The sequence below is a fragment of the Lepisma saccharinum genome, chromosome 28, assembly GCF_977018435.1.
Source record: "Lepisma saccharinum chromosome 28, izLepSacc3.1, whole genome shotgun sequence".
Taxonomy (NCBI): Eukaryota; Metazoa; Arthropoda; class Insecta; order Zygentoma; family Lepismatidae; genus Lepisma; species Lepisma saccharinum.
Window position 1 is genome coordinate 26,292,830 of NC_139256.1, and position 72,089 is coordinate 26,364,918.

The following is a 72,089-nucleotide window of genomic DNA, read 5'->3' on the forward strand; positions in this document are numbered from 1 at the left end:
TTACATAAAGGAAGAGTATAAAAATTATAGAAGGAGTGAATAAAATGTTGTATATAGCCAATTAAGATAAATAAGAATATGCTCGTATATGAAACAATTATGAAAGTTATTAAGTGAGCAAATGAATTCAGAAATGTATCTCCTTTTTGATCGTAGTGATCAAAATTTGATTCAATACCTCTGGCGAGGAGAACATCGTCAGCTTTTGTGTTTGTCCGTCCCTCGGTGGCGCTGTGTCCAAATTAGACGCCTCGAAGCACTTACGGTTGCGCTCCTTATTAGACGCACTGGGCCATAGGCAGCGCTTGCTGCTAGCGATCCTGGGCTATTCCCCTTTTGGTCGTTACATAAGAGGTGGCGCTACTGTCAGTTTAGTCGCCTCTATTCTTTCTATAAGTATAGCTTGTGTCGTTTGTATAATGCCAAAGAAGAGGGGAAAAGGAGCGCATACATGTAATAAATGAGATTACGCTTTAAAGGCAAGGACAATAAATTAGAAGAAAAAAAGAAGAGGAAGTATTTTCCCTAATCAAAGATAGAATGGAAGAAGAAGCATTTTACCAAAATAGAAGGAAGAAAAGAAGAAGAAGCCTTTTAATCAAAATTGTGAGAAGAAAAGAAGAAGAAGATTTACTTTCAATTATACATATATTTATAAGAAGAATACAACAGACGTAAATTTGGAATCAACATATATATATATATATATATATATATATATATATATATATATTTCAATGTATATACAACTTCGCTATATATTTTCTCTGTATTGTGTACAGTTTTCAGAATATAGATCCGCATTTAACTATATCCTCTTGGCTATAAAACGCTTTCATTTGGAATTCTCGAATAAAGAACCTATCCCCTAAGATTAAGATATTTCTATAGCCGTGGTAAATAACATTTAAGTACGTATCCCCAGGGTCGTAGCAGCACACATCAGAAGTACCACTTTCGTTAGTCTGCAAAATGCAGTCCTGGGTGCGCTACGTGGAATAGAGATTGACATTTGGGTGTCTTCCGGAAGTGTCACCGCTTACAGTTGGATAGAGAGAGAGAGTGAGAGAGAGAAACATATCCAAAGATTTGAGAGAACGAGATAAAGAAATAATAAGGAAAGAAGGAATCAAGAAGAATCGAAGACAGACTGAACGATAGAGAGAAGTGGAAAAACGAGAGCAAAGAAGAATGTAAGAGACATGAAGAAACAAGTTATAGAGAAACCTAGAGAGAGAGAGAGAGAGAGAGAGAGAGAGAGAGAGAGAGAGAGAGAGAGAGAGAGAGAGAAAGAGAGAGAAAGAATAGTGTCAGAAAGAAAAGCAGGAAAGGAAATAAATGCATTACTAATAGCCATAACTATTGAATGAAGAAAAACTCACAAGAAAATAATAGAGACAGAGAGAGGTGGAGGGAGAAAAAAAGAAAATGAAAAACACACGGAGAAAGAGAACAACTCATAGAGAGGCAAAAATGGATAGATAGAGATAAGAAGATAGAAATGTAAAAATAGAGTGAGAGAGGGAGAAACACAGTATTGCAGTATCTAGGTGTCCCGTTTTATTTGTCGGTAACTGTACACATAATAGCCTAAAATAAACCCATAATAATTACAATTATTCTTTCTACTCATACAACATTTTGTTGAAAATTCAACCATTATAATTTTCTTGTTCTTTGCAGGTCTACTTCGACAGATGTGCAGATAAAGGTAGGTGATTGACTTTTATGATTGCTGTGATAGGTTCCTGCGCTCTTTAAGCTCCAAACTAATAGAACAATCGTAACATTTCTTTACTTCCTGTATTTATTCTGTAGTGTTTCTGAAGCAAACTAAACGGACATTCTCCTTTAAACAAAAAGAAGTTTGACTCAAAGGATACACCGGAACCTTTCACTTTCGACAATGCCTTTCGTTCTGATTTATGCAAATATCCCAATGATATGGCTAAAGGTAGCTAGTAGAGAGTATAGTATATAAAGTAGCCGGAAAAAAGGCGCGAAGTGAAAGAAGCGGAAGAAGATTGAAATGAATATAGAAATTATAACGTGAAAACGAACGTTGCGAAATGAGACGAACTTAAAACTAAGAAGAAGCGAAGAAATGAGCATCACACAAGAAACGGCGACAATGGAAAATACAAGCGATAAGCTAAGAATAATCTCCGAGCTAAAAAAACAAGAAGTACAATTATGATGATAGGTAAGCGTTAAGGATGTATTTAAGGGGGGGCAGGGAGTCCGGACTCCCTGAAAGATTTACCAAGCACTAAAATTAAATAATGAAAATATTCTTGTTTAGCATTAGTTGTATAGATGGCCATTTACTTTCTCTGAACTTATTGGAAGGCTAGGGTTATATTGGGATCATCTTTCAAGATCAATGCCAAATATTAACTCACACGTCTACGTATGATATCATACATATAATATTAATAAAGAACTTGATTGAAATTGATGCATGTAATTAGAGGGGAATACTTATACACTAATATTAATCAATATTCTGAAGAGCATTTTATCCCTCATACGTTTCTGTGTCCTCGGGAAGGGGAGAAGATTGTTATATACCATAACATGCATTATTATGCATAATAAACTGGCAGCTATGGCCAATGTATTAGTCTGTGCGTAGCAACTATTATGCACCTTGTTTATGTGTAATCTTTATGTATGATTTTGTGTGTTACGACGTAAATCCACCTTGGTAAAAGTTTAAATGCACTTATTTATAAAGTTCCACCCTTGACATGTTTATTTATGTTTGTCAGGAAGATTAAGACATAACACAACTTTTAATACTTAAAATTTTTCAAACGGTGGGATTCAGTGATAGTATCAGCATCGGTTCGACTCTATAAGGTAAAGTAACTCTGATACCCGTTTGCATCATCGTTGCATGTACTCGCTAGTTTGACAATCTACGGGTCAGGGTAACCCTCGAGTTAGAGTCATCTTCCATTACATCATTCTGAAAGACATGATAGGCAGTGCAAGTAACGAAACAGGGGTTGAATCTAGGAAAATAAGCAACAGCCTACACATCATAAGAATGGAAGTATGTGATTGGTTAGTTGGTTGGTTACTCGTGGTGTGAATGATAGAAAATTAGTGAAAAATAGTGGAAGGAACGCTAAATATAACTAACTAACTAACTCCCTAGCCTTCTTAAACCCGAAGGTTCATGGCTGCAGCAACACAGGCCTTCCATCTTTCCCTATCTTGAGCAACTTCTATATACTCTTTTCCATCCCTACCGATTTCCCTTAGGTCCATCTCAACGTTGTCCCTCCATCTTCGTCTTGGCCTTCCTACAGGTCTTTTACCATCAGGTTTCCCAACAAGAATCCTGTAAACTCCTCTTTCCTCTCCCATTCGTGCCACATGGCCTGCCCACCTAAGTCTTCTTGATTTAATTATTCTAATAATATCTGGACATGAGTACAAATTATGTAGTTCTAAATTATGTAACCTTCTCCACTCACCTGTCTCCTCATCCCTTTTAGGTCCAAATATTTTCCTAAGGATCTTATTTTCAAACACACTCAATTTATGTTCCTCTTTCAATGTAAGGGACCAAGTTTCACATCCATATAATACTACAGGCAAAATTACTGTTTTGTATATTTTAACTTTTAGTTTCTTAGATATTAAACGAGAAGACAAAAGTTTATGAAGAGAGAAGTAACATGGATTTCCTGAATTAAGCCTACTTTTTATTTCCTCTTTAATATAATTTTCATTTGTTAATATTACTCCTAAGTATTTGAATTTGGAAACTGGTTCAAACGAGTTGTTATCAATAATTAGATTTTGATTATTACCTAACACTTGGTTTCGGCCTGTAAGCATATATTTAGTTTTCTCTTTGTTAACTTCCAAACCTATCTCTTTAGCAGTTTTGAAAAATATTTTAGCATTATTCTTAATTGTATTCAAATCATCCCCCAGTAAGTCTACATCATCTGCATATGCTAACAACTGAGTCACACCATTTAATTTTAGTCCTTCTTTAGTTTCTTTTACCTTCCTAACAGCATATTCTAAGGCAAAATTAAAGAGCAATGGAGATAATGCATCTCCTTGTTTTAACCCATCATGAATTGTAAATTTGTCACACATATTAATACCCACACGAATTTTACTTTCTGTTTCACTGGTGCATATTTTTATCATACTAACAAGCTTCTTAGGTATTCCAAACTCTACTAATATATTATATAATTTATCTCTTTTGACCGAATCATATGCTTTTTTGAAATCAATGAATAGCTGATGGACATTTTGATTATATTCCCACTTTTTTTCAAGTGTCTGTCTGATGTGAAAAATTTGATCTGTAGTTGATCTGTTACGTTTAAATCCACATTGATAATCACCTATAATTTCATTAGCATATGGGGTTAGTCTTGTTAAAAGAATGTTAGATAATATTTTATATGTTGTTGAGAGTAGAGAAATTCCACGGTAATTATTGCAGTTCATTTTATCACCTTTTTTAAACACAGGAACAATTATGGATTCTTTCCACTGTTGAGGGATTTCTTCTTTATTCCATATTAAACTAATTAATTTATGAATTTGACATATTAATGAATTTCCACCATATTTAATTAACTCAGCTGGTATTAAATCAATGCCAGGTGCTTTGTTATTCTTTAGCCTTTTAATAGCATCTTTAACTTCAGTCAAGTTAGGTTCTGAAACTAAAGGTTCTGCTGTGTGGACTTCATTTACTTCTGATTTATCTCCTACATGAACATTTAAAAGGTCATTAAAGTAGTTCTTCCATCTATTTAGAATATCGCTTGGGTCAGCTAGGAAATCACCGTCTTTATCTTTTATCAAGTTTACTTTAGGTTGCCACCCCTTTCTAAACTCATTTACACCTTTATATAAATCTCTGATATTTTTATTTTTGCTGTTTGTTTCAATTTCGTTAATTTTGCTTTTCAAGTAATCTCTTTTTTTACTTCTAAACGTGCGGTTAACTTCTAGCTTTATTCTATTATAATTGTTTAGATTTTTATCATCAGAGTTATTTAACCACCTAAGTCTAGCCTGATTTCTTATTTCTATTAGATTATGACATTCATTATCAAACCATGGCTTACTTTTTCTTGGTTTATGGTATCCTATACTTTCTTTAGCTGCTGATTCTATTGCATTACGTATGTGCTCCCAATTCTTATTTACGTCTGTTTCATTTATATTTTCATCATCATTTAAATCCTGCAAAACATCAAATCTATTTGACAGTTTAATTTGGTAATCTTTCTTAATTCTGTCATCAGAAAACTTTCCTGTATCAAATTTTAGAACTTTTAGATTTTGTTGCTTATGATTTATCACTGAGAGTCTTTCTCTTAATTTAGCAATTACTAAATAATGGTCACTGGCACAGTCAGCACCTCTATGTGTACGAACGTCAATTATACTAGTATGCCTTCTCTTATCAATGAGAATATGATCTATCTGATTATGAGTTTTACCATCTGGAGAAGACCAGGTATATTTATGGATATCTTTATGTTTAAAAGTGGTACTTTTCACAATTAAATTCTTTGAGGTTGCAAAAGTAATCAATCTTATACCATTATCATTACTTAATTCATGAAGACTTTCTTTACCAATTGTGGGTAAACAATAACAAAACAATAACCTTACCAGGATTAAACAGTAGTTATAAATCGATCCTGACTTCTACGGGAAGGCATATGTACAGATCAAAGTCTACTCCAAACATGTTATAAGACTGTTTAACATGATTGCAAGTTGCAATAATAATAATAATGTACTTTATTTTAACAATAATGTTACTTCTTTCATCTTTATGCCAGTTGCTTGTTTATAACTACTGTTTAATCCTGGTAAGGTTATTGTTTTGTTTAACACATTTTAGTCAGCTGTTTTAGTATTGTATCTGTTCTGTTTACATTGTCTTCTTCTGTACTGGAAATTTCCTCAAATGAGTAAATGTCCTAATGTAATTCAAGCACAGCATATTGCTTAAATTACAAGAAAAAATATATACCCGCATTTTTAATTAGATCCTCAAACTACTACTACATCAAATATAGTACGTATACCAACACTCTGACCAGCTTGCTATCAATTTGTTCTAAATTTCCTCAATAGGTGGCTCTGAACATTGTTAATTGCAAACTGATTCTCTACAGGAACGCTTTTGTGCAAGGATGGGTATTTTGAGCCGAATTAAAACTAAATCTTAAGATGTAATTTTCGAACTAGAACAAAAACGATGGGGCTATAGCATGTAGGCATAATTTTGACTTAGAATGAATCTCTTAAACCCAATGACAAAACAAAATGTAATTTGTTTTCCTACCGTAATTGCAAGATGTTTCTAAATGTAATTAATTATAACATACAGTGAGTCACATAATTATTCGGACACACAGTAAATTTGTAACGTTTAAGAGCGGGAAGGGAGTGAAATCTGTGTACAGCGTTGAAGTTGATTTTCGTTTAAAAAATGTCATGTTTAGCACAAAATTGGACGATAAAATGTTAAAAAACGAACATCAGCAACAATATAACGAAGGATGAATCCCTACCGTTGCAAAAATAGTGCCACAAAATTATTCGGACACATAGTAAATGTTAACGTAAGTTTGCGATACAGTGACAATTTCGATTTACGAATTGATTGATACTCTGTTCATATATATTAACTCTGGTTTCCTGTAGGTTTCTGTAGCAATTACGATCGCGTTTTGTTTAACAAAGTTGTGATATAAGAACATTTTCTGTGTAGAAATGGAGCGAAGAGAAAAGGAAAGTTCATTTGAACAACGTCAGTTAGCGATATGGCACCACGCTAAGGGTAAAACTTACCGTTCAATTGCCTCAATGTTGAAAATGAAAAAAAGTACAGTTGCAGATATTATTAAGCGATTTAAAGATGAAGACAGGATCGAGTCCCACGGTCATACAGGGAGACCAATAATTTTTTCCCCCAGATAAGAGACAGTAATCGTGAGGAAAATTTTAAAAAAACCAAAGATGAGTGCTCCAATGGTGTGTGCTGAGGTAGCTGAGGAGTGTGGAAAGCATAGTCATCCTGAAACTATATGAAGAGTGCTCAGAAGGGCAAACTATCATGGCCGTGTAGCCAGGAGAAAGCCGTTTGTAAGTAAGCCAAACAGGACAAAAAGACTGGTGTTCGCAAAGGAACACTTAGGAAAGGATCAGACAAGGTGGAATCGGGTAATTTTCACTGACGAGAGTAAATTCAATATTTGTGAGTCAGATGGGAGGGTAAAAGTGTGGCGTAAACCAAATGAGGAGCTCCGAGGGAAAAATTTGCAAGCAACAGTGAAGCATGGGGGTGGTCACGTAATGGTTTGGGGCTGCATGTCGGCCCAAGGCGTTGGTAAATTGGCTCTCATCGAACAGACAATGGACAGGTACCGTTACCTTGACATTCTGAAGTCAAATCTAAAGACTAGTGCTGAAATGATGGGCATTCTTTGTAACTTTATGTTTTATCAAGATAATGACCCGAAGCACACTTCCGGCGTAGTACAAGAATAGTTATTGTACAACTGCCCAAAAGTACTCCATCCTCCACCGCAGTCTCCAGACTTGAACGTCATTGAGCACCTCTGGTGTAAGTTGGAAAAAGAAGTGAGGAAAACGCCTATAACCTCGAAGGCAGACCTCAAGGAGAGACTTCAACATGAATGGGCCAACATATCGCCAGTGTACACCAGAAAATTGGTAGAATGTATGCCAAATCGTTTATCCGAGGTGTTAAAAATGAAAGGGATGCCTACCAGATACTGACATTTCTGTTCGTTGCTTTTCAAGCGTGTTTTCCTGTTTCTCCTTCCATGTGTCCGAATAATTTTGTTGAACCCACAAAAAATGTTTGTTTTGTTTAATGAAAATATTTTACTAATATATTATATTAAACATAATTGAAGATAATTAACAGTGTGCTCATATTGAGTTTTATTTGTTAAATAAATATTAAACATATATCATCGTATTATATCACGACTACGTCAGTAAATATTCAGAAACCTTATCTGTCCGAATAATTATGTGACTCACTGTATGTTGCACATAAATTTATATTAAAAACTCGCAGTAAGCGAAATTCCAGCTTGACTGGTCACTGGTAAGAAAAAGGTTGAATAAATAAATAAGAATTTTGGCTGTACCTTTATTTTCTACAATAAATATGATATAACTGTTATGTCATGTTAATGGTTAGTTATATCTAGTATTTTTATCTCGTTCGCTGAGGGGCAAAGGCAACGGGAGCGTTGTGTTGATCACACCATATCTTCTAGGGCCGAGATTGAAAATGTGTGCGGCCCTATTTCCACACCCCTTATGTGCCTTCATTACACGGAAAGCTGCATACCTTTACCTTTGTAATAGAATAGAAAATAAAATGCAAATGAACAAAATAATAGGTAATTATATTGCTCTTTCTTCTGTTGGAATATTTGCACTATTGTTGCGACATGTTATTGTATTTCCTCCTTGACAGTGGTATTCTATATAGAAGTAATATAATCATCATACTTTTTTATATTTATTTGTATTTTATTATATCCGAAATACATTATATTATATGCAGCAGTTTTCGGTAATCCTTTGTGTTCAATGTTCCTCTATACTTGAGTGATTATATTTTATTTTTGTAAAATGAAGTAATTATTGTTCGATTTCTACGTTCTTCTTTTGTCCTAACGGCTGTCATTCTGGATCTTTTACCATTATAATTTTCATAGTTGATGCTTTCGCCATCTATTGTCAGATACAGGACCTTGGTTATGTCATTAGGAACCGAAATGTCCCTCCCTTTCATCTATAGGAATAACAATGTACGTAAATAACTATAAAGCTTCGATCTAATTTGAAGCTTTGCAGGGTGGTGATTTTCAACCAATTGAGCATTCGTGATTGTGTAGGCAAAATGAAAAAAAAAAACATTTTTGGGACTTATAGATTGGAAACTTGTTAGTGCAGAAAATAAATTAATTCATTTTATTCTATTTCAGTTATTTTATGTCGCTGATCTATCTCTTGGATTAAATGCGGTGATGAGATAGATGATGAAATGAATGAGCGGACAAACACAATGACACATCCATATACCCAGGATTCGAAACTTAGGCTTCTGGTTTCATAACACAATACTTTATCTCTATATTCCTCGCCCAACACTCTGGTCGCCTTACTACCAAATCGTTCCAAACTCTCTCAACAGGTGGCTCTGAACATTGTAAGTTAAAAAACTGATTGTCTACACTAACGCTCCCTCGCAGTGTTCAATGTCACTACTAGAGTTACTGCAAACGAATGTAGTTGATCAGGCTATTCAGATGGCTACCTGATATGATATAAATTACAGATTAAAGATCCAATATTAAGGCAGTTGGCGCCGTTAAATAAACAAGTTTACATCAGAAGCTCGAATCTTTAACTTCTACATTCTCAGTCGGGAATGCAGCACGTTCTAAGACAATCCTTAATAATGGCAGCATGAATAATGTAGGCAACAAGAACTTAATGTTTCACATCTGCCGAAAGGGGAAAATATGTTTTCTCTAACAACTGTTGCACAGCGAGTTACGTAGGTAGGGGTCATGGGTTCGAATCCCGTTGTGGACGTTTCTTCCTTACTTCATTAATTTCATCATATCGTCACTTACCCTCATTCGATCCCCGGCCGGTTCAAATCCGGGAACTTTTCTAACGATGGAAGCAGCCCCGGCGCCCACCCAGCGTCGAATAACATGGGTACCTGGGGGAAACCCTGGGGGGTAAAGGCGGTCAGGGGCGTGATGCTGATCACATCACCCCCACTCACGACCGGATCAAGAAAGTGTGGGGCGTTACCCCCACACCCCCTATACACCTTCATGGCGTGGTGCTATGCACAGGGGAGCACTTTACACTTTACCTTTTTTATCTATCTTTAAAATTGCAGCCCTCTCCTAAAGGAAATCCTGCATACCTGTATGCGTACTGGTGGATTTGTCGTCTTGTCATCAAGGGGTCCCGGGTTCAATCTTTAAACTGTAGGTCCATTCACAATTAGCCTATGCCTATCTAAGCATAAAGTGAATTTCGAAAGCTCACCAGTCCGTAACAGAGACCGAAAATATACCTCTCCAAGTGTTTTTAGGATACGTTCACAAAATGATACATAATAGATTTTATTTATTTATTAATGTTAGGAGTACATTTTTGAATAGCTGAAGATTGAATATCCATTGTATTGTAGAGGAGTTCAACGGGCAGTTTCTTTGCAAATGCCATTCATAGTTCAAGACTAGCAGGTTGTGGGGTCTTCAAAGCTTAACCAAGAAGAACATTGGAGGAAGCAAGAAGTGGTGAAGAAATAATACCAGGATTGCCAATAAGATGTGAAGAAATAGGGATATTCTGTGCAGTGTAGATGGCACCACTGCTGGCAGCGTATGGAGAAGCCAAAAGAAGTTGCCTCTTGCTTCGTTCCTGGGCAGTGACGCACACAACGGCGATCAACAAAGCGAGAAGAATCTGCAATGAAGGAAACAATTGACTTAGTACTTACAACAATAGAAATGCAACGCTCATGTCAAATTTTTTCAAGTAAGTACTCATTAAATTCGCAGTGTGCAAAAGCAATCTGACATTACATCGAAGTTTTTGATCCGAATCTAAGAATAGTGGATTGTATCCTTGAAAATTTATTTCTTGTACTTGTTATAACATCCATTTTCATCGATTCATCTTCACTACATCATGAGTATCCTAAACCTGTAAATAAATCACGTTAAAATAACCGAAAATTATTGTAAACTTGTAAAAACCTGTCCAGAACTTTTAACCGTACAGATGTTCTGATTATTATAAAATATATTTTCTGCTACTTTTAATATTCTGGTCTACATAGCTACTCAGAAGATGAAGTTTAAAGTATTTTAAAAAAATAAAGTATATTTTGACTGCAATGTAACTGAAGCAGGAATTTAGTTTCAATTTATGTTTATTTAATCTCGTTATATAACTAACTAACCCCCTAACCTTCTTAAACCCGAAGGCTTATAGCTGCAGCAACACAAGTCTTCCATCTGTCCCTATCCTGAGCAACCTCAATCCTTAGTCCTACGGTACATCCTATCCTTAGTCCAGGAACCTCTCAAAGTAGTCCCCGCCCGGTGATCCTAATGGGGGACTATTTTATCTCTGGAATATTTTACCTTGTGAACATCCATAGCTTCATGTTGCTGTTTCTTGCCGCTACATTTCTTACAGTGCAGAGTTGTCAGCTCTACGGCTAACCCCCAATATGAATGGAGATTCGCACCTATCGTTGGTCAGTGGATCTCTCTGATCTAGCTGCAAGGATCACATATTATTCCACCAACCATAACCCACCTCTGTCAATTGTGAGACGCTCATAGAGGCATGACAGAACAGCTGTATAAATTCCAACAGAGCAATTTCTTTACTATTTCACTCTGTTTGTTGACTAACTGCAGTGAACAAGTCACTGAGCGATGGGGTTGTCACATTCCTACGCTAATAATAATGATAATCTATAATCTCATTGTATACAGTATAACATCCTATTCACTCATTACAATAATTGGCAATAGGTGGCAGGTGTGTAGAGGAAACTAACAGTTGACTAAACAAGATAACTAAGCTGAAATTGCTTCGATTGTAATTCACAGATACTTTATACAAATGTTTTTTAATTAAATTTCCATATTAAAGCTCAAACAATATACATTAAAAGCGTTGTGCAAGCTCGTGAATATTTTTTCTTACAAACAACAAATAGGTGCATGTGTACATTTGTGAACATACATCGTGAATGAAAATTCTGTACCAATATCTTTTCCTTACAGCATGCACAAAACTATTGTGAAGTTTCTAACCGAGGGGGTTTTGTTCGGTTCTACAGTGTACGTACAGTCACCTGCAATAAAATCTGTACTCTGAATTACTCGCTTTTCAGTTTGATGTTATGTATGTTGCCTAACTATACGGCCATGAGCGACCTTCAATAGCAAAACACCTAACGCTATGCAGGGAAGCTAGTATTTCAAGGTCTAGATGTTCTACTTTTTTGCCGGTGAATGTACTAAACGAGTATTTCACGATCTAAAGGCTATATTTCTATTGCTGGTGCCTGTACATTTCACGAATTCGGATTCGACTTCACACTATAGACCCGTTTAGTCTATTTGTGCCTAAGCCATACTAAAAACAAGCTCTTTGCAAATATTCGTATCCCACTTTAAACTGTAGCCCCAGTCCAGATTGTCGCATCTAAGCATAAAGTGTACATAAAACAATCTTTGAAAAGATTTGGATTTAAAATGACGTGTAGCTAGCTATCGAATCTGCCAGTCCATCCCAAGGCCTGTCTTGGTTTATTAAACTCTTTAAGAGTAGAAGAAGAACTTCATCAAAATTATAATGTCTCTCTCCCCAAATAATGTGTAGTAATTGTTCCGTTGATTTCCTGACACTATCTCCAAATAGCTATGGAGGAACTTACTCTGATTATGGACGTTTCATAAATCTACTTACCAAAGCTCTCATGTTGGAGATGTGTTGGTGTTGGTTTTCGGAAGCTGTGGCTGCTGAAAGACTGATGCTCTACAAAAGACGTGGCACCCCTTTTATACTATACTAAAGCTCCACCCGAGCATTATCATGGAACATCAAAATCCAGTGCCCCACCCAAACTCAACACCAAGAATCTTACACTTCTAAAGACCTTGAAATTGACAATGAACTTGTTTTTATATATCCACTGGCTTTCCAGTGTTGTTATAAGCACTGTACCAGCTGAATTCTTAACTTGAACATATTTCCATCATATACACAGATGATGTGCTGTATTTCATACCAAAAGTGACGAATTGTTTATTCCACGCGAATGAGTGCCTTTAAGAATATATCAATGTATTCAAGTTTGATAATAGCGAGTAGCATTGACAATGACTAAATGTTCAAGGGTGGTTACATCATATTGACTGGTTCAAGGTCTTTCTTCTTTACTTCCAATTATGTTGACGTAGTCTTGTTCCTTGTATATGTTCCGTTAGATAAAAACGTTGTCCGGGCTTGGAATTTGGAATCAACTCTACTCAACACTTTACATTTGGCTGTTTATGCCCAGCATACAGAATTTGGAATCAACATTATTTTCGAGCCAAGGTGGATGAATAAAAAGTGAACCATTACTGGCTTGCGTTAATGATTGGATCAACTTTGCAAAACCTCACTTATGGCGCCCTCAGTCCATAACGTGACGCTTAAGATAATAAGTATGAAACACCTAAGGTCGTTGAGTGGTTGAATCACAATCTCACCATCGAAGGTTCCGGGTACGAGTCTTAGCCCCTGGATGGGTGCTTCTTTGGGTGTGTGCCTAAACAGGCAAGTGACGTAATAAGGTAAATTCAAATAGAAACATAGGGTGACCCAAAATCGTGCTTCCTGTTTTATTGTTAAAGAAAACTTCGGATTTTATTTCATTTTTCAAATATTAGCGCCCCATTCTCCTTACGCAGAGAGCTTGTAGGAAATCATAGATTTATATCAATTGTTATTGAAGGCACAACACACAAATCCTCAGTTAATTGATTAATAGAAAGTATGCAATTATGGGTAATGTTTGTAATTAAAATATAATTTTATTGAATGGAATATTGTTAGTTTCTTATTTACATAAATTAGTAAAAAAGTACAGTTAAAAATATTTTTTAGTGTATTTTTAGTATGTGTCTTTTTCCGACCAGTAGCAGGTTGAATTAATGGCTGTTTTACGTCGCTTTTTTATTTTGTAGACAAAACTTGACAATGAGGATGAAATTGATGAAGGGGACACTCATGTATACGACAGGATTCGAATTTGCGACCCTCTGTGGCTAGATCGTGATTCCAGCACTAAGTAATCAGCCACTTAAGCGACCCAGGAGCTGGTTGGTAGGTGTAGCATCATACCCAGTGTCGTGGTCAATGGCGGGTTGTAACCCTTGATCCGATGTCTTTCTAACGTACAAAGATATAAACACTAGTTATATTATAGGTACAGCACTGACATTACAAAAATAAGGATTCTTTCCACGAACGCTGATTTTCCGGTAACATCTATTTCAATTCTTATTCTACAGTTTTATGTGTATTTTTACTTAACAGTCTGCATTATGGAACGTTAATTTTCACTTTATGAACATTAATTAGATTAATGAGTTTTATTGCTATTATATTTTATCTGAATTATTACTTCTGTGCGTCGTATATCTCTTATTTCTCAATTTTTAATAACAGTAATATATTCTTGAAGAGGTGTGCCATCTATGGTTCGATTTATGTCTACGCACTAAGAGCAAAATAGGGAAGAAGGTGCTATTACGGGGCAATCTTTTATCTCATTATAAATAGGAAACCCTTCACAGATACAATACCTTTGCTTATATCCGAATCAAATAAAAATTGAGCATCACGTTTTAACGTAACAATTTACAAATTACAAAGTAGTAGGCTACTATAGGTATTTTCTACTCTTACTGCGGCCGGTCCTCATGCTGGCAAGGGAAGTGGAGAGCGGGGAATACGCAGAAGACCAACCACACAACAACGGTGGCGCCGAGAGTTATGATGCGGCGGGAGGAAGTACTCGCTGGATTGGTCGCTTCCCCACTCCCCACTTCCCTTGCCAGCATGTAGGCCGCCTGCCGTAATACCAGCCAAGAGATATAGGAGCTGTGATCGAAACAAAGAGTAAACATAATGCAACGGCTGACGATGGCAATATACTGTATTGCAACAAGTCATAAATAACGCAAATAATAAATAGTAATGAATATTACAAGCATCTGTGATGCTAATACGAGTCCTCCTTGGCCATCTGCTTTTAGAAACACTACAAATAATTTTACCATAATATGTAATCCTAAATACATTTTTCCAAGAAATAAACCAGACCTTTTTTTGCATTAATTTATTAATTTATTAACTCCTTGTTTTAAATGGCGGAGTTAAGGCGTAAAAAGCCTTTTCTTACACTCAACCATACACATAAACATTATACATTATTATATTAAACACAAAGTACATTAAGTTATTTCACATATGTCCACACACACACACACACACATTATACTCAAATCCCAGTAAGGAGCTATCATTTTCCAGACAAGAACTTGACAATCAGGAATGCAGTGTCAGACATTACCTAAGCTCTTTCTGGTCATCAGCAGCGTAAACATGCAAACAGGTGAAACCCAGGAAGACGCCACAGGTAACTGACACTGCATTTGCTTAGTAAAATCGATCATAATAAATATCTAGGAGGAGAGAAGACATTAGCCAGTTTTAGAGCGAACATTGAGAGGGAAGCGAGGAAACGTTGGGGGAATTGCAAGTCAAACTCTCGACGTACAGTCACGATCATAATTACTCACCGTGGGAAGTCTATCTCCAGGCAGAGACAGGTATACTTTCCGTTTAGCATGTTGATCCAATCTTAGCGTGTACAAAACTCAAGTGCTGTATTTGCCATTCATATATGTGTAGTTATCACCTCTCGCACCTTACCATCAAGCTAACCATAAACAGCGAGTATGCTATTAGTTTGGGACGAATGATGAACGAGCTACACTATCCTAGTTCGCTCCCACATATGTTGTAGCAGCCAAACTTCGAAATAGGTAAAAGTTCGTTTCATAAAATAAAGATTGCAAATCCTGGAAGAACTATCGCAAAAGTTTTCAAGCCAATGACGAGCGTAATTTGTGTAAATAGTTCAGTGGATACAACACATAATTTTGGCTGCTACTGAACTTGGATAACTTTGTCTCAATTCAGCTGAAGGATGGTTTGCCACCAAGAACCAATTGGAATCCAGGATCACCAGGGAAAGTAATAAGAATAATGGTGAAGGAGCTGTTAAATAAGATTGAGTGATTGATTGATTTTATTTTACTTCGCGTTTTGTGCCTCTTGGCTAATTTGCGAAGATGGGGATGGGTGATGAAATGATGAAATTGATGAATGGACATTCACAAACAACCATGCCCGAGCGGGTTTCGAACCCGGGACCCTTGGCGTCGCAGAGTGATGTGTTAAATAAAGAAATAATAAAGATAACTGTTTTCTTCGTGTTAATCAAGCGTACTACATTTGGTAAAAATGTCATAACCGGGAATGGATTTCTTCAAATTTACAGGAAGAAGAACTTACGGAATTGAGTTTCTGTGTAATTTCGGAAGGTCGTAGAAGTGTTTTCTCGCATTTTTCAATGTATTTGGCGCTAAATCATGTATTTTTCTAGAATAATGTCCGTCCGATGCACGAAAGCTGTTGCTTGCATTTCCATCCATGTACTTGAACCGGATGTTGCGAGCATCTGATGACGTAATCCCCGGCAAGTGTTTCCAAAGGCACAGTTTTTTCACTATATTGCCCAACCTAAAGCAACCTAACCTAACCTTACCGTGATGGTGCGTGGGGCTACCGTGAATTGTTTTTGGGGCTATTCGTGGATGGTTATACGATCCAGAATGGTTTTTGGGGCTGTGTGTGAATGGTTTTTTTTGGGCTATGCGGGAATGTTTTTTTCCGGGAATGGTTTTTGGGGCTATTCGTGGATGGTCATACTATCCCGAATGGTTTTTGGGGCTATGCGTGAATGGTTTTTGGGGCTATGCGGGAATGGTTTTCGGGACAATGCGGGAATTTTTCTGTTAAGAAGATTGAAACACTGCTTTGCCGTTTGAAATACATCGCTAGTCAAGATTTGCCCGCCATTTTGTATGTTCAGGAAGCGAGAAAAGAACGAACAATAATTACACAGGCCTGCGAAATTGAAGTTGTTGAAAAATACAAGAGACGTGTTCGCTGAGTTTTATGTTATTGGGTGTGTTGATTTCGAAAATGACCTCCATTTTTTTCCATCACGTCAGGATTTTTTGTAAAATCGATATCAATATTTTTGCTAAAATCCTATGTGAAAAGGAATTTTCGCGAACAATTTTGTATGCACTATCTGGCAACAGTAGTTTCGATCCATTTAAATCTATGTAAAATCGATGCTTGGTGATGCAAATTGATTTATTGGCAATTGATTTTATTTTTTATAGGTTTAAATGGAAGAAAACCACTGTTGCCAGATCGCACGAGCCGCCTCTGGTCGAGAGAAAAACACAAACTTCCCTTGCGTTTACACTTTTTACATCCCATTATGGTGAAGTTTCTAGAAAAAAAGCACCAACGTATTATGTTCATTTGTGTTTATTAAGGTAACGTACATAAAATAGACGATTGACCACGAGGAGCAATGTATGTGTACATGAACGTTCGACACAAATTGTAAACTGAACAAACAACAAAACCAAACACAAACAAAGTTTATATTTAAGTACGTACCCTTTTGCCTTTGAAACTTCTTTTTGACGTTCTTCTTTTATGTGCAATCTCAGGCCTCTCTCGTGTTAACATCCAACAGTAGTCGGCGAGCATGTTCGTGTCCCATCGTCCTTGATATTTGCACTCCATATCTTTAATATCTTGGTGGAACCTTTCACCCTGTTCTTCGCTGACTGCTCCTAAATTTTCGGGGAAATAGTCCACATGTGAGTGAAAGTTTGACACTCATGGAGCAACCCAACGCTTGAAATTTGTCCAGCATATTCATAACAATTGCTTTATAATCAGGAGCCTTGTAATTCCCCTGAAATTTCCTGACCACATCTTTGAAGGCAACCCAAGCTTCTCTCTCCTTTGTTGTCATGCTAGTCTCAAAGTCTTTATCCTTCATGAGCTTGCGGATATCTGGACCAACAAAGATTCCCTCTGTCAACTTGGCTGCGGATAAACCTGGAAACTTTTTGCACAGGTATTTGAAACAATCGCCATCTTTTGGAATAGCCTTGACAAATTGCTTCATTACACCTAATTTGATATGCAACGGGGGTAACAATACTTTTTTGGGTCAACTAAGCTGTTCCGAATCACATTCTTGGTGCCTGGTTCAAGATTTTGTCTTTTAGCCCATTCTTTCTTGACCCAATGTTGAGTCTTTGCACGGCTGTCCCACTCACAAATGAAGCATTGGAACTTTGTATATCCACCTTGTTGACCAAGATGCATGGAGATAACTTTCAAATCACCGCAAATGGTCCAACTGTGGTCGGCATATTTTATTTTGTTGAGGACGAGAGCCAGGTTTTCATAGCTTTCTTGTAAATGTACCGAGTGTGCAACTGGTACAGATGCATACTGGCTTCCGTGATGAAGAAGGACAGCTTTCAGGCTCCTTGTCGATGAATCTATAAACAGCCTCCATTGCTCTTTATCGTAGGTGATATTAAATTTGCTCATCAATCCGGGAACATCAGAACAATAGACCAGGTTCTCCGCTTCCTCAAAGTACTGAACAAAGTCCTTTTCTCGATTCCTGTACCAATTAAAAAAACGTGGTTCCTTTAGCCAATAAATGTTTTTCTTTCAATCTGGAGCCCAACAATTCAACTGCCTCTTTCGAAAGGCCCAGATCTTTAGTCAGAAGAGAAGGGCTGAGATGAATCGCCTCCAGAGGGCTTATATTTGGTATCGGAGCCTTGGCCGTCTGGATGTTCCGAGTCTGAAGACTCTGAAGAGATGATTGGTAATTCAGTTGGAGGCAAAGGCACTGGCACATCAGGTCCATGAGGAACGGGGCGTATGGCCGATAGAATGTTCTCAGGATAAGAGATTAGCTTGTGATTTTTTCGGTTATACCCACGGACATGGCAGGCACAAAAGTAACAGTCATCACAGTGGTTCCTCGGCTCCCTCCATGTCATAGGAATTCCAAAGCAGTCTTCTTTCCGTTGAGCCATAAAAGCGTAGATCATTGAGACACTGCACACACACTTTATGAGGAGCCCACGATTTGTCCTGGTCTCCGAGTTTCATGCCAAAATACGAAAGATAAAGTTTTCTTACATAGTTTGTAATGCTCCTCATGCGATGTTTAAGAGCACTATATTCGCCGCATATGTAACAAAAGTCATCTGGCACATTTTCACAACGTCTCGAACTCGAAGCCATGGTTCACGAAACGCACAGATTAAAACACCAGTTACAATTGTTTTTGTGATGCAGTTTCCACTTGTCACTGTATCAGCGCACGCTCGACACTACACATGAAAGACAAATTGAGACGAACTTACAAATTTCCACGTCTTTTATCTTACTATGAACATGGTAAGTACATGATCTGCTGGGTTAAAGAGCGATAAACTGAGTCCCTCACGAGGACATCTGTTTTATATCGTTTCTGCTGCCTCCAGACAAGTCGCGAGAATTCAGTCTTACGAATAACACGTTCAGGATCAATCCAGATAAAGCTCGACACAACTGGAAGGTGACTGCCGATTACGCTGGCTTAGCGAGTGTTCCTGCACAGTCGGCGAACCAAGATAAGGATTTGCGCGACGCTATTGGTCGAGAGCGATTGCGACGGGGAGGGAGGGACGTCGATGGGGGGAGTCACCGAGGGGTAACGTTTCATGATGGTCAGGCAGGGAGGAAAGATATTCCATGCCTAAACAACATATTAATGGTAAATGTTCATACAAATCCAAGTACAATTAAATTTTTCAAGAAAACGTGACGTGATAGACATTTTTCTTTATTTTTTTTGAACTCAGCACCACAAAATACTAAAGTTCACCTATCACTTCCCTTGTATTTTTTTCATCGCAGGCCTGTGTTATTGTAATTAAAATTACTCGATATGTCGACAATAGATACTAATTTAGTTTAAAAAAAGCGAAATCCCTTGTTAAACAATGTTTCGCAATGCAGAATAGTTAGCACGAATGTAAAAAAGTAGAGAATGAACGAGTTAGTGCGATTTCCCGCATATGATAATTTTACCCTACATTTTATTCTAGATGAAATTTAATTAGAAAATAACTCAATAGATGGCACTTTAATTTTTACTAAATCAATATTAGAATTATAAAATTACGTTTCTATTATATGCAAACGTGGAATTTCATTCTGAACATTTATTTAAATTCAAAATAGTGGCATAAAATTGCTGCATATTCTGAGTGCGATTCAACAGATATTTTCTGTTGACAAACCAGAGTGTGTATATAGTTGAGTGCAGAAATTATTCCAAAGACTTGCTATGAATAGGTGTGCATTAGCTTAGATCTACTTGAGTTGCTGTTTTAAGTCAGCTTAGATCTACTGACTTCCCTTAACAGTAGTACAACTTTCAAACTTATTCAGAGTTTTCTATGGATTAATACGCATAGTTGAACACTGCGTGCTGACCAGATTACTACAGCCAGAAGTTTTGGAAACCTAGAGAAAATTGCGTGTTCAAAGTTTCACCCTTATATCCGCGGTGGCTTAGTGTGTTCGCCCCTAGAGCCTCCTGGTCTCCCCGATGGTTGAATCCTAATTGCGAACAATGCCTAAATCGTCCTAATTGCGAACACATGAAACTGAAACAGATAAAGTAGTGAAGCAGAGAGACAGCTGGTTTGACTAACAACAATAGCCAACCTGATTGACTTATCATGGTCTTCTGCTTTGTAAATCCCTCAGAGGTCATTTGACCCTTTCAGTCTGTCGACGTAATCTGACCTTCATTCGTGTGTCAATGACTCGAAAACCCCTTGGTGCCTTAAGTGATGTGAAACTGCTTCAATAGGAAGCACCGAACAAATAATGTAGTGAAGGGATGGAACAGCAAAATCAACAGTGAGCTAGATAGTCCACATTTCAGAGTGGAAGACCTTTTATAAAGCTTAAAGTCTGAGGCAGAAAAGTCTAATGGCATGATATTTAGGATGGAATTATATATGGTTTGGCGACGTCTTTAATCATGTCGAATTGTCTATGATCCACCAAAACACTGACCAGTTTCAAGTCTGGAACTGAGTCCCTTTAAAAAAAAAGTCGTTAAATAAACTCGGGAAGTGTGAGAGAAAGTTGTAGGTCCCAAGGCAGACAAATGTGTTCGCGATTAGGACATAGTCCTTCGAGTATATTCCTGTTCAAGCAGCAAGTGTTCGCAATTAGGACTGTTCGCAATTAGAACGACACCTCCCCGATGGCATAGTGCTAACGTCGTCGCCTTGTAATCAAGGGGTCTCAGGTTCGATACCAGGTGGAGGAATATGGCACAGTGGTTCGGATCCCACTTTAAACTGTAGGTCCAGGTCCGATTAGCCTTTCTGTGCATAAAGTAGACATTAAACAAACAAACAAAAAAAAAAATCTAGAGCTTAATGGTGCAGTCGTGGGTTCGTTTCCTGGTGGGGGTGCACACATAATAGTTTGAACGACACGAACTGTAAGTGTGTCTTTAAAAAACAAATAGAATTTTACTGACAAAGCCAGTGAAGAACAAAGCCGTCTATATTTGCGCTAGCAGAATCGACCCTAAAGAGGGGCAACTGGGGCACTAGCACGAGGAGGTCCCGCGCCAGATAAAAATAATTGTTTGTGTACGATTTTTTGCGAATTTGTAGAACCCCGTAGCTTCCAAGAAAACATCTAATTAATTTTTTTCTGACTTCATGGATTGTTCTGATAAAATATCCAAAAAATACTTAAAAGTATGGTCCAAAGTACTACTAATAAATCGTGTTGAAGTATTGTGTGTTAATTTACCACAGCATCAAAATTCACTAAATTGTAAACGATGGAGAATGTCTTACGCATGAATGAATAGTGTTTCGCTATTATTTTGTAATTAAATATAATTACCGTTGTACCAGTGGTTCATAGAAAATGAGGAGAGAAAGTAATTTATAAACTTTCATTCCCTGTGATATTTCTTGCATTTAAACTATAACATATTCTGCTCATTACTCTAAGGTAATAATAGTAATCGCAGAAATGAATTGTTTACTAAATGTAATGATGTTTATATTGTGATTTTGTAGGACATCTGTAGTTCAGAATATGAAACTAAAATCGCTGATCTTTTTCAGACATCTAAAATAACAGAAATAAAAAGAACATTTTTTATTCTATGGTAACAGGCCCAGCGTATGTATATTGCATGTCACAGGCCCTTTCTCCAACTGGGGCCATACCTGCATTGTAGCCATCGAAGGTTCCAGATTGAAGTACCGACCTTGCTGTGTTCTTCTTGAGTGTCCCTTCGTACATTTAATCTAAAACAGAAAAACGACGAAATAACAGATGGCAAACATTTTTCGTTCCTTGAAGCAAACTTGTATAATATATAATCACTACATTTAGAATTTTAGCAGATGTCTCTAATTTAAACGTATGATTGAGAAGGTTAAACAAAATTAGAGACAATAATATAGTGCACATTTCTTTATTTAGAATAACATATTTTTGCATTTTTATAAATATTAAGTAGTAAATAGCGTTTGCGTGTTTGTTTCCATTTGTCGTGAATGAAGCTGAGTGTGGGCGAGAGCCGTTGCGATAAGTTAACCCCACACGGCGCCTTGGGAAACCAGAACTGGAGAAGAGAGAATAGCGCTCCTTCCAAGAAGAGGAGAAGAAGAAAGAAGAGCAGGGGATCCCCAGGAAGAAGACCAGACGCCGCTACTGCCGAGGGGACTCCCCAGGAGGATCTGGCGCTTGTCTCTTTCTTCGGCTGCCACGAAGACGACGGCCATCAGGAGAGCGAGGAGGAGCTGGAAAGAAGGAAAAGAATCATTATTACATTATTCAATCGTGTTCGTATTATAGTATCATATTAAAGTCAGAATCCAATAGTGTTGTTGTCTCTTAGCAGATATGTGGCAGGAAAACGGACGTAACTGAAAGGGGCGAGAGAACGACGTACAGTGAGATGCACAAGTATTGTTCGGCAAGCTATTTTCATTACTATTTCTCTACCTAAGTGACGACGCCAGTGGTCCCGGGCTCAAATAACTGCCAGGGCATGGTTGTTCTATGCAAGTTTCAATTCATTAATTTTATCATTTCATTACTCTTCTCCGTTGTCGCGATTTGCCAAAAGTGGATGTCAACAGCTTGTCTGGCGTTTGTTTCAATTCTTCAAGCGATGAAGTACATGAACATGTTGATGGAAAATTTTCTTGGTAATACTTGTTCATCACATTGGACAATAAGCTGAATGTGGAAAGAATTGCTTTAGAGAAGAATGTACAGAGGGATAGCTTTAACGATTTCAATAATAATAATAATAATAATACTGTAAGATGTGAGTTAATTTCACAATAGTTATTTTGCAAACTCATAATCGTCCAATGTATCGAATATAAGTCACATACTTACAATAAAGCAAACACCAGTGTTAGTACTGAAACTTCTTTCTGCAATTAGTAGCTATAATTCCACAAAATTGAACTCAGCCCTTTCTTGGGAAGTAACAGCTTTGAAACCGTTTTTATGTCCACGAGTTCAAAATTCTACATAAAAGGTAAAAGAACACCGGATCAACACGTACAAGCAACAATCTACAGGTTAGTCAATAACCATCTATCGAGATTTCAAATTGCATCATGAACTAGAATTGACGTCATAACACATGGAGAGTATTCTGTTTTGGGTCTGGTGCGGGACACACCCAGCTTTCAACAAACGCTAAAACTAAATGCCAAGAGCGCTAAATTTGGAGCGATTTTACAATACCAGACAATTCCCTGTTGGCGCTCACGTGTAGAATTTGCCAAAAAAGGGGGTCCGTGATCGCAACCGACAATGCACGATTGCTCATTATTTACCGGAAGATTTTGTGTTTCCAATAATTAAAAAATGAAATTACGACCAAATTTTAACTATGTTTGCTTAACCTAACCTTACCGTAAATGGTTTGTGGGGCTATGCGTGAATGTTTTGTATTATTAATATGTACCCAACTAAAAGTTACGAAAAAAAACTTACGAAAGATAGAACTATATTTCCTACCTCACACCACGCAGATTACTGAACAAGTGAACGCTACGTTGAACAAACATGGTTTCCAAGTTTGTATACGGAGAACGATCGCGATAATTGAAAAGCTTATTTTACAACTTCTGCACGTCAATTAACAATTTCAACACGTCACCCCCACATGTTAACCTCAGATACTTCATCGGGACTACGTATTTCGTGAGTATAAGAAGTAGGATAGAAATTACAGCAGTGTCCGGTATTGTAAAATCTTACCCTAAATTTTGCCATACTAACAGAACCATGTGGGCATTATTAGAAGTAAGCGAAATTGTATGTCAGGAATTGGTAGGTTAGGAGAGCCAGGTTTCGAGCTTTTAGCTGGGTGTGCCCCGCACTAGACGCATTCTGTTTTAACTCTTGCAGTTCGAAGTCCAAATAGTCTATTGTGCGCATGGCGTAACACAATCCCTTGCTCTTGATAAGGGGTAAATCACAATGACGGGAGTGCTTGACTAACTATAGTTACCAGAGGTTGGACTAAACTGAAGTATTATAAGACATGGAAACAAAAAGATGTAACACAACGTGGATAAATTTTTCAGTCGGTCTGTAGCCTTCTCGATATCTTGGTGGCTGACACTGCCGCCATGTAATAATGGGTGCTGGTTCGATTACCAGGTACAATACATTGTGATTGGGATCCCACTTTAAACTGTTGGTCCCGATTAGCCCTATCTGAATATACAGTTGATGTAAATTAACTTTGAGTTCTTGAGAAGAAAACTGTGCCAATTATAGTTGACAACGCCACTATACGAGTAGTTGAAATGATGTACTCGTTCGTTGAGTGCCGGTCCCCGTGGCGGAGTGGTTAGCACTCGCGCTACGACGCCAAGCGTCCTGGGTTCGAATGGATCTTTGTGAGTGTCCATCAATTTCATCATATCATCACTCATCCTCGCAATTAGCCAAAAGTGGTAGAAAAGCTAAGTAAATTAAACCAAATCAATCAATCAATCGTTCAGTGAGTGAAACATTGATTTTACCGTACTCCTATGGTAAGGTTATTGACAACTATGATTTCTGAACATATTGAATTCTGCCTCAAAATATAATACTTACCAAAACCTTCATGTTGGATTTGTTTTGGATAGTCAGTTCAACACACTGCAGATGTAAGAATGATGCCATCAGGAAGGAAGGAAGCTCTTTTATACTTAAAGTGAAGGACACGAATGTTAGCTAAAGGTATGCAGGAACAATGCCACGCCCCAAGCACGACCGTGAATCCTGCTTCACCAAGACCTTGAACAAGTTCACAGCACCTGGTCAGTGGACTCTTTTTGAAAACATTGAATTGTTAATACTAATATATAGAAACTTATCAATGTGGGATCGTTCATTAACATCATATTATTATAATATGACAATATATATTATTATTCTTGTTCTTTTAGTTGGAAATTTTAATTTAATGAAAGGTTTTTGCAACTTAACAAACGGAAGCAAGAGTATGATCAGTTTGTAAGACTAGTTGCATCATCTTGGTCAAGGACTAATGTTGTAAAGTACTTGTAAAGTATTTCCCCCCTTTCTTTATGTTCGCCTGAACATGCTTCTTTTGTCATGTGGGAAAACTAGTTTCATTTTTCTTGACGTACGCAAATAATATACTAATCAAATATCCGATTACCTTAAGAACAAGAAGACTTACTTTAGTTAATTTCAGTCTTCGTTTAGGGTATTTGAATGTGGCAGTTACCTCTAGGTGTGCCAACCCTTCCGGAATGGCTCTCGGAATCGAATTCATTCATCCGGTCTCCCGGAACAACGAGATTTAATATTATTACATGTTTTTATTATTTGCTTTGGTTTGCGTTTGCTGAGTAAATAAATTCGTTATTGCATACCAAACAATTAAACTTTATAATATTAATTTGAAGTCCCGTGAAGAATAAGTCATTGTTTAATTAAGTGGTAGGAGGAAGAAATATAAACTTTAAACACATTGTTGCGTAAAAGCTTCTGCATAAGAACAAAGGCATTATTGCATCACTGTCTCGAGAGCTCTTTATTTCTCTCCATCCAATTTTGCTTTATTATGCACATTTAGTTCTGGTTCGTAGTTACATTGGGATCATATGCGTAACTTGGCGGGGGCAAGGGGGGTACTTGCCCCCTCAAAATTGTCAGGCTACGAAATTTAAAAGTTGATGATACTTTTGTTTACCTCTGAGTATCAAAGTATTGAAGTGGAGCTTTTTATGATTGTGTAAATATAAGCCATTCAGTAAAATAACTCTGACGTTATTTTTATGGGATGGAAAATTCATTAATTCTGCTCCCCCCCCCCCAAGTTAAGTGCCATGTTTGATTATGCCCCCAAAGCTAAGTCCAAAGTTTATTCTGACACTCAAAGTTAAGTCCCAAGTTTGATTCTGTCCTCGAAAGTTAAGTCCCACGTTTGATTCTGTCCTCGAAAGTTAAGTCCCACGTTTGATTCTGTCCTCGAAAGTTAAGTCCCACGTTTGATTTTGTCCCCCCAAGAGTTTAGTCCCAAGTTAGATTCTGCCCCCCCAAGAGTTTAGACCCAACTTTGATTCTGCCCCCCCCCCCCAAGAGTTAAGTCCAAGTTTGATTCTGTCCTCGAAAGTTAAGTCCCATAAGTCCCAAGTTTTATTCTGTCCCCCCCAATAGTTTAGTCCCAAGTTTGATTTTGCCCCCCCCCAAGAGTTTAGTCCCAAGTTAGATTCTGCCCCCCAAGAGTTAAGTCCCAAGTTTGATTCTGCCCCCTCACCTGAAAGTCAAGTCTTTAGTTTGATTTGCCCACCTAAGTTAGGTCCCAAGCCTCTCAATGATTGGGATTAAGCTTATTTCAGTGTTCGTGTTGTTGTATTGATGGCACGTCATGGTGTAAGCTTATGGTATTTGATTTTGAAGAATTTTGAAGAATTTTGTATAGAATTACCGCTTCAGAATAGAGTAATTTTGTTTTGTATTCTACACTTATAAATTGTGGTGGCTAGGTTGTTTCGATCAAGTTAATTCAAGTTTGTGCTCAGAGTAGCAAGACCACGAACAGACAACAGTTGATATTCAGGACATAAGTCCACCAATAGCGTTTTAAGCTCAATGGTTTGAAGCCTGTTATTTACACTCTCTAAAGTTTGCAAGCCTAGTCACCTCTGATATGAATTTGGCATACATACACTATGCGAATTAAGCTTCTTGTGTTGGGGGGTGGGGGCTTGGGGGCTTGGGGATGCCCACTCAGTGGCGTATGTGTGACTTCGTTTCGAGAGGAAAGTTTTTTTCTCTGAGTGTACAAATTTATATATATTACCAGTCAGTAAACTAAACTGCTGTCTTACGGTTCTAAGTGCTTTAGGGCCAGTTTTTTAATGTCCTGTTAATCTTTCTGTTAACTAACTGCGAGTTGGAGATAACAGCCAGTCTTAACCAGCACCGGGTTTTTCAATGTGAAAGTAACTACCAGTTAACTAAACCATGGTTCGTTCTCCGAAACAGTGTGTTGGCAATTCTGAAGCACGGAAATTACAGGAAATCGATTTGCGCGCCATCTGTTAGTATAGTTTCAAACCGCGTCGACTGGCACATAGCCTGGCGTTTAAATATAGAACTACGTACAAGCACGCCGCGCTCGAAAGCACGTTATTGCATTGTGAAACGATAGGAACAATGGCTGCGCATCCATTTTATATGCTTACGAAATAAATTAACGAAAGACAGCACTACAAATTTGGTTTTCTTCTAATATAGGCCAATTCCACGTGGGGGAAATGATGTTATGAGGCGCAAGCGCAGATACTTTCTTGTAGAAGAAGCGTGAAGAACTCGAAAGTCGAGACATTGATAATTAGAATTTCTTAGAATTAGAATTTCTTTATTCATGGGCGAAGTTCAGCCTGTGGCTGCTCTACCACTTAACCCGCAAAATCTACTACAATAAAACAGACAAAATACAATTACTACTATAACATACGAATTCCATTACATTTTCACTTCTAAATATTTCAGTAATTAACACACTAAAAAGATAAAAAAAACAATTTCTCTCATTCATACACATCAAAATGTTCATCTTGGGTTCGAATCTGCTCATTTTTTGTTTTGATTTGATTTCAACGTAAGCATGCTGAATCTAGTCATGTGTACTGATGATTTGTCCTTGCTCATGTAGAAGTACTTTTGTTACTGCCCTTTTAAAGCTGTTATATGTCGCACACGAGGTAACATCTGGTGGCAGCGCATTCCAACAATATGCAGAAGCAGCTTTGAAGGATGACAGGAATATGGATTTTGAGAATCTGTCCAGATTAAGTTTCTTAGAGTGTCGAGTCGTGTAGTTGTGTATGTCGTGTCTAAATTGGAGTCTGTCGTATAAGTATGCGGGTGTTTTTGTTTGCAGAATTTTGAATAATGTGCAGGCCAGATGAAGTTTTCTGCGTCGTGTCATATTCAGCCAATTAACGTCATTTAAGTAAGGCAGTATGTGATCCCTTCGTTTCAAGCTAAATGCAAAACGTATACAAGAATTCTGTACTTTTTGTGCAATTTTAGCATTCTTTTTTGTTAAATTAACACCATAAACAACGTCACAGTAATCGAAAATTGGAAGAACTAGAGCTTGCATAAGGCGCAATTTAACATCAGTCGAAAGTAAGTGCGATGATTTATAGAGTGATCTAAGTATACCATAAGCTTTTGAACTCTGAGACGTTACGTGGTTTTGCCAGTCAAGTTTCTCATTAAATATCACACCTAAGTTCTTAACAGTTGTGCAGTGTGGGACGGTTTGTTTATATAAACACTATTATTATTATTATTATTAATAATATGTAAATATTGTACATTTGACTGCATGCTTTGTACCTCTCTATGCATGTTGTTGAGCGAAAAAACATGATGTTAATAGTAAGCATGCTTTGTAAACTTCTAAAAATATGAAGGTACGAGTAAAAATAATTTTAAAATTTACTCTAATATTTATCCGAGAAGAAATAAAGCGTGAATTAAATGCAACACACGTAATAAATAATTGACAAAAAAAAAATACCCTTGACCAGGACTCGAACTCGTATTACAAAACACAACACGCTCCGAAATGTGGTGGTGCTAACCACTACACCAAATTACCGATTGGAGATTGACCTGCCTAGTAGACCGGATATCCTGACCACAAATTCTCTAACACAACCTTACCAAGCGAATTCTAGCAACTATGCTGCTTAATTTCCATATTTGCATGGACGTTGGTAAGCTCTGCCAAACAAAACAAGTCTTTTTCTGTACCAATTTAAAGGTTTTTATGAATCATATCTTGTTTAATCTGACAGTGAAGTTGCGAGTGTGGAACTTCGATAGCTGCACGAGGCATCCATGTTGCCTCGTAACTTCCAGTTGGGCTGGTATCTGCAAGAAGAAGTACCAGTAAAGATAATCGCCACCAGAGTTCCAGTTACGAGCTAACTGTACACTGAAAAACCGAAATTTTCACTTTCAGTTACGTGCTAACATGAACCTTAACTGAACATTGAAAAAAACGGCCCTTAGAGTTCTTAGTTTATTAAATCTTATAAAATTTACAGTGACTTTAGAAACACTATGTTTGCATTCTAAGAAAAACCAAGACTCATACACAACAAGAGCTATCGAATTAATAACACCGAAAACTTGACCAAATTTCTATTTCCAAGTTCAAACTTAACGCCCATCTAACCTAAACTTAACGTCCATCTAACCTAAACTTAACGTTCATCTAACCTAAACTTAACGTCCATCTAACCTAAACTTAACGTCCATCTAACCTAAACTTAACGCCCATCTAACCTAAACTTAACGTTCATCTAACCTAAACTTAACGTTCATCTAACCTAAACTTAACGCCCATTTAACCTAAACTTAACGTCCATCTAACCTAAACTTAACGTTCATCTAACCTAAACTTAACGCCCATCTAACCTAAACTTAACGTTCATCTAACCTAAACTTAACGTCCATCTAACCTAAACTTAACGCCCATTTAACCTAAACTTAACGTTCATCTAACCTAAACTTAACGTTCATCTAACCTAAACTTAACGCCCATCTAACCTAAACTTAACGTTCATCTAACCTAAACTTAACGCCCATCTAACCTAAACTTAACGTCCATCTAACCTAAACTTAACGTTCATCTAACCTAAACTTAACGCCCATTTAACCTAAACTTAACGTTCATCTAACCTAAACTTAACGTTCATCTAACCTAAACTTAACGCCCATCTAACCTAAACTTAACGTTCATCTAACCTAAACTTAACGCCCATCTAACCTAAACTTAACGCCCATTTAACCTAAACTTAACGTCCATCTAACCTAAACTTAACGTTCATCTAACCTAAACTTAACGCCCATTTAACCTAAACTTAACGTCCATCTAACCTAAACTTAACGTCCATCTAACCTAAACTTAACGTCCATCTAACCTAAACTTAACGTCCATCTAACCTAAACTTAACGTCCATCTAACCTAAACTTAACGTTCATCTAACCTAAACTTAACGTCCATCTAACCTAAACTTAACGTCCATCTAACCTAAACTTAACGCCCATCTAACCTAAACTTAACGTTCATCTAACCTAAACTTAACGTTCATCTAACCTAAACTTAACGCCCATTTAACCTAAACTTAACGTCCATCTAACCTAAACTTAACGTTCATCTAACCTAAACTTAACGCCCATCTAACCTAAACTTAACGTCCATCTAACCTAAACTTAACGTCCATCTAACCTAAACTTAACGCCCATCTAACCTAAACTTAACGTTCATCTAACCTAAACTTAACGCCCATCTAACCTAAACTTAACGTCCATCTAACCTAAACTTAACGTCCATCTAACCTAAGCTTAACGCCCATCTAACCTAAACTTAACGTCCATCTAACCTAAACTTAACGTTCATCTAACCTAAACTTAACGTCCATCTAACCTAAACTTAACGTCCATCTAACCTAAACTTAACGCCCATCTAACCTAAACTTAACGTTCATCTAACCTAAACTTAACGTTCATCTAACCTAAACTTAACGCCCATTTAACCTAAACTTAACGTCCATCTAACCTAAACTTAACGTTCATCTAACCTAAACTTAACGCCCATCTAACCTAAACTTAACGTCCATCTAACCTAAACTTAACGTCCATCTAACCTAAACTTAACGTCCATCTAACCTAAACTTAACGTTCATCTAACCTAAACTTAACGTCCATCTAACCTAAACTTAACGCCCATCTAACCTAAACTTAACGTCCATCTAACCTAAACTTAACGTCCATCTAACCTAAACTTAACGTTCATCTAACCTAAACTTAACGCCCATCTAACCTAAACTTAACGTTCATCTAACCTAAACTTAACGTTCATCTAACCTAAACTTAACGCCCATTTAACCTAAACTTAACGTCCATCTAACCTAAACTTAACGTTCATCTAACCTAAACTTAACGCCCATCTAACCTAAACTTAACGTCCATCTAACCTAAACTTAACGTCCATCTAACCTAAACTTAACGTCCATCTAACCTAAACTTAACGTTCATCTAACCTAAACTTAACGCCCATCTAACCTAAACTTAACGTTCATCTAACCTAAACTTAACGCCCATCTAACCTAAACTTAACGCCCATTTAACCTAAACTTAACGTCCATCTAACCTAAACTTAACGTTCATCTAACCTAAACTTAACGCCCATCTAACCTAAACTTAACGCCCATTTAACCTAAACTTAACGTCCATCTAACCTAAACTTAACGTCCATCTAACCTAAACTTAACGCCCATCTAACCTAAACTTAACGTCCATCTAACCTAAACTTAACGTCCATCTAACCTAAACTTAACGTCCATCTAACCTAAACTTAACGCCCATCTAACCTAAACTTAACGTTCATCTAACCTAAACTTAACGTTCATCTAACCTAAACTTAACGCCCATTTAACCTAAACTTAACGTCCATCTAACCTAAACTTAACGTTCATCTAACCTAAACTTAACGCCCATCTAACCTAAACTTAACGTCCATCTAACCTAAACTTAACGTCCATCTAACCTAAACTTAACGTCCATCTAACCTAAACTTAACGTTCATCTAACCTAAACTTAACGCCCATCTAACCTAAACTTAACGTCCATCTAACCTAAACTTAACGTCCATCTAACCTAAGCTTAACGCCCATCTAACCTAAACTTAACGTCCATCTAACCTAAACTTAACGTTCATCTAACCTAAACTTAACGTCCATCTAACCTAAACTTAACGTCCATCTAACCTAAACTTAACGCCCATCTAACCTAAACTTAACGTTCATCTAACCTAAACTTAACGTTCATCTAACCTAAACTTAACGCCCATTTAACCTAAACTTAACGTCCATCTAACCTAAACTTAACGTTCATCTAACCTAAACTTAACGCCCATCTAACCTAAACTTAACGTCCATCTAACCTAAACTTAACGTCCATCTAACCTAAACTTAACGCCCATCTAACCTAAACTTAACGTCCATCTAACCTAAACTTAACGTTCATCTAACCTAAACTTAACGTCCATCTAACCTAAACTTAACGTCCATCTAACCTAAACTTAACGCCCATCTAACCTAAACTTAACGTTCATCTAACCTAAACTTAACGTTCATCTAACCTAAACTTAACGCCCATTTAACCTAAACTTAACGTCCATCTAACCTAAACTTAACGTTCATCTAACCTAAACTTAACGTTCATCTAACCTAAACTTAACGTTCATCTAACCTAAACTTAACGTTCATCTAACCTAAACTTAACGCCCATTTAACCTAAACTTAACGTCCATCTAACCTAAACTTAACGTTCATCTAACCTAAACTTAACGTTCATCTAACCTAAACTTAACGCCCATTTAACCTAAACTTAACGTCCATCTAACCTAAACTTAACGCCCATTTAACCTAAACTTAACGTCCATCTAACCTAAACTTAACGTTCATCTAACCTAAACTTAACGTTCATCTAACCTAAACTTAACGCCCATTTAACCTAAACTTAACGTCCATCTAACCTAAACTTAACGTTCATCTAACCTAAACTTAACGCCCATCTAACCTAAACTTAACGTCCATCTAACCTAAACTTAACGTCCATCTAACCTAAACTTAACGCCCATCTAACCTAAACTTAACGTCCATCTAACCTAAACTTAACGTTCATCTAACCTAAACTTAACGTCCATCTAACCTAAACTTAACGTCCATCTAACCTAAACTTAACGCCCATCTAACCTAAACTTAACGTTCATCTAACCTAAACTTAACGTTCATCTAACCTAAACTTAACGCCCATTTAACCTAAACTTAACGTCCATCTAACCTAAACTTAACGTCCATCTAACCTAAACTTAACGTTCATCTAACCTAAACTTAAAGTCCATCTAACCTAAACTTAACGTCCATCTAACCTAAACTTAACGTTCATCTAACCAAACTTAACGTCCATCTAACCTAAACTTAACGCCCATCTAACCTAAACTTAACGTCCATCTAACCTAAACTTAACGTCCATCTAACCTAAACTTAACGTCCATCTAACCTAAACTTAACGTTCATCTAACCTAAACTTAAAGTCCATCTAACCTAAACTTAACGTCCATCTAACCTAAACTTAACGTTCATCTAACCTAAACTTAACGTCCATCTAACCTAAACTTAAAGTCCATCTAACCTAAACTTAACGTCCATCTAACCTAAACTTAACGTCCATCTAACCTAAACTTAAAGTCCATCTAACCTAAACTTAACGTCCATCTAACCTAAACTTAACGTCCATCTAACCTAAACTTAAAGTCCATCTAACCTAAACTTAACGCCCATCTAACCTAAACTTAACGTCCATCTAACCTAAACTTAACGTTCATCTAACCTAAACTTAACGCCCATTTAACCTAAACTTAACGTCCATCTAACCTAAACTTAACGTTCATCTAACCTAAACTTAACGTCCATCTAACCTAAACTTAACGCCCATTTAACCTAAACTTAACGATCATCTAACCTAAACTTAACGTCCATCTAACCTAAACTTAAAGTCCATCTAACCTAAACTTAACGTCCATCTAACCTAAACTTAACGTCCATCTAACCTAAACTTAAAGTCCATCTAACCTAAACTTAACGCCCATCTAACCTAAACTTAACGTCCATCTAACCTAAACTTAACGTTCATCTAACCTAAACTTAACGCCCATTTAACCTAAACTTAACGTCCATCTAACCTAAACTTAACGTCCATCTAACCTAAACTTAACGCCCATCTAACCTAAACTTAACGTCCATCTAACCTAAACTTAACGCCCATCTAACCTAAACTTAACGTCCATCTAACCTAAACTTAACGCCCATCTAACCTAAACTTAACGTCCATCTAACCTAAACTTAACGCCCATCTAACCTAAACTTAACGCCCATCTAACCTAAACTTAACGCCCATCTAACCTAAACTTAACGCCCATCTAACCTAAACTTAACGCCCATCTAACCTAAACTTAACGTCCATCTAACCTAAACTTAACGTTCATCTAACCTAAACTTAAAGTCCATCTAACCTAAACTTAACGTCCATCTAACCTAAACTTAACGTTCATCTAACCTAAACTTAACGTCCATCTAACCTAAACTTAACGCCCATCTAACCTAAACTTAACGTCCATCTAACCTAAACTTAACGTTCATCTAACCTAAACTTAACGCCCATTTAACCTAAACTTAACGTCCATCTAACCTAAACTTAACGTCCATCTAACCTAAACTTAACGCCCATCTAACCTAAACTTAACGTCCATCTAACCTAAACTTAACGTTCATCTAACCTAAACTTAACGTCCATCTAACCTAAACTTAACGCCCATCTAACCTAAACATAACGTCCATCTAACCTAAACTTAAAGTCCATCTAACCTAAACTTAACGCCCATCTAACCTAAACTTAACGTCCATCTAACCTAAACTTAACGTTCATCTAACCTAAACTTAACGCCCATCTAACCTAAACTTAACGTCCATCTAACCTAAACTTAACGCCCATCTAACCTAAACTTAACGCCCATCTAACCTAAACTTAAAGTCCATCTAACCTAAACTTAACGTTCATCTAACCTAAACTTAAAGTCCATCTAACCTAAACTTAACGCCCATCTAACCTAAACTTAACGCCCATCTAACCTAAACTTAACGTCCATCTAACCTAAACTTAACGTTCATCTAACCTAAACTTAACGCCCATCTAACCTAAACTTAACGTCCATCTAACCTAAACTTAACGCCCATCTAACCTAAACTTAACGCCCATCTAACCTAAACTTAAAGTCCATCTAACCTAAACTTAACGTCCATCTAACCTAAACTTAAAGTCCATCTAACCTAAACTTAACGTTCATCTAACCTAAACTTAACGCCCATCTAACCTAAACTTAACGTCCATCTAACCTAAACTTAACGTTCATCTAACCTAAACTTAACGTCCATCTAACCTAAACTTAAAGTCCATCTAACCTAAACTTAACGCCCATCTAACCTAAACTTAACGTTCATCTAACCTAAACTTAACGTCCATCTAACCTAAACTTAACGCCCATCTAACCTAAACTTAACGCCCATCTAACCTAAACTTAACGTCCATCTAACCTAAACTTGACGTTCATCTAACCTAAACTTAAAGTCCATCTAACCTAAACTTAACGTCCATCTAACCTAAACTTAACGTTCATCTAACCTAAACTTAACGTCCATCTAACCTAAACTTAACGCCCATCTAACCTAAACTTAACGTCCATCTAACCTAAACTTAAAGTCCATCTAACCTAAACTTAACGCCCATCTAACCTAAACTTAACGTCCATCTAACCTAAACTTAACGTTCATCTAACCTAAACTTAACGCCCATCTAACCTAAACTTAACGTCCATCTAACCTAAACTTAACGCCCATCTAACCTAAACTTAACGCCCATCTAACCTAAACTAAAAGTCCATCTAACCTAAACTTAACGTTCATCTAACCTAAACTTAAAGTCCATCTAACCTAAACTTAACGCCCATCTAACCTAAACTTAACGTCCATCTAACCTAAACTTAAAGTCCATCTAACCTAAACTTAACGCCCATCTAACCTAAACTTAACGTCCATCTAACCTAAACTTAACGCCCATCTAACCTAAACTTAACGCCCATCTAACCTAAACTTAAAGTCCATCTAACCTAAACTTAACGTTCATCTAACCTAAACTTAAAGTCCATCTAACCTAAACTTAACGCCCATCTAACCTAAACTTAACGTCCATCTAACCTAAACTTAAAGTCCATCTAACCTAAACTTAACGCCCATCTAACCTAAACTTAACGTCCATCTAACCTAAACTTAACGTTCATCTAACCTAAACTTAACGCCCATCTAACCTAAACTTAACGTCCATCTAACCTAAACTTAACGCCCATCTAACCTAAACTTAACGCCCATCTAACCTAAACTTAAAGTCCATCTAACCTAAACTTAACGTCCATCTAACCTAAACTTAAAGTCCATCTAACCTAAACTTAACGTTCATCTAACCTAAACTTAACGCCCATCTAACCTAAACTTAACGTCCATCTAACCTAAACTTAACGTTCATCTAACCTAAACTTAACGTCCATCTAACCTAAACTTAAAGTCCATCTAACCTAAACTTAACGCCCATCTAACCTAAACTTAACGTTCATCTAACCTAAACTTACCGTCCATCTAACCTAAACTTAACGCCCATCTAACCTAAACTTAACGCCCATCTAACCTAAACTTAACGTCCATCTAACCTAAACTTAACGTTCATCTAACCTAAACTTAAAGCCCATCTAACCTAAACTTAACGTCCATCTAACCTAAACTTAACGTTCATCTAACCTAAACTTAACGTCCATCTAACCTAAACTTAACGCCCATCTAACCTAAACTTAACGTCCATCTAACCTAAACTTAAAGTCCATCTAACCTAAACTTAACGCCCATCTAACCTAAACTTAACGTCCATCTAACCTAAACTTAACGCCCATCTAACCTAAACTTAACGCCCATCTAACCTAAACTTAACGTCCATCTAACCTAAACTTAACGTTCATCTAACCTAAACTTAAAGTCCATCTAACCTAAACTTAACGTCCATCTAACCTAAACTTAACGTTCATCTAACCTAAACTTAACGTCCATCTAACCTAAACTTAAAGTCCATCTAACCTAAACTTAACGCCCATCTAACTTAACTTAACGTTCATCTAACCTAAACTTAACGTCCATCTAACCTAAACTTAACGCCCATCTAACCTAAACTTAACGACCATATAACCTAAACTTAACGTCCATCTAACCTAAACTTAACGTTCATCTAACCTAAACTTAAAGTCCATCTAACCTAAACTTAACGTCCATCTAACCTAAACTTAACGCCCATCTAACCTAAACTTAACGTCCATCTAACCTAAACTTAAAGTCCATCTAACCTAAACTTAACGTCCATCTAACCTAAACTTAACGTTCATCTAACCTAAACTTAACGTCCATCTAACCTAAACTTAACGCCCATCTAACCTAAACTTAACGCCCATTTAACCTAAACTTAACGTTCATCTAACCTAAACTTAACGTCCATCTAACCTAAACTTAACGCCCATCTAACCTAAACTTAACGCCCATTTAACATAAACTTAACGTCCATCTAACCTAAACTTAACGTTCATCTAACCTAAACTTAAAGTCCATCTAACCTAAACTTAACGTCCATCTAACCTAAACTTAACGTTCATCTAACCTAAACTTAACGTCCATCTAACCTAAACTTAACGCCCATCTAACCTAAACTTAACGCCCATTTAACCTAAACTTAACGCCCATCTAACCTAAACTTAACGTCCATCTAACCTAAACTTAACGTTCATCTAACCTAAACTTAACGTCCATCTAACCTAAACTTAACGTCCATCTAACCTAAACTTAACGTTCATCTAACCTAAACTTAACGTCCATCTAACCTAAACTTAACGCCCATCTAACCTAAACTTAACGTCCATCTAACCTAAACTTAACGTTCATCTAACCTAAACTTAACGTCCATCTAACCTAAACTTAACGTTCATCTAACCTAAACTTAACGTCCATCTAATCTAAACTTAACGCCCATTTAACCTAAACTTAACGTTCATCTAACCTAAAGTTAACGTCCATCTAACCTAAACTTAACGTCCTTCTAACTTAAACTTAACGCCCATTTAACCTAAACTTAACGTTCATCTAACCTAAACTTAACGTCCATCTAACCTAAACCTAAAGTGCATCTGACCTAAACTTAACGTCCATCTAACCTAAACTTAACGCCCATTTAACCTAAACTTAACGTTCATCTAACCTAAACTTAACGTCCATCTAAACTAAACCTAAAGTGCATCTAACCTAAACTTAACGTTCAACTAACCTAAACTTCACGTCCATCTAACCTAAACTTAACGCCCATTTAGCCTAAACTTAACGTCCATCTAACCTAAACTTAACGCCCATCTAACCTAAACTTAACGTTCATCTAACCTAAACTTAAAGTCCATCTAACCTAAACTTAACGTCCATCTAACCTAAACTTAACGTTCATCTAACCTAAACTTAACGTCCATCTAACCTAAACTTAACGCCCATCTAACCTATACTTAACGTCCATCTAACCTAAACTTAACGTTCATCTAACCTAATCTTAACGTCCATCTAACCTAAACTTAACGTTCATCTAACCTAAACTTAACGTCCATCTAATCTAAACTTAACGTTCATCTAACCTAAACTTAACGTTCATCTAACCTAAACTTAAAGTCCATCTAACCTAAACTTAACGTTCATCTAACCTAAACTTAACGTTCATCTAACCTAAACTTAACGTCCATCTAATCTAAACTTAACGTTCATCTAACCTAAACTTAAAGTCCATCTAACCTAAACTTAAAGTCCATCTAACCTAAACTTAACGTCCATCTAATCTAAACTTAACGTCCATCTAATCTAAACTTAACGTTCATCTAACCTAAACTTAAAGTCCATCTAACCTAAACTTAAAGTCCATCTAACCTAAACTTAACGTCCATCTAACCTAAACTTAACGTTCATCTAACCTAAACTTAACGTCCATCTAACCTAAACTTAACGTTCATCTAACCTAAACTTAACGCCCATCTAACCTAAACTTAACGCCCATCTAACCTAAACTTAACGCCCATCTAACCTAAACTTAACGTCCATCTAACCTAAACTTAACGTTCATCTAACCTAAACTTAAAGTCCATCTAACCTAAACTTAACGTCCATCTAACCTAAACTTAACGTTCATCTAACCTAAACTTAACGTCCATCTAACCTAAACTTAACGCCCATCTAACCTAAACTTAACGTCCATCTAACCTAAACTTAACGTTCATCTAACCTAAACTTAACGTCCATCTAACCTAAACTTAACGTTCATCTAACCTAAACTTAACGTCCATCTAATCTAAACTTAACGCCCATTTAACCTAAACTTAACGTTCATCTAACCTAAACTTAACGTCCATCTAACATAAGCTTAACGTCCATCTAACCTAAACTTAACGTCCTTCTAACCTAAACTTAACGCCCATTTAACCTAAACTTAACGTTCATCTAACCTAAACTTAACGTCCATCTAACCTAAACCTAAAGTGCATCTGACCTAAACTTAACGTCCATCTAACCTAAACTTAACGCCCATTTAACCTAAACTTAACGTTCATCTAACCTAAACTTAACGTCCATCTAAACTAAACCTAAAGTGCATCTAACCTAAACTTAACGTTCATCTAACCTAAACTTCACGTCCATCTAACCTAAACTTAACGCCCATTTAGCCTAAACTTAACGTCCATCTAACCTAAACTTAACGCCCATCTAACCTAAACTTAACGTTCATCTAACCTAAACTTAAAGTCCATCTAACCTAAACTTAACGTCCATCTAACCTAAACTTAACGTTCATCTAACCTAAACTTAACGTCCATCTAACCTAAACTTAACGTCCATCTAACCTAAACTTAACGTCCATCTAACCTAAACCTAAAGTGCATCCGACCTAAACTTAACGTCCATCTAACCTAAACTTAACGCCCATTTAACCTAAACTTAACGTTCATCTAACCTAAACTTAACGTCCATCTAAACTAAACCTAAAGTGCATCTAACCTAAACTTAACGTTCATCTAACCTAAACTTCACGTCCATCTAACCTAAACTTAACGCCCATTTAGCCTAAACTTAACGTCCATCTAACCTAAACTTAACGCCCATCTAACCTAAACTTAACGTCCATCTAATCTAAACTTAACGCCCATTTAACCTAAACTTAACGTTCATCTAACCTAAACTTAACGTCCATCTAACATAAGCTTAACGTCCATCTAACCTAAACTTAACGTCCATCTAATCTAAACTTAACGCCCATTTAGCCTAAACTTAACGTCCATCTAACCTAAACTTAACGTTCATCTAACCTAAACTTAACGTCCATCTAATCTAAACTTAACGCCCATTTAGCCTAAACTTAACGTCCATCTAACCTAAACTTAACGTTCATCTAACCTAAACTTAACGTCCATCTAATCTAAACTTAACGCCCATTTAACCTAAACTTAACGTTCATCTAACCTAAACTTAACGTCCATCTAACATAAGCTTAACGTCCATCTAACCTAAACTTAACGTCCTTCTAACCTAAACTTAACGCCCATTTAACCTAAACTTAACGTTCATCTAACCTAAACTTAACGTCCATCTAACCTAAACCTAAAGTGCATCTGACCTAAACTTAACGTCCATCTAACCTAAACTTAATCCCATTTAACCTAAACTTAACGTTCATCTAACCTAAACTTAACGTCCATCTAAACTAAACCTAAAGTGCATCTAACCTAAACTTAACGTTCATCTAACCTAAATTTCACGTCCATCTAACCTAAACTTAACGCCCATTTAGCCTAAACTTAACGTTCATCTAACCTAAACTTAACGTCCATCTAACCTAAACTTAACGTCCTTCTAACCTAAACTTAACGCCCATTTAACCTAAACTTAACGTTCATCTAACCTAAACTTAACGTCCATCTAAACTATACCTAAAGTGCATCTAATCTAAACTTAACGTCCATCTAACCTAAACCTAAAGTGCATCTAACCTAAACTTAACGTCCATCTAACCTAAACTTAACGCCCATTTAACCTAAACTTAACGTTCATCTAACCTAAACTTAACGTCCATCTAAACTAAACCTAAAGTGCATCTAACCTAAACTTAACGTTCATCTAATCTAAACTTAACATCCATCTAACCTAAACCTAAAGTGCATCTAACCTAAACTTAACGTCCATTTAACCTAAACTTAACGCCCATTTAACCTAAACTTAACGTTCATCTAACCTAAACTTAACGTCCATCTAAACTAAACCTAAAGTGCATCTAACCTAAACTTAACGTTCATCTAACCTAAACTTAACGTTCATCTAACCTAAACTTAACGTAAATCTAAACTAAACCTAAAGTGCATCTAACCTAAACTTAACGTCCATCTAACATAAGCTTAACGTCCATCTAACCTAAACTTAACGTCCTTCTAACCTAAACTTAACGTCCATTTAAACTACCTACAAATTTCAAGCAACACTTTAATGCGTGTAAAATATCAGCACTATCCCATGATAGTGTCTCGGCTCGGTGAGGTTGGTCAGTTGCAGAATGGTGTCCTCCTTTCATCCACAAGGCAGGGAAATCTTTGATAATTTGACCTTTAATGGACACGAATGATTTCTAAATTATGTTTGTTACATGGGTAGGAAATATATGCTTTCAATTCAATTTTCTTTGAGTCCCTGGCAGGGATAAATATTTTTTTTCTCGTTGGGGATAAAAGTGCTTGTGGGTGGAAATTACCGGCATCACCCCCATACAGGCATGCCTAAATATACTAAAGTTGAATTCAAATTGAGAACATCCCTGATTCTGTAGTGACTAACGCTGTAGTCTTGCAATCAAGAGGTCATGGGTTTTATGCCTGGCGGATACTTGTAACACAATGTTTAGGTTTCGACTTTAAACTGTAGGTCCAGTCCCGATTAGCCTATCTGAGCATATAATGAAATTTTAGACAGACTTTGCACTTCTGAATCCAGATGGTACACTCAAATACAGGGTGTCCGGGCTAGAGGTAAACAAAAATAACGCCTGATAAAACAAAAACTACTCCTTGTATTGTCTCGTAATGCTGCTCAATCGATAGACCATCGATCCAAGATTTCAGTAGTCAATACGATTAATAGTGCTGTTGAGGCACGCATGCGCAGAAACGGCATGAGAACAGCTCTCAATAAGACGGGCTGCTAACCTTGGCAATCATGATGTGGACGCCAGAGCGTAAAGTGCAGCGCGTCTTATAATTGGCTGGGTTGAAGTCATTAAAGATGTTGTGTACAAGAGGAAAGCTCACGGTTTGGGTGATTTGAAGCGGTTGCGCTAATAACTCCTCAAATGCTGGTCAACACATGGCACGAGCTTGAGTATCGTTTGGATATCTGTTGAGTTACAGACTTTGAGATGTACCAGTGTACATAAAAACTTTGTGAGTTACTTTGTAGAAAACCGCGAAAATAAAGTTAGTAAACTTTACAGATGCTAAAATATATGTGTGTATTTTTGTAAACCTCTATCCAGGACACCCTGTATATATGCTACTGCGTTACCACAGAAATTCGTTTTACACCCTAACTGATACAACACAACACTTAATCGGGTGCTAAAGGTTTCTTTGTGGTTTGACATACAAATGGTGCAAGAAGACACCAAAGGTAGTGCAAAACAACGATAATTCAGCAGTAACATCTGAGTTGCATATTTCTTAGATTTACGGAGACTGTACTGAGTGATATTATTATGCAATCCTTCACATGTGTCGAAAGTTTTCTCCTTTAAGAAAAATGGATCAAACTCTACCCCGGGTGCGCCCTTATCTCTACGTGGCTTTAGTAGTTCATGGTATTGATAAGCCACTTAATATTTATTAGAAGGTCCCACTGAAGGTTGCCAAAAACAGAGCTTTTATATAATTTTTCAGCAAGCTTTACATATCGAAACTGTGTGTTTGACTGATTTTGTTTCTTTCACATCGCTTTTCTGCCACTTTCGGCTAACCGTCGAGATAAGGATGAGTGACGATATGATGAAATTCATGAAGGGATATTCGCCAACCTCTTAGGGCGGAATGGTTAACACAATGCGCTACAATGCAGGGGTCGTATCCCAGCCTGGGGATGGATGCCCCTCATCGCTCATCCCCATCTTCGCGATTAGCAACAAGTGGAAGAAATGCGATGTAAAAGATACCAAAAGAATCAATGAAAGGACAGTCACAAAGAATATCCATGCCCAGGCCGGGATTCGAATCCGGAACCCTTGCGGTATCGAAATTGATAAATAATGATATGCATACTACTTGAAATCGACTGTTCAATTGTATGGCGCCAAATGAAAAGCTATTATTTGTTATAGTGCTGTATTTATTATGATACTGCGAGAATTAAATAGAGCGCTGAAGATATCTGCAGTGTGAAATATACATAAAAATTAATAGAGTGCAATTAGTGTTTGAGAGAATGAATTTGAGAGTTTTAAGATCTGCAGAAACTAGCAAAACTTTCATTAATACTTCATTATAATCATAGAAATTAGTTTTAGAGTTTTCAAATTCACATTTTTATCATTCAGAGGCTGTGCTGCCACCTATCTCTTGTCATGCAACACATGGCTACATTTCTGGTGTATGGTTATCATGTTATTACAGTATAATATAAGATACACGATTTAGATCCAGCCAGAAACGAAAAGGAGGGTTGGTAATCCCTGTGTGTTGTAGTTCGGAAAATTACATTTAGTATTGCTTCTTGCACAGAGACGGCTCAAGATAAACTTTTCACCGGGGCAAAATTTTCCCTTTGCCCTTCATTTCTACCCTGTCACCCCTAACGTTCTACCTCTCCCCGTTAATTCCTCCACCCCTACTGAAAATAGTGCTCACAAGGCAGGTCAGGATTTATTGGGAGTTCGGGGCGCCAGACCTCCTAAGCCATAAATTTCCCTATTTGCAATTTTTTCATAAAGATTCGTCAAAATTTTTCAACATTCGTATTACTACTTATGATTTTTTGTGTAATTGTGTACTGTATTACCAGTTTAGAGTTTCTAAATTCATCGGATCTAAAACAAATGACGAGCGTTTTCATTTTAAAAGAAGAACTGTTGCATAGCTTTGGTTATGAATTGTAGGCCTAGTTGTGGCAGTTGGCTAGCTACAAATTTATATTTTACCAAATTTAAAATATCTATCTTTTTCATCTTGTGATTCTTTTGAAAAACTTCTTCCCCAGAGGAAGTTACTTTTGCAAAGAGGGGGGGAGACAAGACCCCTCCAGCTAGGTGTATTATGAGTAGACCTCAGATTTGAGGTTTTTAACCTATGTCAGCGTTTCGTTAAAAAACACAACAACTGACGAAGTTTTGTAGTGCCTAAAAAAACTATTTTGCTTGTTAGATGCTATTTTAGGTTTATGCGCCTAAATAAAATCTATTTTAGGATTATTAGAGCCTATTTTAGGAACATGAAATCACGCTTTTTAGAACAAAAAATCCGAGGTCTAATTATGAGTAAGCGTGTGGAATAGTCTGGGTACCAGTTTCTTGCCCCGGATTATGTAGTTCCGTGTCTGATTCTGGGAGAATAGAGTTTGTTGATGCCAGATCCACCTGCTGTCACCAATGTATCCTCCAGAGGGGGAGGAGGATCAGGGTCCTCTCAGTGGCGGAATACCAAATAGGCCCACTAGGCACGTGCCTAGGGGCGGCAACTCTTAGGAGCAGCAAATCTTTTTTCCAGAATATCAAGAATAATAAAAAGTGTCTTACGCACACAGTGACAATTTAGACCTATGAAACCAATGTTTCAAATCAACAGTTTTCAACACTTTCGCTTCATACGAAAGAAACCTTGATGTATCGGATTTCCTATGTGTTATCAAGAAATGTATCGTCTGATCTGCCAATCAATTTGTTTTTAACCCGTGATGTGGCTTTTATCGCTTATAATGACAATGCAAGCCGCGCAGCCTTTGTCGGTTTGCTTTTGTAAATACATACCCTTCGATCTTCCAATAAGCGTTTGTTAATGGCCAGGCAGGAAAGAAGACTGATTGTTTGAAACTCGCATCTGTAACAGTGCCAGTCTTAAAAATAATAAACACATAAACACTGCTGATAAGTGAGTGAGTGCAGCTTTCGCGTGGACCGCAACTAGTTTTTGTCTTACTGTATTCTCTGGCTGGTGCATTCAGTTTGTTGCTAAGCCGCGCGTCAGGCTAAGTTTGCAGCAGGTTTTATGTATCAATCCGCGCGAGAACTGAGCTCAGAATCTTCCGTGCCAGTCTTGCCTCAACCGCCGAGCTGCTTACATCGTAGACCCTGAGAAAATCCACAGTATTGCCAAGCGCACAACACATCAAAACCGGCATGCATGTCAAGTGGAATGTATTTTTGCTTCTCTTGTCTCCTGAAACATAAAATTTTAAAAGTACTTTCTGCGCATATATTATTTAATAAATGTGTCATTACTTAATATAAGAGCGAAATAACTTCTAAACATGAGAGCATGTGTGTATATTTCGAGCACGCAAAACGAAAAATAAACGGAGATAAAAGTAAACAACAATAGGCCCCTCTTGAATTTAATGACAAATTATTGTTTTTGGTTTAGAAAGAAATACATTTATGAAAAACGTGGTTGCTTCGTCCGCAATACATCCGTCCCTGTAAGACACACGCACGCAATTCAAGTTATACCACCAAAAAAGCATGATTTGTTATTGGTGTTATATACAATCAGGTGCATTGTCTGCTGCTATTACTCTGGTTTCAATTTATGAATCACTTCACTAAACCAGGATTCAAATCTTGGTCTGTCCATTTCTTGCTGATAATCACCCTTTCTTTGCGCGGAACAGTAAATATGCGCCTTCAACAAAGCTTTCATTGCCGCCAGTGGGTGAAACAATAAGCTTCCCCCTTCCCCTCATTGTCGGTTTCTTCAGCCTTGGCGGTGGTTTTGCATGGTGGTATCCTTCCATGTTTTATTCCCCCTTCCCCCACTGACCGAGTTGAACTACGTCTCGTCCAAATAATAAACATGTTTCTTCTCACTGCAATATCTTTTAATACCGCGGAGATTCTTTTGTCGTCAAACAACAAACAATCGTTTCCTCTTGCTTGCTAAACTCAAACCGCAAATCATTCAAGACCCGTGATACAATTCGTGTGCACATTCACCTCACGCCCTGTTTTACTTTGATCTTGTTGCCGCAAGGCGGATTATGCATTTAAAACAACTTGCTTGACTTTGAAGAGCATTTCCCTTCGGATGAAGTCCAAAATAACATTCGGGTAAAACCGCGCGCTGAACAGGAGATTCAGCCATTCTCGCCGCTCTACAATAAACATAGGGTTAAAATAGTGGGATGTGCAACACTGGTATCACCGATTCCACGCGTTCTGCAACGCATTCAGTCTCGCTCGACTCGCTCTAAAGTTCCAGTGTCTCTTCAACGCAATACACATTGCAGTTGGCGAATCTGCAGTTCTAAGTTCGTCTGCACAGTGATTGCAACCAATTAAGTCCACACCTGCTAATGGATGTATTATTTTGTCTGTATATTACAAATTAAATAACTGTTTTCTTGCAAGTATGCAGTTGTGTCGGAATAGAACCAGTCTCAGTGGAACTATATTCTTGCGCACGTTTGGAACTACATATGCGAAAACCTGCTGCAAGGTTGACTTGACGCTTGGCTTAGTGCGTTTGCGATTTGGTGTTTTTTTTATGCAGCATGAAGCGAACAAATTAAGTGGGGCGGCTTATCGTAAACTTGCAAACGAAAAGCGTAAAAGAGAAGCAACCTTACAGAAAAAAGCTTGGTACAGTGGACACGTTTTTTAGGCGAAAGGAACAAGTGATTTCCGAAAGCAGTTCAAAAATTGAAGTGGAAGTGCTACATCGAGTGAACTCTGTGAAACGCAAATTGTCGAAAATATTGTGGGTTTAGTGGAGGAAGAAAGTGCACCTGAGGTAGTGTCCCCTCAGTTCATAGGAGTTCCTGACTGTGACAGTGAGAGTGCAAATTTTGTTATTGGCGATCCAGCCGAGCGGTGTCTGAATGAGTCTACAAGTGACATTATTCTAAGACGTGAAATTAATCAGAATGCTGAAAACGATTTTTCTAAATCGCAAAGACTCATAGCAGGTAAGACAAGATTTTTAAATAATAGTGTTTTTTTTTCGTAAACTTGTAAATGGCGATTCAATTTTGCGGAGTTATTTGGTATATTCGTGCACCACTGGTGTTTATTTTGCATCATGCAGGTTGTTCAAGGGCAAGACAAACATCGCAACTCACGGCATTTTAGACTGGAAAAACATTTCAAATATTTTAGCATCACACGAAAATTCTGAAGAACACAAAAACTGCGAGTTGGCACTCTAAACAAGGAAGAACTCTGTTGTGACCTTGGAAAACCATTTTCAATCACATATTCAGACGGAACATACCTACTGGGTCAGTGTCTTAAGAAGAGTTTTTGCTGTCGTAGAACTTATACACAAGTTTGCAGCAACCAAAGTGAGGCGGAAGCGGCTTCATTTATGACTGGTGAATTTAATTTCTCAATACATTACATAATTTTAGGTATAGCACATACAGAAAATGAATTGTTTGTTATTGATTTTTATCCTTTGTTTTTTACTTCAGTATGTTCACTAATTTTTATATTAGCCTGTCAAAATACTGCAAATAAGTTACTACTTTTCTTTTGAAAAGGGCGCACATTAAGTTTGTGCCTAGGGGCGGCGAGGAAGCTTAATCCGCCACTGGGTCCTCTACCTGACAAGAAATCCTAGATAAGGAAATGCTCTTTTAGCACAAATGTGCATTTTTTATTGTACGTATTTGTATAAATACATTTCAAAAATATTCCTGCCCCTTGGCTACAAATTCATTTTTTTTCTGCCTCTGCATACCACCGTAGCAAGATCAAGCATTCTAACTTCATGACACATAACCAGAGCTTAGACAAGATAAGAATACCCCGACATACTCGAGAAGTAAAGTGCACAGCCATTTGTTTCCTCTCGCTTCTCATGCCTTCTGACAGAGTTGCACCATCAGTCAACACGGGAACAATGCAAGCAACTGGTTGCATCGCCCAGGTTACTTCCGCTCGCTTACCATCTAAAAATCGACTGCAGCGCCACAGAGTCAGACTTATCTTGATCAAGCTGTGAGTTATGAGTTACGTAGATTAATATTTATGTAATTTTACTGCGTATATTCAGTCAGTAACATGCCACAGGAGGGGCTAATGCTTAGTGTTCCTTCTCGCAGTGGGTATTGACAAACGTTATCAGTAGGGAAATGATTTTAAAGTGCAAACTTATGGTCGGTAAAGGGAAAAAAAAGGTTTTGAAAATGTCTTCAAAAAGGTGCAAGATAAAGGTGTTGTTAAAATGTGTTTATTCAATGCCCTCTTTTTCTGCTTCTGCTGTGTATAATGCGCGGACCGCAGAGAGAACTGTCATTCTGTCGAATAGGTTTTGTTCAGGTTTAGGTTTTGGTACATTATCTTGGGAACTATTTGAGCAGAAATGATTATATTATACCATGTTATAGCTCTCGTTGTGCTCTACAAAATTGGACTATAGAATTTTATGTAGCTGCTCAAGAAGAGTGAAAATAACTTACTTTTATGTCCAATGTTTTTGACAAAACATGAAGGAAAAGGTGCTGAAGTATCAAAGAGGGCTAAAAAAAAGGGATAATTGTGCTAATCTCTCGAAAAGGTGGAAAAATGTGCAACAAAGTGTTGATTTTACTTGATTTCATGTCCTAAAATACATATCTCAAACGATTGGTATGAAAACAGCTATATATCTTAATAGAAACTATACGTTTGTCCACTTAAATAATTCAACTATTATTTGAATACAGAGTGTATCATAATAAGAGTGAACAACTTTAAGAATTTAGTTCGACTAAACTGTATGGAATACAACATTGATATTTGTTGTGTATCACTCAGCAACACTTTCAGCTTCTATGAATGTCTACAGATATTCAACTCATTATGCGACACACATCCCTTTGAAATTCGAGTTCTTGCACACTTTTCCCAACAACTACTCGTCCACCAAAGCAAGGGCGTTTCTTATTCTCTCCTGTAGCTGTTGCCAATCCTGCGGAATAGCTGGCACATACAAAGCCCCAAAATGCAGAAGTCTAGTCTAGAAGGTCTTGGAGCTTTAAGACACACCCATTCTTTTCTGCACCTGCAAAAATCACCATTTTCTTTAACACTACACCAGCGCCACATTTACCGTGTGTACAAAAGTCTTGCGCATCATAACAAAACTTTAAGATATTCTCATTGTTACACACCAAACCTCATTGTTGTGTTTCAGATATTTTTTTAATAATAAACCTGATAAGTTGTTTACTCAATTTTGATACACGCTTTATACTAGAAGGCTATTTGAAGATGAATGTGAGCCATTCGAAATTCGTGAATTGGTAAGAAATTAAATTCCAGCTACATAAGATTCAAAGTGTTACGGCTCAAAATTAAACTATTACCAATTTAGCATACATGGTCAACAAACTGATAAATAATAAAATGGTTAATTAATTGACCTTCATATTGAACCATGTGATCGCCAAATGGCAAGAAAACCGCTCACGTCAAACTTGATCGTGGAAATTGTCGATTTAAGATTTTGCCACCAGGTGGAAGATCCGGGCTGAGGATGGATGTTCTTCGTGAGTGTCCCTTCATTAATCTTATGTAATCGTCACTAATACACATTTTTGCGATTAGCAAAGAGTAACATAAGAACGATCCTAAACAACAAAAATGAAAACAAACAACAGTTTGAGATTTTACACCCATTGCATCATCGCTATCATGTTTTATAAGGTTTTCAATATCACAATATTCCTGTTCCAGTGCTGATTAACTATATCCTTAGCAAAACCTGTCATACAACCTATCAAAGTATCAGTGATTTCTTGACGTTTTGTATGATGAGTCTCTTTGCAAATTATTAACAAGATCATTGTGCATTGAATACATTTTTAATAAAGCATGTAAATGAACCTAGTCACTTCCCAACTGATTCCGTATTCTTTTAATAACAAAGTTCGCCTATTTCGTCGACAGTGTAATCGGTACTCAACGTAAAGCTTAAATTAGGATATGAACCTTTGAATCGAATTCAGGACACCTTGATTCAAGCCATCGAAACTTTTTTCATTCCAATACAAGACATCCATTTGGATTAACGTCTTAAAAGCAACTAATGTATATTAGCTTCCGAGCAAGTCATGCACAAGAATGAAATAAATAAATAAATTTAAAAAAAAATAAAAAGAATTGTTAGTTATTGGGAATTATCATTTTGAATACCTCTTGAATGTACAAATGCTTAAATGTAACAGATTAAGAAATAATATTACACCTAAATAAGAACTTTTGTTTCGTATAAGCCTTAAACTATTTAATTTATTAACATTTCGATATATTATACGTACAGTAATCTTCTTCAACCTCTCGTACAACCAATTCGTGCTCCAGGCCTGTTTAACAATATTTTTTGATATTTGGCACCTAGCTTATTGTTACGCAATAAGTGGATGACAGTACAATTAATTAGGCCTACTTATGTTCAATAACGATTTCCCGTTATATATTGTCATCTTTGGGTGATAGGTTAATTTTAGGACTAATAGAAGGGAAACTGCCATTTCTCTTATAGTTTTTCACGATGTCTTACCAGTTTTAACTTGATGAATTAGTGTTCACGCACTCCATCGCATTCTGGCTATTTTCACTTTCATATTGGTAAGTGAAGCCCCAAACTGAAAAGTGACACCATAACCTATAAATACATTTGTGCATTTGATTAATTTCCTTCGAATTTCTGCCACTGTTGACTAATCACCATTTATAATAATAGTTAATCAGATTTGGTTGGAAAAGCACAAGACAGGAATTTTTAAATTTATTTATTTATTTTCAGTAAAATATTTTTGTATTTTTATAAATATTTAGTAAATAGTGCTTAAGTGTTTGTTTCCATTTGTCGTGAATAATGCTGAGTGGAGGTGAGAGCCGTTGCAATAAGTTAACCCCAAACGGCGCCTGGGGAAACGAGAAGTGGAGAAGAGAGAACAGCGCTCCTTCCAAGAAGAGAAGAAGAAGAAAGAACAGCGGGGGATCCCCAGGAAGAAGACCAAACAGCGCCACCACCGACAAGGGGATTCCCCAGGAGGATCTGGCGCTTGTCTCTTTCTTCGGCTGCCACGAAGACGACGGCCATCAGGAGAGCGACGAGAAGCTGGAAAGAAGGAAAAGAATCATTATTACATTATTCAATCATGTTCGTATTATAGTAGGCCCACTCTGCTATTAGCTAAAGTCAGAATCCAATAGTGCTGTGTCCCTTAGCAGATATGTGGCCAAGAGACGAAAGGAAAATAGAAGTAACTTAATGGGCGAGAAAACGACGTAAATAATCCACATGCGAGAAATATAGAAAAGAATGGCCTTAAACGTCATTCATTGTGTAATTTTGATTTTAAAAATAGTGTAAAATATAGTTCTTTTGTGAATTCGTTATTCTTTAATACTTTTTTTCATAACTATAACATATTTATGTTAATAATTGAGCCATCGGGAGTAGAACGTAATTATGGCCATGCTACATATGTAGCCAAATAAAATTACAAATATAGAACTTTCATTTTCTTGCATATTCTGAGGTACATTACACATTTTGAGTCAATGTATTTATATAAAATGCCATATTTGCGTCATTTCTCTTTAGGTATCATTCACTAATTCACATGTATTTGTTGGATATACATTCAAATTATGATTTCCCCAAAACTACAGTTAACTTTAATCCGATTGAGGCAAGTCCGTCACCTAACTTTCAGTTAGTTAATCTTTGTTGTTATCCATGAATACTACGTGCTTCACTATTGCCTTATCTCGCAAAAAAATCTCTGTAGCTTAGGCGAATGGTGAGTGCATATTACCAGTTCATATAGTGGTCGTGAATAATTTGTAAAAAAAAAAAACCAACTTCAAATGCTTTTTTAATATTCTAGTAACTTATTTAAGTTAACGTAAGGTAGCACAGAAAAGCAGGAAGCTATCGAAGAATATTATTCCATATTGTTAATATATTTCAGTGATTTATTTTACATATTTATGTACATATTTTGCAAGTTTGGCGCTTGTGATAATCCATTCGATCCGCTTGCTTTGTTCAATAATCTCTGTCGTTCAGTGGCGGCGATTGGGTTCCAAATTCGGGGGGGGCGATCAAAGACAATATGCTTCTCTTTGTAGTTAAGTATTAGTATAGTGCGGGGGCAAAAGTGGCGAAAAGTGGGGGGGAGGCGAGGGGGGAGCATGCGACCCCCGCTAATCGCCGAATAACAGTGAACGAAATTTTCAGTACTTGTCATTTGGCAGAAACGTGTAGGTAGACTATTTCATGCGCCACAAGGTGGCGGATAAACTTTCATTTGTAAAATTTTCCGTTTCCTACTTTGTGGGTACTCAAGATGTATTACCAGCAGATCAATAATACAAGTCAGTTATTTGCGCAAATAATATTCACATAACATTACGAGGTACAGTCACCTGCAATAAAAATAGGACACAAAGATCCTGGTGTCATTGGAAATTTGCTATTAAGATCCACTTATTATGAGTGGCGGCCGATGAACAGACCCCCCTCCAGACAAATTATAATTTGTTGCCATTAGTGCAAAAATTAAATATTTATACTTCCGCTATCTTACTGCGTTCCGTTGCGCTGTGTGCAGCTTCCAAATTCACTTGGCGCGCGACAAGAGGCAAACTGGTATATGAAGCCGCTTCCCCTTCGGGAACTGCCAGTACATCTCCATGTTAACTCTAGCTTAAGTAAGCACTGCTTCCACTTCCCTCCCTACTAAGCCCTTGTAATGCTAAAAAGCATTTAACACAGTCCAATGTACGGTGGCGCTGCCAAGTGGTAGAAATCGAATCCTCTCACACTATGACGGCGGACACCGCACATAAACATGTGATTACCGAGAGAAACAGTGGCCTGCCATGTACCACGTCCGTTTCGCTTGTCAGTAAGTGTGTGATAGTTTACGTTTTCGAATCGATTCAAAGAGTTATTTGTTTTCTGGCAGTACGTTATATAATCTGGTATTCTGAATAATTCAATGAAAGACCGCCGCATGAAGTTCATCTTCAAATAGTTAAAGTATGGCTTGTTACACTTCAGATCAAGATTATAATAACTTTGATTTCTGAACATATTGCTCAAAATATAATACTTACCAAAACCTTCATGTTGGATTTGTTCGGATAGTCTATTCAACACACTGCAAATGTAAGAATGATGCCATCAGTAAGGAAGGAAGCTCTTTTATACTTAAAGTGAAGGACACGAATGATAGCTAAAGGTATGCAGGAACTATGCCACGCCCCAAGCACGACCGTGAATTCTGCTGCATCAAGACCTTGAACAAGTTCACAGCGCCTGGTCAGTGGACTCTAATTGAAAACATTGAATTGTTAATACCAATTTATAGATATTTCTCAATGTGGGATCATTCAATAACATCATATTATGATAATTTGACAATATATGTTATTATTTTTGTTATTTTAGTTTAAAATTTTAATGTAATGAAAGTTTCTTGCAACTAAACAAACGGAAGCAAAAGTATGATCAATTTGCAAGACTGGTTGCATCATCTTGGTCAAGGACTAATGTTGAAAAGTGATTGTAAAAGTATCTTTCTTCAACTTGTACGACTAAACATGCTTTAGTTTTCATGCCGTTCCCCGTGGCGTAGTGGTTAATACGTCGCGCTACGACGCCAGAAGTCCCGGGTTCGAATCCCAGCCTGGGCATGGATATTTGTGACTGTGTATTCATCAATTTCATCATGTCATCACTCATCTCCATCTTCGCATATTAGCCAAAAGTGGCACAAGAAGCGAAGTAAAATAAAGCAAATCAAATCAAACATGCTTTGGTTTTCATGTAGGAAATCCAGTATAATATTATTTTGAATATAGCTATAATGTCCGATTACTTTAAAAATACACAACTTACTTTACTGACTTACAGGCAAAGTTTATTGCGAATTATATTCTCATCTCAAAATTTTGAATGCAGGCGCGTCGCGTGATAATGTTCGCATGAGCACGTGAACACTCATGTATATGTTTTAAATTACGTACATATTAAATGCACACATACACACACACACACATATATTTAATTGAAAAAAATACTTTTTTGATGTTCGAATATATACACACAATTTACTCGGAGTTGACGTCTTTCACGTCTGATAACTTTTTTAGATAGTTGGTAACACTGACTTATGTGTTGCACGGTTGCGATGAACACAATTGCTGTGTTGTGTGTTGTGAACTGGCAGCTAACGGGCTGTTGGCCACTATACCGCGAAAGTGTTCACTGGGCTCTGCGAACATATGGTGCTGGGAGCCCTGATTCAAGCGGCAATACTTCTTGCATTCGGCACCAGAGTGCAGCATATACAAGGCATGCCTAGGGGGACTCGAGACGCTCTCACTACATAGTTGCAAACTTTAGTGAGAAGTCGCTAAATCTGGCGGATTTTAAATTCCAGTGAGATCTAAAGTTCACGGAATAGTGACGAGCGACTTTTCTTTAGAAACTAGTCTGCAGGAGTTACATATCTTTCAAGTTTTATATGATTTGCGCAAGTGCGGCTAAGGGCCATTCAGACTGTGCAACTTTTTTTTAGTAATCGACGCTTTTAATGAAAAATAAAAAAAGAACTCTCACCGAATTAAATTGCAAAGGAAAGTGCCGACTACATTTACATCAATTGAACGCGCATTTTTCTGGTAACTATACTCAGAATAGTATGGAGTCCTAGGCCTAAATAGCTGTTACCGTAAAAAATTTAATTGATGTTAGTAAATTATTTTTACTATTCTCTACGTTATTGGAATATGCTTATTGTGAAGAACAAAATATAACTTTCAGAATACTAGAGATGCATTTTTGCTACACATAATATTTTCTTCTTTGAAGTTAGAAAGTTAAAATGAAATATGCATAAAATTCTCATTTGAAATTAAGTATTTTTTAATGTACATATAAACGCACAAACATTGAAATTTAATTTATTGGTTGGAATAAACCTGATGTAAGTTGTTCTTTACAGCACTTTTTAAAAATATATTTTGCATTTTTCACCAGTAAATTTGATTCAGCAACTTTTAGCGCATGTTGAAGATTTAGCAACTTCTGCGTTTCAGTTGTTGGCAACACTGTTGCTGTGGGAGACCTGCAAGGGACACGTTATTTTTGGAAAGGTCAAGTTCCCTTCCTTTTGCGGGGCAATAAAAAAGCCTGTGCTCTTTGGCGGCAACCGGCAAAACGCGGTTAGAGTGGTGTCGACTGTTGGAGAGCGCGATATCTATTGGCAAGCGGTTGCGTGAACTTACGTGCATTGACTTTCAGACGCCCGTGCGTGTGTGTGTGTGTGTTGTGCCGCGTGTGTGTGTGTGTGTGTGTGTAGTGTAGTGTTGTGTTTTGTACACTATGAATACTGTTAGGAGTTTGAAAGAAATTCCATTTTCGCGAAAGAGCGAAGCAGAACGAACTGAAGTAAAAAGGATGGGCCTTCACCTGCCGGACCTCTACATTGTACAAGAGGTAAGTACTCCCAAACGCGTGTTTAAAAGAACATTCAAAAATGACTGGTACACAAAGTACAATTGGTTATGTGGATGCAACGTTATGAACGCGCTCTTTTGTTTTCCTTGTTTATTGTTTGGAGGCGATAATTTATGGACAAAAACAGGGGTGAAAGGAGGGAAAATACGAAACACGAGGGAAGAAGGAACATATGGAATGTCACATTGACTGATACGTCAATTATAAGCATCCCAACCGAGTTATTGTGGGCGGGGCGAGGTCATTCTGTATAATTCCCAAATATCTTACATACAAAATATTTTTTTTCTGGACTGGACGTGTCCTCCCCTCTGTCCCGCTAACGATGCACGTGCTTTCAATGCTGAATGAATGTGGTTGGTTAACATATGGTCGGTGTAATAGAAAGTAGATTGCGAAGTATGGTAGTCTTGCATTGTACATACCTGAGATTGCATGTTATACTAATTAGTTTGCACTAACCATTACTAATTGTAAATTGCGTAATTAAAAGGGTGTTAATTGAATAAAAAATGTATTATTTCAAATATAGCGTGATTTGTGTGGGAAATAGTTGAACTGTTATTCTTACTTTTTCAATTGAAGATGAAGTTACAAGGGAGAGGAGTAAATCTCCATTCAGTATAAAAAAAATTATTGTGAACACCCGTATGTGAACCGCACGCGACGCCACTGTTTGAATGTGGACACTTTTTAGCTGCGTTTCGGTATTTGAATGTAGCATCCACCACTGATATTTATTCCCAATGTGGTCCAAAATAATACAATTGTACATATACTAGGTAATGAACTCGTAAGCAATATTATTGTTGTAAATTACTCCATTTCTTTATTGAAATAAGTGTTGTCTTACTGAAGTTGGCCTTTACACAAATTCTGTACCTGTTATTGGTCTTTTAAAGAGAGACTATTCTTTATCAATTCAATTATGATGTTTATATCGTACAAACACCCGATTGTTTAAATTAAGGGATAGTAGATAGGCTATGTGAAGCCTGATATTCGAAGTTATTTGGCTGCGAGAGGTGTATCGTAAGAGGGGGTATAACTCTGAAAAGCTACGTCTACACTTAACCAAGCAAGGGGGCTAGCCCCGTGAAATAAGAACTACACTCACGATTAACTTTAAACACTACAATTGACTGGTCTGGCAGGGGTGTGAGAGAATGAAAGACAAGGATAGAGGAACGTTCGTTACCTGTAGATCTCGAAGTGACGATCGACTCGCTGGTTCGTTGATGAAACTCTCCTGAAATAAAACTCCTTTCCGATAGCGTACTACTCCTTGCTGTAACTCCTTTTGTAACGTTCGGTAATCGGAGGTAACAACTATTCACGCCATAACTCCATAACTTTCTTAGTTCAACTGTTTGTATAATTCCGAGGCACCGACTGTGCACGCGATAGATTTCAGATACCGACTGGGGGAAGAAATATTCTCCCGAGCTATTTAAACGAAATTCGAACTTCGGCCGTTGAGAGGACGAGTCTCTCAATAACGGTGCTTTCAGCGTAAAGCTGTGTTTGCAGTATCTTCCCTGCGATTCCGGAAGAATTCGTATCAGCGGATTTTTACATCCGCTGAAGACCGCAGGTGGCATTTGCTTGAAAGAAGCTCTTTTCAGCTTCTTTCATACTCGGGCCCTTTTTATGAAATGATTAGGCTATCGGACTATGGCGCCCGGGGTCCCGGATTCGAGTCATGCCTTGGGCATGATACGATATTTTTGTGATTACATTGCTGTATTTTTTCGAAAGCTATTATAAATTCTACAAATATGTATATTCTTAATTTCAACTGTTAAGTCAAGTTGTGTCTCACTGTTAGTTATTTGCAATAGGTTTATCATTTTTCAAATATATCTCTTTATTCCATTCTGAGACCCAATTCCAAACAATTGCTTATTCCTTTTGAAGCCCCTTTTGCAGATGGAGTCGCGGTGATGAAGCCCCCGAAGCCCGCTTAAATCTAACCCTGTACGTATATGCATGAATTTACTTGGAACGATTTAGCAAGGTATTGTAGATTAATTGTTTTTCAAACAATTTTCCAAGTAGTTACTTCAACATATAGATGTCGCGAATATTTCATAGTTATCTCTATTCTGAAAAATGATTTATATATCCTCATTCGTTGCAGCATTTTCTTAGAAACATTTCCTAAAAAAATAATCATTGTATGATTTTGTAATGGTATAGTAGGGTCAGTTGCGGTTGCCCACAATATTTAAGCTGGAAGCGGCTACGGGCAACGGCAACTGTGAGTGAAAATAATTATTGTATGATTTATTGCATCACTCTTTATGAGGTTGAAAATTTTCCGCATACTCCATTTGAAACTTATATTCTTGATTTGATATACTGGCTGGATACATAGAAAGAGATTGATGACTTTGTTGAAACGTTCTCTAGAAAATGTTATGTTGAAAATTGCATAAGTCCATACAGGCTTAAAATACAGTTTAATCTGAGATCCGAACCACTACGTGAATCTACCGGGGATCGAACACGGGACCCTTTGATTATAGAGCAATAGCGCTACTACTACGTCTTCGAGGAGACGCTTCGCGTAAAAAAAATTGAATATTCGGTATACGTGCTTATATAATTCTACTCCGTGGAAGGGAAAAGGTGAAATATTGGAAAACGTCAAGTATCTATTTCACAATGAGTGTCGTCTCCATTCAATTTCAGTAGAAATTGTAGCTTTTGTTTCCAATTTTGAAGAACTGTGAGATTTCGTCTACTCGAAGTCAAATCATTAAACTTCTTCTTTACGATAATTCCACGCGGCTTCAAAATAGAGTTGTTATGTGCCGAAAGTGTCAATGCATAATGGGTGTATAAGGCCTTCGTAAGTAATAGTGGGAATGAAACGAATGAAAACATGTTTTAAAGAGGGATATGTGTCGAGATTCCATGTGCAATAATATTCTGATTTCCAATGACATCATTGATCCTTTCCTTTTTTATTATAATTGGTAAACGAATTTTGTAAAACAATAACTGCGAAATGAAACTAATAGTATTTTTTTCCTTTACAGGTATGTAAGAAATAATTACTTATGTCAGAGTTTCGTTAAAAAAACTCAACAACTGATGACGTTTTATAGTGCCTAAAACAACTATTTTATTGTTAGAACCTATTTAAGGTTTTTGCGCCTAAATCAAGCCTCTTTTTAGTTTTTTTTATATGTTTTTAAAGGTTTTACAAGATTTTTACGTCACACAGAGGCATTTTTTGGTCACGACAAAATTCAATGACAAAGGTGTTTTAAACGTACTCTATGTCGATTTCCCTTCCTCCAAGTCCATGGTGATTTTTCAAATCTGTAAACAATGCAAAATGTCTGGTGCCACTGTTACCTGTACAATCCAAAGAGGTCTGATCTGTGTGATATTGATCACTTTCGCTTCACTTCGGTGCTTTGTGGCATTCACAGTTTGCAAACTAACATTTCAGCATTAAGTTTGCACCACTGAGTATGTTTTTGTTGAAAGATTATATTTATTATTTTTTGTCTGTGATCCGCACAGACAAAAGTGTGGAGATTGACTGTGGACAACACTGAAAAAGATTGTTGCCGAACTATAAGGCGAAGAGTGGATTTTAATAGCAAATTTTTAATGGTAAGTTCTGCCATCGTCGTAGGGTTATACAAAGCACATAACGTTATGCAAGATTTCAGGATACAGGTGTCCCATTTTCATTGCCGGTGACTATATCTAATCAGCATTTTTCATGAATTTAGAACTATTTTAAGTTTTTTGAACCTACTTCAAGATTTTTCGAGCCTAACTTAAAATTTTTAGGACCTATTTTAGAATTTTTAGAACCTATTTTAGAATTTTTGAAGTCTATTTTAGGAATCTAAAAGCGCACTATTTCGAACCTAACAATCCGAGGACTAGTAATAAGTCGACTTTTAGTTAGAGAAGTGAGTAGATAAAATGCATAGTATTGAAGAAAGTGACGCGAGGAAGAGAAACGTAGCTTATGGTAAGTATGGATAGATGAAAATATGTGTGAAATGCTCAATTTAAATAATATCTAATATCCGGGTCTGTGAATCTTGTAATTACGGAATTTTGAGAAACGAGATCCTTGAACTAATTGAAACATCGTCGATAGATTAGTGCATGTGTGCCAATGGTATTTATATTTGTATTTTCTCTGTTATGTCACAACACGAGGCCTCCATCACTAACACGTCTCCCAATTTCTTGTGGCGGGTAAAAGTGATGTGTGCCCTCTAGAGTGTTTGCCCTCTGTTGAATGGCTTGAAAGACCCTTTTTATTCTTTCTAGAAACACCAGTCCTTGTGGCAGTTGTATATTCGTTCATATAACAGAGCTTTTACAAGACATATACATAAAGGAAAACCATTAACCGTGCGAAAATTTATAATTGGGCAAGTCAACTATGTAGTCCATCGCTATTGTTTCTGCACATTATATCCTAGTTATCTCAACAGTTAAACAATCATTTTTGCATGTACGTAAGCGCACTGAATATAAACCTATTAATAAAAGTTCGGTTCGTCTTTGCATTGCACTAACGGAGATAGTTTTGAAACTTGCATGTTCCGTGGATACCACCATTAGAGTTTGCTCGCCACATTTCGATATTGGCAATCTTACTTTTCCTCCTTGTTTGGAAATTTCATACGTCATTTTGCGTAGAAAACTGCAAGATTTATTTGTCTGTTTCCATATGCAATGGAGCATTCTGTAGAATAATAATTCTATTTGTATTTACTTGTTCTTATATTTACTTTATGTGGAGTTTATACCTTTTGTGTTAAATAACTGGATGTGATGAACTGGGACAAACGCATGCAGCCTAAACTTACACAATACGTATAGTGGGATGCACATATTGCTCATGGCTATTTTATCTTGCATCCTACGTGTTTTTAAGAGATGAATTTTAATGTTCCCTGGTGCACAAGTTGGCAGCAGCTTGTTTGGCATTGTGTTTCGATTCTTAAAGTTCTCATTGCTATAACCAAAGGAATGAACGTTGTGATGGACAATTTGCTTCGTAATAGTTATGGATCCAACTGTACATATCTTACCGTGGCATCAAACCTTCAACCATGCATTCTCGGTGACTTATGGCAGTCACTCCACTCCGCCAGGAGTTTTTAATTTACGATTCATTGCCAATATTAAATTTTACAAGAAGGTTCTCTTTTTGTTAGATGGTTGCTGGGTGTAGCAAAGGTATAAGAAAGAGATATCACACAGTTATTATACTAAAATATTTCTTTTAATAACATATTTTTGTATTTTTATAAATAATAAGTAAGATTGCTTGGGTGTTCGTTTCCATTTCTCGTGAATGAAGCTGTGCGTGGTTGAGGACCATTGCAATAAGTTAACCCAAAAGGATGGCCCCTGGGGAAGTGAGGAGAGGAGAAGACCAGACAGCGCTCCTTCCAAGAAGAGGAGAAGAAGAAAGAAGAGCGGGGGATCCCCAGGAAGAAGACCAGACGCCGCTACTGGCAAGAGGACTCCCTAGAAGGATCTGGCGCTTGTCTCTTTCTTCGGCTGCCACGAAGACGATGGCCATCATGAGAGCAAAGATGATCTGAAAAGAAAAACGTTAAATACTTAAATTTATCTCAATATACAGGAACTGTAGAGTTATCTTTTGACTATTAACATGCACTCTTAGGTCATTGTACCAACAGCAGTCTTGTTGGCATTGTCATGTAAGAGTACACTTTCCTTCAAGTGGTTCACTAATTTGCCTCAAGATTCTGGGTCGATAGCTAAATTGTTCTATTTGTTTCCACTAGTGGTCTCTATCGGAAGCATTTGCACGATAGGTGGTAACGCTAACTTTATGGCTACGAGAAAGCTGAGTAATTTTTACCTATAGATGGACCCTTAGTTTTATGAACAACCAAGGTTCGATTCTAGGACATTCATATGCCTACCTTTGCAGACAGGAGGCAAAATGCAACAATTGCCAGAAATATATATAATATTTTGCCTTGAATTCTGCATTATCATATGAACACCTTAGTTTCTTTAATCTTGACGGGGCTGTCAGAGTAGCACCACAGACAAAGGTAACCTAACCTAATACATTTGTCTGGTAGCACGCTTCAAATGGTCTTAGATTCGAATTGTGGTTAAAGCACGGGTGCGTCATATTTTGTAATTTCATCTTCATCGTCGCTGGTAACCCAAGAGGTTGAAAACCAAAGTGGTGTAACAGAATATAAACTTAATCGGTTTCTTCACCGATACCATTTCCACGACTGGCGTAGGTAGGCTGGTAGCTACCCCTCCCGAAAATTTACAAGTCCAAACCCTTCCAAAATAAAGCCTGCGTACAACATTAATTATAATTATTACATCTCAGGTTAAGAAACGAACAATGATACAATGAAGTATCGGTTAATTAAAATTATAAATAATTTGAAAAAGTTTAATATGACTCTACCACTATGTAATAACACATTTCCTTATGCAGTAATACTTACCAGAACCTTCATGTTGGTAGCGTTAAGACAGTTCACAACACACTGCAGATGCTTTCAAATGATGCTGCTACTTTGAAGAATGGGGAACTTTTATAGCAGAAGTGAAGGTTACTGTCGCTCTCACCAATCACTGTAAATATAACATGAATGCCCCTCCCCTGAATATGCAATTTCTGCTGGTTAATTGACCTTGGTGTAAGATCACAAAGCCTGCCTAACAAAGTATAGGAGAATATTGCTTATAATAAAGGAATTCGAATGTATTGCATATTTCAATTAGTTTCTAAGTCTACTTTCCCCAAAAGTTAATAGGGATTAAAATGTATTATTATTTAAAAAATTAGAGCTGATATGTGTTTGTGTAGCACAAAACCTACAATGATTTGTGTTTTGGAAAGTATTGTAGATGATCTGTTTGTGACCTGTGTTACATCATCTCTCTATATCCTCAAGGACTTTATAAGGGAAAGAAAAGTGTTTTCCTGTTCCGCACGTCCGTCGAAAATATGTCCCCCCTCAGAATAAGAAATAACAAAGAAAATTGGTTGTAGCTGCTTATTTAGTATTAGTGTTTACAACACTTACAAAAATACGCACCTGAATGAGGGTAACGGCGAAGGAATAACTGTTTTAAACGGTAGTACTTCTATATTGAGTGACATACACGGAAAATTAAATGGAATTAATGAAATCTGGAAGAGTTACAGAGATATCACATTTAGCATTTCTAATAGTGACGAATATTGAGGGCTGTATTGTCACTGCAATGAGCAAATAGTATTTTTAAGATGTCTGTTCTCAAATTATATTTTTGAACGTGCAAGTCCCACGTTAATTTAGTATATGTATTTTTGTGTGATTATTGTTCCACTACCAGACCTGCAAACTTCTGACGAAGAAGTAGGGGGCGCCATAAGTACTTCTGAAAGATAACAAGAAATTATTGTTTCATTTTGTTGGTTTCCTAACGCGGTTCGTTAATTCTATACCCATTTTCATTGTTACGGATAATTTAGTCAGAAAAGCTACATGCGACAACCAAAATACACGTTGGTAGGTTTTAAATAACAATCACTTCCTCAAAAAGCAAGATGAAAATTCTTATTAATATTTTGAGGTTATTTTTCTTTTTACATGGGCATTAAAGCTTGAAGAAGTGCAACTCTCTCCTTAGGGGTAGTGATATAATTGTGAAGTGTATTATATTCTTTGGTACAGTAGGATGCATAATTAATTGATTGATTTTATTTTACTTCATTTTTTGTGCCATTTTTGGCTAATTTGCGAAGATGAGAACACGGAGACTTACAAACATCCATACCCAGGCCGCGATTTGAACCCGGGACCTCTGGCGTCGTAGCGCGATGTGCTAACCACTCCACCACGGGGGCCGTCAGTACGATGCTTAAGTATTACCAAACAAATTATCCATCACCATATATTTTCTTTGTTTTAGCCAATGAGAGCTTCAAGAATTTGAATAAGGCGAGAGACAAGCAGATGACAATGTCTGTATCAGAGGACGTAACAATCCATTACTTAAATGCACATAGGATGCAAGGAAAAATAATAATAAAAATAGTCGTGGACAAATTGCAGAGCAACACATGTGTATACCACTGTACCTATTGAATGGCAGTGATTACGTAAGCATTCTTACTTATAAGCCAAACTTGGATCTGATATTATTAGTATTCTTCTCTTTATCGTCATATATTCCTGGGCTGGGTTACCTTCCCAGTGGCAGAGCTGCATGCCACCAGGCGCGTCCCCAGGTTGCGGATAGGGGAACGGCCAGCAGATATGTTGGCTAGCTGGAAACAGTCGCGGACAAGCAGCAGCAGGATTGGAGGAGGCAGTGAGATGTGGAGTGGCAACTGCATCTCGGTAAATGCTGCAAGTCTCCGAAGAAAATCCTGCGATGTGGCGAGGAGAGCCGCCACTAAATAAGCTCAGCAACTGCTGCCTTGCAGTAAGGGGAGGGATCCCCAAAGGCTAAGGGAAGGAAACCCTGACAGAAAACCGAGGGGCAGGAAGGACTCCGAAGGCACGCTAATGCCAACCTACCTAGGGGAGAAAACCCTATACAAATCCTGGTCCTCCAGGTTGGGGGTTGGGCGTGGGGCCGACAACCCCACCCTAGAAAAAAAAAATAAAACCGTTGTGAAACCAATGCAACAGCCTCGGATGATGGATGGATGTAATGGAATTCGATCCTGGCGATATTTACGGACTAATGATTTATCACTTGCAACATGGAATGTCAGGACTTTGTTAAGACCTGGGAAAATGAATGAAGTGTCAAACGAGATATTTAAATTTAGGTATGATCTGGTTGCACTTCAGGAAATTAGATGGCAGGGACAAGGAAGAATTGATAAGCCAGGGTACACATTATTTTATAGTGGACCAGAGAGGAGGACCGGACAATTCGGTGTAGGCTTTATAATAACCAAAAAGATGAGAAAAAGTCTTATGGAATTTGAAGCAATTAATGAAAGGATGTGTAGAGTACGGTTGAGAGGAAGATTTAGAAACATAACAATTATAAATGCACATGCGCCTACAGAAGAGAAAGATGAGAACGAGAAAGAAGAGTTCTATGACAATCTGGAACAAGCATGTGGAAAGATCCAAAAGTACGATATGGTAACCGTATTGGGCGACTTTAATGCTCAGATAGGAAAGGACAAGAATCAACAAGGGGTTTCAGGGCGGCATACTCTACATGCAGAAAACAATGAGAATGGGAACCTTCTTTGCCAGTTTGCTGTCAGGAACAACATGATCATAACAAGTACCTGTTTCGAACATAAAAGAATTCACTTAGGAACATGGAAGGCACCTAATGGAACAATAAGCCAGATTGATCATATACTGGTTAATGCACGTCATGCCTCATCAGTTATTGATGTGAGAAGCTGCAGAGGGCCCAATTGTGATAGCGACCACTACCTGGTAAAATTAGTAATGAGGGAAAAATTGATAGCGGTGCAAAGGAACGAGATGGCCAAGAGAAAGAAGTGGAATATGAAAAAAAAATGAAAGACGAAGAAGTAATTAGTGAATATGTAAGTAAGGTACAGAGTAAACTGAAGGAGAAAGAGAATAACAGACTTCGAGTGGTTGAGGAAGAATGGGAAATAATAGAAGGAGTGATAAAGGAGGCAGCACAAGAAACTTTTGGAGAAGAGAAAACTAAAAGGAATGAGTGGTTTGATGAAGAGTGCATACAGGTTATAGATGAGAAGAATAAAGCTAGAGACAGAATGCTACAGAGGGAAACTCGAAGTAATACTGAGAGGTATAAAGAACTAAGAAGGAAAGCACATAGGGTATGCAAGGAAAAGAAGAAAATGATGTATAAAAAGAAGATGCGAGAAATAGAAGAACTAAATCAGCAAAGTGAAATAAGAAAATTCTATAGAGCTATAAATAGAATGAGAATAGGATTTGAGCCAAGAATAGAAATGAATGGGAAAGTAATTGTAGAAGAGAATCAGATACTCAATAGATGGGCAGAGCACTTTAAAGAGATTTTGAATAAAGTGGAAGACCAAGAAGAAGAAGAGCAGTATAATAGGAATATACAAAATAGGGATGGTCATGAGGTTCAAGTACCTAGTATTGAAGAAGTTGAATTTGTAATGAAGAAAATGAGTAATAATAGAGTTCCAGGCGAGGATGAGGTGATAATTGAACTTATCAAACTTGGTGGTAACGCATTGTTGGCAGCAATACATAGATTGATTGTAATGATATGGGAAAATGAAACAATGCCACATAAATGGAAATCTGGAATAATATGCCCAATTTATAAGAAAGGTGATAAATTGATATGCGGAAATTACAGAGGCATCACACTTCTTAGTGTGGTCTATAAGATCTTGTCAGGATTGATCAGTGAGAGAATAAAATGTTACACAGAAGATATACTGGGAGAGTACCAATGTGGATTTCGCCCTGGCAGAAGCACTACTGATCAGATTTTTATAATTAGACAGATGATGGAAAAGTTTTATGAACATGATGTGGATTTGCATTTTTATTTGTTGACTTCAGGCAGGCTTTTGACAGTGTTAATCGAAATGAACTGTTTAAGGTACTTGAAGAGTATAATATTCCCATCAAAATAATAAGACTAATAAGAATGACTATGAGTGGTACTAAGGCACGAGTGAAAGTTTGTAGTAAACTGAGTGAAGAGTTTAAATTCAATACAGGAGTGAAACAAGGGGATGGCCTTTCGGCAGTATTATTTAATCTAGCATTGCACAAAGTAATGAATGTAGTTGATCAAAAGGGAACCATATTTGGAAAATCTAGTCAAATATGTGCATATGCAGATGATGTTACAATCATTTCTAGAACAATAACAACACTTAAGCAAATCTATGAGCAAATGGAAAGCGAAGCAATAAAAATAGGTCTCAATGTAAATGAAAAAAAGACAAAGTATATGAGAATGTCTAACTCTGAGATCAGAAGAGCACCTCAAGATCTGACAATTGGAGATAATAAGTTTGAGGGAGTTCCTTGTTTTAAATATCTGGGGACAATGGTATATAGTGATAATGATATGAGTAAAGTAATAAAGGAAAGAATACAGGCAGGCAATCGTGCATATTTTGCAAATATGCAGTTGTTTAGAAATAGACTGATCGCAAGAAATACAAACCTTAAAATTTATAAGACACTGGTACGACCAGTTGTCACTTATGGATCAGATAATTGGACTTTGAAACTGTCAGATGAAAATGCCCTCAGAATATTTGAGAGAAGAATATTAAGAAAGATATATGGACCTGTGAGGGAAGATGACGACTGCAGAATAAGATATAATGCAGAGCTAGATGATTTAATAAAAGGCCAAGATATAGTGAGATTTGTCAAAGCCCAGAGAATAAAGTGGTTGGGGCATGTGGAGAGAATGATGGACGATAGGATGCCAAGAAGAATGTTGAAAGAAAAGCTTCACCAAGCAAGAAGAAAGGGCAGACCACGACTTCGATGGATAGATGACGTAGCTGCAAACTTGCGGACAATGAAGATTAAAGGATGGAGGAGAAGAATTGATGATAGATTGGAATGGAGGCTGATTGTGGAGGAGGCCAAGGCCCACCAAGGGCTGTAGAGCCAGAAAGAGAGAGATCGTCATATATTATTTTATTCTTTATTGAATGTCATTCTCCTGCAGGACTTTACCCATTCAAAGTAGATTTCGTTTGCTTGCCTTAAGAAAGTTTCAGAAACAGGAGAATGACACCAAAATATTATAGAGGCCTTAGGAATCGCCAAATCTCTATTCCATGTAATCTTTTGAAATGATATCAAATAGCTTGTTCGAATAGTTGCCCAGCAGTGACATCTACACTGTTCTTGTGAATACATAACTCTGTATAGACTAAAGGTATTTTCAGTTCTTACGGCGGGCGCTCTAGAAGTTGGCAAGGGAATTGGGGAGCTGGGAATTCGCCGCGGACCAACCAAACAACAGAGGTTGCACCGAGAGATACGACGTGGCGGAAATAGATACTACGTGAACCTCATGCTGCATTTCTTATCGCGCTGGATTGGTCGCTTCCCCGCTCCCCACTTCCCTTGTCAGCTCCTAGAGCTCCCGCCGTAAGAACTGGAGAAGACCTATAGTACCTTTGAGAAAGATTTCAGAAATTAGAGTGTTCATTGCTAAAAGAATTGAAGCTTATGTGCAGGCACAACTTTTTATTAGGTGGTGTTTGTAATGGAGTTTCATAAGTGACTTAAAATAAATAAAAATTGATGAAACACTGGTTTCTGATTACTCAAGCACTGTAAATATGGTTGTGTAATATTTCGATATATAAATACGAGTCCATTATTTACAAACATTTACCAAAATGAAACATTAATTCTAAGTAAAGAACCTTGTGCTTGACTTGTACTGTCACGGACACTTCTGGGTTGTAATGATCGCTCTGTAAGTTAATTGAGTTATTACAACCCAGAAGTGTCCGTGACTGTACATGACGGATGGAATTGCATCCTTCATTATTGCTGATTTTATAGTTTCTCAGTGACGTGGGCGAGCGTATTGGAGGCGCTGTTGAGAACTGCAGACTGCAGAGAAAACCATTTCCATTTTGTTTATTCAAGGAGCAACACCATTATATGATCTAATTTTAATTACAATTCAAACATCGGACTGAAAGATATTTTGTTGTACCGATATTATCGATAGTTTTGATATTCGATATAACCAATCGGTACCGATATTGAACTTCGATATCGATAAATCGATATTGCACAACTCTAGCTGGAAAGGAGGGAAATACAGGTCTCAAAGTATAGAGACGCGCTAAATAGGGGTGGTTAAACTGCCCTGTCTTAATGCATTTCAGGAGCGATTGAGTGTAACATCATAGATAACATTAAAACTTGAGAAGAGAAATAAGTTGTGTTTTCATAAGAAGATTGGTAGAAATCTGTTGTCGGATATTGACACGATAGAAAGTGAGGTAAATGCAAGTCTTAATGTATACAGTTCAAAGGAGTCCTCTATTCTTATACTTCGACATGAGTTCAACTTTCTGTTGTGTACAGCTTTATATTTGTACATAATAACAATTATATAAACTGCAACAAATTATTTTTGGTGCATGCAAAATGTATTTCAATTTAGAAATTTAATGAGTTGAAAATATTTTTCTTCCTTGTAACGCAACATATCCGCAATCCACAGCACCTTCACAGTCAAGTGTTGCAGGAGCGATATTTTTACATTGATCTGCAGGTTGAAACATTTTAAATCTAACCCTGAAATATAGAAATGTCTTTCCAATTTGAAAGGTAAATTATAAAAATAATTAAAATTGCAAAACGTCTAGAAAATATTGACAAACTGAAAGTGTTGAATGACTATTTTGATGATTTGTTTAAAATAATATTTTCGTCAATACCGTAACATTTTCTTCAAGATGTTATTGGTATAAATACATTCAATTGAATACAAATATTGTTAACATAAACATTTCTTTGATTCTACAAACGTAAAGTTATGAAGACAACATAGTTGTGTACAGGTGGATACTACGCATGTCAAAAAAAAAAATTGAATAACTGCTAGTGCCATCTGAGATGAAGCTTTAAGTCCACATTATAACTAGATTGGCTAAAAGGAATTGGACCTAACAATTTAAAGTGTGATGCGAACCACTATCTGCCTCCCTGGTATCGAACCCGATATCCCTTGAGTACAAGGCGACGAAGACATGGGGGACGGCACGCTGTTGTACGCGGCATAATATAGAATATTATGTAAAACTATTCTGAGTTTAAATCTGTGTATTTTAATATCGAACCAGGTTTTAAGAGAATATGATCAAAAAACCTTGAACTTACCAATTGTCCTAATAATAATAACATATTATTTTTCGAAATAATGAACGAGTTCATTATAATATATCAAAACACACACACCCATCACATACACACAGGTAGGCTATATATCCAGTTAAAATTAGGTACAAAGAAATTATATAAAAGGTTTTGTGAATATTTATTTATAATAAATAAAAATAATAGTATTAAGTTTATCTGGTGTTGGAAAAAGTGAGGAAAAATATGTTATTATGAGATGATTTCTTTCTGATATTATGAGGCCAAACAGGGCAAACTGAATAGTGCTTAAGTAGTAGTAATAAGTAGACCTCGGATATTAGGTTAACCTATTTTTCCTTTACAGGTATGTAAGAAATAATTAGTTATGTCAGCGTTTAGTTAAAAAACGCAACAACTGATGAAGTTTTATAGGGCCTACAATAACGTATTTTGCTTGTTAGAACCTATTTTAGGTTTATGCGTCTAAATCAAGCCTTTTAAAGCTTTCTTTTATATATTTTTAAAGGTTTTACAGAATTTTTATGTCACACACAGGCATTTGCTTTGTTTTGTCACGAACAAATTCAATGACGAACGTGTTTGAAACGTACTCTCTGTCGATTTCCCTTCCTCCAAGTCCATGGTGATTTTTCAAAGCTGTAAACAAAGCAAAATGTCTGGTGCCACTGTTACCTGTGCAATCCAAAGTGGTCTGATTTGTGTGATCTTGCTCACTTTCGCTTCACTTCGGTGCTTTGTGGAATTCACGCTTTGAAAAGTAACATTTCAGCAATAAGTTTGCACCACTGAGTATGTTTTTGTTGAATGATTATTTTTATTATTTTTTGTCTGTCATTCTCACAGACAAAATTTCGGAGATTAACTGTGGATAACACGATAAAAGATGTTTGCCTAACTATACGGCGAAGAGTGGATTTTACTAGCAAATTTCCAATGGTAAGTTCTGCCATCGTTGTAGGGTTAGGCAACACACATAACTTTATGCAAGATATTGCGTATTTCAGGATATAGGTGTTCCAATTTCATTGCTGGTGACTATACCTAATCAGCATTTTTCAGGAATTTTCAGCTATTTTAAGTTTTTTTGAACCTACTTCAAGATTTTTCAAGCCTAACTTAAGATTTTGGGATCTATTTTAGGATTTTTAGAACCTATTTTAGAGTTTTTAGAACCTATTTTAGAGTTTTTAGAACCTATTTTAGAATTTTTGGAGTCTATTTTAGGAATCTAAAACCACACTTTTTAGAACCTAAAAATCCGAAGACTAGTAATAAGTCAACTTTTAGCTAAAGAAGTGAGTAGATAAAAATGCATAGTATTGAAGAAAGTGACGCGAGGAAGAGGAACGTAGCTTACACTAAGTATGGATAGATGAAAATATGTGTGAAATGCTGAATATAGATAATATATAATATCCGGGTCTGTGAATCTTGTAATCCTGGAATTTTAAGAAGCGAGATCCCGGAACTAATTGAAACATCGTCGATAGATTAGTGCATGTGTGCCAATGGTATTAATCTTTGGCTATTCTCTGTCATGTCACATCACGAGGCCTCCATCACTAAGACGTCTCCCAATTTCTTGTGGCGGATAAAAGTGATGTGTGCCCTCTAGAGTGTTTGCCCTCTGTTGCATGAAAACAATCTTTCTGGAAACATGAGTCCGTATGGCAGTTGTAGATTCGTTCATATAACGGTGATTTTACAAGACATATACATAAAGGAAAATCATTAACCTTGCGAAAATTTCTAATTGGGCAAATCAACTATGTACTCCGTCGCTATTGTTTCTGCACATTATATCTTAGTTATCTCAACAGTTAAACAATATTTTTTTCATGTATGTAAGTGCACTGAATGTAAACCTATTATAAATGTTCGGTACAGCCTTGAATGTCCCGTAGATACAGCCATTAAAGTTTTCTCACCACATTCCAATATTAGCAATCTACTTTTTCTCCTTGTTTGGAAGTTTCAGATGTCAAGATTTATTTGTTCTTATATTTACGTTATGTGGAGTTCATATCTTTTGTGTTAAATAACTGGATGTGATGAATCGAGAGAAACGCATGTAGCCTAAACTTACACAATACGTACAGTGGGATGCACATATTGTTCATGGCTATTTCATCTTGCATCCTACGTGTTTTAAAAGTTGAATTTTAACGTTCCCTGGTGCACAAGTTGGCAGCAGCTTGTTTCGCATTGTGTTTCGATTCTTAAAGTTCTCATTGCTTACAACTAAGGGAATGAACATTGTGATGGACAATTTGCTTCGTAATATTTATGGATCCAACTGTACATATCTTACCGTGGCATCAAAC

The 72,089-nt window shown here is 37.0% G+C and overlaps 1 protein-coding gene and 3 long non-coding RNA genes across 4 annotated transcripts; 1 reads left to right on the forward strand and 3 right to left on the reverse strand.

The window, feature by feature from the left end:
• Positions 1 to 10,199: 10,199 nt before the first annotated feature.
• Positions 10,200 to 12,622, reverse strand: LOC145980964 (uncharacterized). Its single transcript, XR_014440902.1, has 2 exons — positions 12,571 to 12,622; positions 10,200 to 10,545 (listed from the first exon to the last, which is right to left on the reverse strand). It is a non-coding gene; the product is annotated as an uncharacterized LOC145980964 (long non-coding RNA).
• A 9,753-nt stretch (positions 12,623 to 22,375) lies between these two features.
• LOC145980992 (uncharacterized) lies at positions 22,376 to 25,056 on the reverse strand. The gene is made up of 2 exons (XR_014440910.1): positions 25,009 to 25,056; positions 22,376 to 22,676 (listed from the first exon to the last, which is right to left on the reverse strand). It is a non-coding gene; the product is annotated as an uncharacterized LOC145980992 (long non-coding RNA).
• Positions 25,057 to 51,141: 26,085 nt separating this feature from the next.
• On the reverse strand, positions 51,142 to 53,545 carry LOC145980995 (uncharacterized). Its single transcript, XR_014440911.1, has 2 exons — positions 53,482 to 53,545; positions 51,142 to 51,472 (listed from the first exon to the last, which is right to left on the reverse strand). It is a non-coding gene; the product is annotated as an uncharacterized LOC145980995 (long non-coding RNA).
• An 11,300-nt stretch (positions 53,546 to 64,845) lies between these two features.
• On the forward strand, positions 64,846 to 65,430 carry LOC145980866 (protein CFDP2-like). The gene has a single exon (XM_083113949.1). It carries the CDS (start codon positions 64,846 to 64,848, stop codon positions 65,428 to 65,430), a length of 585 nt encoding a protein of 194 aa, XP_082970075.1.
• The last annotated feature ends 6,659 nt before the right edge of the window (positions 65,431 to 72,089 follow it).

Coding starts and splice junctions, on each gene's coding strand:
- LOC145980866 (XM_083113949.1), top strand. CDS start 64,846: ATGAGAAAAAGTCTTATGGAATTTGAAGCAATTAATGAAAGGATGTGT.